We start from the raw sequence: 70,862 nt of genomic DNA on the forward strand, positions 1-70,862 counted from the left end.
TGTTTAGCAACAGAAATTCTGGTCCCAATTGTGGCTGTAAGTGAAGGACTGCCTGCATTAGTCCATCCCTGGCAGTTATTTTTAGGCAGAGGGGCTGCGGTTATGTCTTGAGAAGTTTGTAGATTTCAGTGAAGAAAGTGACCTAAGAATTGGAGATAAATCGGGGATGGGCTCGGGAACATCAACAATGCTACCAGAGTTGGGCTCTGAGTAAGATGCATTTCTTGAGATTATCTAGTCCAACCCTCTGCTCAGTGTAGAAATCCACTATAGCAACCATGGCAGCCGTCCAGCTTCTTTTCCAACAGCTGTAATGAAGAAGAGTCCACGGCTGCTTCCCACGGCCCCTCTTTCGTGGCCAAGCGCCTCTCGCCATTGTGCGACTGTTCCTGATGTCCATTTGAAGTCTACTCTCTTGTAATTTAACTCCATCGTGTATAGATGCGGAATAGGTGGTAGCTGGCTCAAGAGTAGTAACTGTGTGAGGGATCTCGGTGTCCTAGGGCAGGGCTTTTCAACCTTTTCACAGATTGTACCACTTTTAGGATGTGGCAATATTTGAGTCCGGTCACCTAGCAAGGTGTCAAAAACTTGATGACCCCCCCAAAAAGGAATAAAAGCGTAAGCGACTTACAACGGTTTGCTTAGTGACTGTTCAAAGTTACAACAGCACTGAAAAAAGTGACATGACCATTTTTCACACTTACAACTGTGGCAGCATCCCCAGGGTCATGTGATTTACATTTGGATGCTTGGCAGCTGATTCACACTTATGACGGTCACAGTGTCCCAGGGTCCCGTGATCCCCTTCTGCAACCTTCTGACAAGCAAAGTCAGCGGGGAAACCAGATTCACAACTGTGTTACTAATTTAACAACTGCAGTGATTCACGTAACAAATGTGGCAAGAAAAGTCGTAAAATGGGACAAAACTCACTTAGCAATATAAATTTTGGGCTCAATTGTGGTTGTAGGTTGAGGACTATCTGTGCACCCACTTACCACACTTTTAATGGGAAACCTGTGCCTGTTTCTCTGACATTAACCTTTGCACTGTTCTGTCCCCGTCTCTCTTCTGCTTGCTTCAAAGAAGCTGACAGGAGATTACGGGGGCTTTGGGTGTGTGTGTGTGTGTGTGGCTTCTGCCATTGAAGTGGGGGCACGGGGAGGTGTATCGAGGTGCTAGTTGGTTATCTCCCCCCAAAGGTTCCCTAACCTTAAAACAGCTTTTGGGTGGCAACAGTTACCCAGCATGAGGGGCTCAGAAGAAAGAGATGCTGGCAATGCTAACTCCCAAGACTGGGGGGCTCAGAGTCATTATAACTTTGAATAGTTGCAGCTGCTTCCCCCCCCATTATTATGTGCTTGGAAGAAGAGTGCAGAGGCAGTCCATGAAACAAACGGGATGCTTTGAAAAAGCTAAAGTCCAGTGGATAGGAATCCAGGCAGGGATCCATCTCCTCTATCTCTGCAATTAGTATGAATTTTTCAAAAAGTATCATTTTACTGAAATACAGGCTCTGAAGCAACCCAAGGCAAGGAGCAGCAGGACAAGGGATTGAAAAGCACACAGCTCCATTGTCAACGCTACTAACATCGGACATTCTTGCTTTGACAATATATGAAGATGCAGCCATTTTCTCTTTAACCTGTATGTTACTTTTAGAATTGGAATGAGATGATGCTGGGCAGTGGGGGAGAGGAAGAATGTGTATGGGTATGAGTTAGACATGACAACATTGCAGTAGAGTATTCTTCAAGGTTGTTTGAAATAAGAGACGATAAGGAATGGTGGGTTAGACAACTGGAGGGAAGGTTTGCATTTTAAAATAATTGGAGAATGTGATCTATGACTGTCAATTGGAGGAGGGAATTGTGCTTTGATGCTATGTGTTCAGGGGAGGGGAATTCAGATTTTGGCTTCTACCATGTACGTGTCAATGCCATGTCATTTGAATAAAGAATCTTTAAGGTAAACAATGCCTCGAAGTTCTTTGAAGAGTAACATCTGCCGGAACCATGACATCCATTAGGATCCCTGCCGTCTTGCAATCCTTCTGGGTTTTGTTCCTGAACTTGCCCCAAACTCAGCCTTTCCCATCACTACCACACAACCGTGGCACAGAATTGGAAGACTCTCTGTGTCGGGTGGTGCGACTTGTTGCTCGATGCAGACTTGCTAAAGCATTTTGGACAGGCTGCCCACTGTCTCCCCAGCAGTCCTGCAAAATGCCTGCTTGACACCCTTTATCATACAGAGAATCTCAGCCTCACAAATCTCACTGAATCTGTTATCATGGCCTTAATTTGCCCTGAAGACATTGAGTTTTCTTTCATTTCTTCAGGTGTCTGAGGCCATCCAATACACCTCAGGTAAATTAAACTGGTTATCTAATCTGAACATTGATATAAACCAGATGTCCAGTTTGCTTTTGTCTATGATCTAGAGAGTGCACTTCTATATTAGAAATTTTAAATGAATTTTCTGCTCACAATGCACTGAGTATATTAGCATTGGTGCTGTAATTAAAATGTGCCCCTTTCTAATCTTGCCTGGCCTTTGAACTTAGAGAGGTGTTAAACAAATAGTTTTGCAGCTTTATAAGATTGTTGACAATGTAATGGTTCCTGCAGATCTCAGGGTCTTGACCGATGCCTATACTTGTACTAACTTAATGCAGACCCAAACTGCTGTGGAAATGCTAATCAGTTTGGTTAGTGGTGAAGGCGTCAGTCCAGAAACCGAGAGGCGGTGAGTTCCTTAGGCATGAAAGCAGATCAGAGGTGACTGGGCCAGTCCTTCTCTCTTGGGGTGGTTCTAATGAGGAAATATAGGAGAAGGAAGGAGCATTAGCTATCTTCACTGCCTTGTGTTATTTATAAAAACCATAAGGGTGGGATATAAATAAATAAAAAAATAAATGAGGCTATTTGGAGTGGAGAATAGGAGCTCCGAAGGGCCCTTATGTTGATTATTGGAAGGTCAGCATTGGTCAGCATTTTATTCTTCCGCGCAGTCATGTTATCCAGACATTCCTCTTTCCAACAGCTTGTCTGCTGCTTTTCGATAGTAGAGTAGAGTAGAGTAGAGTAGAGTAGAGTAGAGTAGAGTAGAGTAGAGTAGAGTAGTAGAATAGAATAGAATAGAATAGAATAGAATAGAATAGAATAGAATAGAATAGAATAGAATAGAATAGAATAGAATAGAATAGAATGGAATTGGAATGGAATGGAATGGAATAGAATTGGAATGGAATGGAATAGAATAGAATATGGAATGGACTAGAATGGAATGGAATGGAACAGAACAAGAATAGAATAGAATAGAACAGAACAGAACAGAATAGAATAGAATAAAATAGAATAGAACAGAGCAGAATTGGAATGGGATAGGATAGGATAGGATAGGATAGGATAGGATCTTGGAATGGAATGGAATAGAATAGAATAGAATCTTGGAATGGAATGGAATAAGAATAGAATAGAAAGGTTGAGGGCAAGAGAAGAAGGGGACGACAGAGAATGAGGTATATGGATGCAGTCACTGAACCAGTAGGCGTGAGCCTAAATGGACTCCAAAAGATGGTAGAGGACAGGAAAGCCTGGAGGAACGTTGTCCATGGGGTCGCGATGGGTCGGACACGACTTCACAGCTAACAACAACAACAGAATTAGAACAGAATAGAATAGACCTGGAAGGGACCTTGGAGGTCTTCTAATCTAGCCCCCTGCTCAAACAGGAGAACCTATGCCATCTCAGACTGATGATTGTCTAGTCTTTTCTTAAAAATCTCCAGTGATGGAGTGACAATAATCAGTCCTGCCTTTTTCCAGCCTTCCAGGGTTTTTCCCCAAGCAGCTTCCAAGCTCTGCCCATCTCTTCTGGTCAGAAAGCCCAGCAGTTCCTCTGGTCATCTGGCCCCGGGGACTTACTGTAGCTCCTCTGGGCTGCTTTGATTGCTTCTGCCACATATGCTAGAAACCCATCCGTGGTTCTTTAAAATGCTCTTTGAAACTGACTCTGCTGGCCCCCATCACAGAGGCATGCACTGTTGTCATCTGGTCAGGTTTTGAAAGGATGAGCTTGTACTTGTTTTTCCTCTTCCCTTCCCAAACATTTTCCCCCTTGTGATGTATGTTTTATACAATAATCAGAGGATGAAGACCTTCTCAGATACACAAATATAGGCGTTCTTGATCCTCCCTTGATATGTTTTAGCATGTTTTCTCTGACATATGTTTTGAGGATGGTCCAGAAATGGAACACGGTATAATATGAACCCTGTTGGAAAGAGCTGAGGTTTCAACTGCACATTGTTCCTCTTTCCTTCACCTGCCTCCCCCTCCCAATTGCAGGTGTTCTCCATTGTGGTGTTTGGCTCCATCATCAATGAGGGTTACGTGAACACAGATAATTCCCCTGTGCTACGCTGCATCTTCAACAGCAATGAGGGAGCCTGCAACTATGGCATCGCAATTGGGTTGCTGGCCTTCTTGGCCTGCAGCTTCTTCCTGGTGATGGATGTCTACTTCCAGCAGATCAGCAGCGTGAAGGACAGGAAGCGCATTGTCCTCTTGGACCTTGGCTTTTCCGGTATGTCTGATGGGAGGGGGCAAGGGGCTTGAGTTAACACGGGCTGGTTCACACCACGTAGTCAACCCAGGTTCACTAAACATTCTTGTATCCACATAGCATGTGGTGCCAAAATAAACAAACAATATAATGGCTTTGGATCACAGCCTTGTTCCCCAAACAGGCTAAAGCAAACATCATCAGCCTGAACTAGTGGATCCAGTGAGCATGGCTTTGTGCCACAGCTGCCCATGGACAAAGCCTGGATGGGCTGGCACAAGCATGAGATTCAAGGTGCTGGTAATGACCTATAAAGCTCTAAATGGCTTGGGTCCGGATTATCTAAGGGAACACTTGCTGCCGGCATCAACTTCCCATCGTCCTGTGCGCTCCCACAGGGAGGGCCTTCTTAGGGTACTGCCAGTTAAGGAATGCCGGCTGGTTATTCCCAGGGGAAGGGCGTTCTCTGTGGGCGCGCCGGCCCTTTGGAACCAGCTTCCCACGGAGCTTAGGACCGCCCCCGACCTTCGCTCATTTTGGACTTGAAAACTTGGTTTTTTGAGCTGTCTGGCCCAGACTGAGGGGTTTTAATTATTTAATTAATGGGGTTTTAGTTAAGTTCAGGGATTAATTTAATCTTAATTTTAATCAATTTTAATTTTATGTGATGTATTTTAACTTTTAATTTTCCCTGTAAACCACCCTGAGTCCTACGGGAATAGGGTGGTATATAAATTTAAATAAATAAAAATAAATAAATTACAAAGTGTTTGACCAACTTCAGATGTGGGAAGAAGGACAATGTTTAATTGTGCTCAATTCCTATGGAAACCCGACCAAAGAAAAGCTTCTCTGCTCTTTATCGCCTCCCCTTCCCCATCAGGTGCACACAGACCGCTTCATTGCCCATCTCCCTTCCTCCCCCTTCCAGCCTTTGATGGCCGAATCCCCGGGAGGGGCTAAGCTGGGCCTGGCAGACCTGATAGGTTATAAATGATAAAACAACGCACTACAGGTGGTCCTCAAGTTACAACCACAATGCAGCCCAAAATTTATGTTGCTAAGTGAAACATTTGTTAAGTGAATTTTGCTCCATTTTACAACCTTTCTTGCCACAGTTGTTAAGTGAATCATTGCTATTGTAAAGTTAGTAACTTTAAGTGAATCTGGCTTCCCCATTGACTTTGCTTGTCAGAAGGTTGCAAATGCAGATCACATGACCTGGCACACTGCCACCGTCATAAATGTGTCAGTTGTCAAGCATCTGAATTCTGATCACGTGACCCTGGGGAGGCTGCAATGGTCGTAAGTGTAAAAAACAGTCATAAGTCATTTTTTCAGTGCCGTTGTAACTGAATGGTCACTACATGAAGTGTTGTAAGTTGAGGACTATCTGTAAGTAGAGCTTCTAAATAAAGCCTACTACAGTATTGTTATAAATAATGCAGGGGGCTTCCAGGGGTGGGGTTGGGGGTGGTAAAAAGTCACATCAGTGGGCATGATCCGTGATGGAAGCCCTGCTTCCCAGCAGAGCAGAGATCACCATGGGCGACAGCTTGTGCGGTCCAGACGTCTAGCCGGAAACCCCTTCCTTGGGCTTTTGGCTGCGGTCCTGGTTCTGCCCTTTGGGACAGCAGGGGCCTCTTCTGTGTGGCAACCCTTCTGATATCGGGGGGGGGTCCCACATCTCCCCTCAGAGACCTTTTCTGCAGGTTGAGCATGCTCAGGACTTTCACTGTTCCTGACAGGCTGGTTTCCATCCCAGTAGCTCTCCTGTAAATTGACTCGAGTTTGTCACTGCCCATTTGAACTGTGGGTGCCCCAAGATGGACATGGTGTTCCAATTGGGGTCTGACCAGGGCAGAGAAGGGCGGCATGGTTTCTTCCCCAGGATTTCTCCTGTTTCTCCACCCCAGGATAGCAGCTGCCTGGGGTTGCAGTGCAGGACTTTACTTTTTCCCTGCTCACTTCAGCCCAGGGCTTGAGGTCTTCTTGGCTCTTCTCTTCTCAGCTTGTGCTCTAGTCACTCTTCTCAACAGAGCAGACGTTACAAGCATCCCCTCCAATCTCTCATCTAGGTCCCTGATCCGCAACTGAAGCAGACAGGGCCCAGGACCGAGAGATGCAGCACAGGCCTTGAAACTGCTCTCAAGCAGTATTTTAGTATTTTAATTTAGCCCATGTTTTATCAAGAGAATTTTAGGAGAGATTTAAAGGAGTTATGACAAAGTTCCAGTTATGCTGTGCCTAAAGGCACCCTCTGACCTTTCGAGTTAGAAATTCTGCCCAAAGAGATAAGGCTAGCCTGGCATAATTTGATGGCCACAAACCTTGCTTAGTCCTGTTAATTGGAGCATGCTGTCCAAGTGCACACAAACCTCTGGTTTAATAACACACCTGAGGCCCTCGCTCTGAAATGAAGGTGACAGCTCCACAGTTTTACTATTGGGGATAATAATTGGTCCCCTCTGATTTTCCGGGATTCCAGCAGCCCTCCTGGAGTTTGCAAAGGCTACTCTGAGTGGTTGTGCCACCACCTCCACAAGTTCCTTGGTCTACCTTGAAATCTATCCAGCCAACAAGGGTGCTGACTGTTATTTCTGCTTGACAGGCTTCTGGTCCTTTCTCTGGTTTGTGGCGTTCTGCTTTCTGGCCAACCAGTGGCAGCAGACACCTGCCAACAAAGGGGCATCACAAGGAGGAGATGCTGCACGAGCAGCCATTGCCTTCTCATTCTTCTCCATCATCTCCTGGGTAAGAAAAACAAGTTCCGGGCTTCCCCTGCCCAGAGCTAGTAGCCTTGCAGGCTCTAATTCAAGGGTATGACTCTCAAATAAACTAGAATATTTATTAATAAAGAAATATTATTAATAAAGAATATTATTAATAAAGAATATTATTAATAAAGAAATCCAGTAGCAAGGAAATTGTCAAAATAAGCATACATCTCCGCCTTAACTGTTAATGTTTTAAAATGCTATATTTCTACTCTTTGTGCCCTGACAAGAAAGGCATCTGTATGTGTGTTGGTGCATGTGTATCCAAAAGTCAAGATGGTATACATACTTGTGCCATATGATGTATAGGGGGAAAAAAGGGGGGGGGGTCCTGATTGCACAAGCCTGCCTGCTATCTTGGGGACTTTCTGGGATGTCTGAATTCTGGTGAACAAGACCTGGTGGGGCTTGGGATAAGTTCCTTTAAGATATAGATAAAAATTTGACAGTTACCTCATGCTAATAATTATAAGATAATTTCTCCCAAGGAAGTCAAATAATCAGACGCCCTAGTTTAGAGTTTACTTAATAAAGTTTTGTAAAAAAAACATTAAAAGCCTCTGTTAAAATCAACTAAATCATAGAACCTTTCTGACACTATCTCTTGAGAAGCTGATGCTGAATTCATTATTTCCTGTGTCCTTTGGATAACATGCAACAGAAGGGGTTAAAAGCAGTTCTAGGAAATCAGTGGAAAAACTGTAAAAGGGAAAAGTGTTAATACATGTTTTTCTCTCTACAAATGAGGAAAAATCTAGTTTGCATTTCTTCAGTAAATGAAACAAAGCTTAGACTAGAAAAGTGTGTTTTAATCCTTTCTTACATGTGGAAACTGGCTGGGTGATGGTGGATCAGTCCCGCCCTCTCACCAAATCACTTCTTACAGAGTTTAGGGGTCCCAATTAAAGCATCTCAAACCAATGGGCTTCCATCTGCCACTGGAACATCCCCAGGCAGAGGAGGGTCACCGCCTCCTTTGGTGATTGACACCTTTTGACCTGTTCTCAACATTAGGATTTTTTTCAGCATTCAGATGACTCTGCTATAACTGAAATCCATTATTCTGTGTTCTGGTATCTTGATCTTCTTTTCTGTAATCCCTGAAGATGGTCACATTGTCCTCTCTGGCAATCTTTCCTCATCAGATACAGTTTCCAGTCCACATTTATTCAAAAAAGAGGAAAAAAGGAATTCAACCCTCATAAAAATGAAATTGAGTGTGTCCCAAATGGATTCATTAGCTTTTTTCTCAACTCATAGCAAAATGCAGAGACTAACAATAGAAAATGAATACAGATGCTGCATCTTTGCTCCTTTTTTTTTGCTGGAGGTGAAACTTTGCCCTCATATCTAAGCCTCCTTCCCCCAATTTCTTTTTTAAAATGTCCTGCCACTCTGTAGGTGTTGGCATTAACAAGCAAAGAGTTCTGAATTCTTTGGAACCTTTCTTTTACAATCTGGAGACAATGATGAGATCCTGAACTTTTTTTTTAAAAAAAAAAGATCTGTAATATATTCTCCAGCAGGTAATGGTAAGAATATACAATTATTCTTTAAATTTGTTTACAGTCGCCCGCTCCAACAGACTCTGAGCTGCTCTATATTGTGCCAAGTAGGGGAAAAAAATTACAAAGAAGGCACCAAAGAACCGACCCCTTCTAAGGCGAGGGAGGACAGGCTGCCTCCTCCTCAATGCCATTTGCACAATCATTTTAGAAATTGGGATACTTGGGCAGCAAAAGAAGGGCCCCCTTTTCAATAAAAGCATTCTCAAGAGATGCCCAAGAAGATATAAGAACAAAAGCTTTAACACTTTTGAAATAGGAGATTGCTTGTATATTTGGAAAGTACAAGAGTATCAGAAAGAAAAGAGGCTTTTGATCCAGGCTGGCTCAGGAATTCTGGGAGTTGAAGTCCACGAGTCATAAAAGAGCCAAGGTTGCCTACCCCTGTTCTAGTTAGAGCTTTTGGACTTTAGATGCCGGTACCTGGGGCTAGTTACTGAAGTGCAGCTAGCCTTTCTCCTGTCAGTTTGGAGGGCTTCTCCAGGATCAAACGGATCGACTGCCATTCTTTCCATGATCCACGGGGGCCCCTCCTTCTTTTCAGCTCTCTGGGGCAACTTTAGACCCATTTAGGGTCTCCTGGCAGGACAAAATCAGCCGTGGGGTGCGGAGCTACGATGCAAAACCGGAAGTCTCCCTATGACGCAAAACCTGCCAGCTTAGTGTCATCTGCAATTCGATTCGTTCCCCTTCTATTCCCTCATTTAAGTCATTGATGAAGATATTGAAGAATGCTGGTCTAAGAGGGAACCTAAGTCCTAAGAAACTTTTCTTTGCCGTTACAGGTTGCCCTGACTGTAAAAGCCCTCCAAAGATACCGGATGGGGACTGACATGTCTCTCTTTGCCACAGATCAGTTTGGCCCCGATCCCATGGCAGGATATCCGGGACACCCTCCCACCAGCGGTGGCATCGAAAACACAGAAGCCTATCAGAGCCCACCGTTCTCTGAGACCCTAAACACCAGTCCCAAAGGTTACCAGGTGCCAGCTTACTGAAAGGGCAGGTGATTCCCCCCCCCCCATGAGGTTTCAGAGCAAACCGGAACCAGACCCAGAAAAATGGGCTGACATCCCACAAGGTGCAAGTATAGTCAATAGATTGGTTGCAAGTGTATTGAAAAGTACTTTCATTTTCTTTCTTTCTTTTAAATATGTGGCGAGTTATGTGCTGGGTTAAACTTACTCTTAGCTAATGGTGCAGTGAATTCTGTACAGTGGTTCTTGTCTTATCTGTCCAAGGATATTTTTATATTAAAAAGGAAAAGAACGGCAACAGTGTTCCCTCTAAGCAGGAAACTCTAGAAAAGCTGTACTTCCCATTTCCCTGACTACAGCGGCATTTATGCTTCAAGACACAGGGGTGCTGGAGGGGTGCAGGTTCCCCAAAAGATCAGATGGCAGCCACCACTGCATGATCCAAGCCCTGTTCCTTGTTTGTAGGTGTCACGAACACTCAAGGGACCAGCCAGAGAGAGTGCCCATCTTTCCTGGCCAGCTGGTACTTCATCAAGTACTCCCAAGGTAATCCAAAAAATAATTCTCCCAGACATTCCTAGAAGTCTGTCTTCTCTTTCCTTTTCAATTTTCTTTCCTCCTAGAAAGAACTTAGAAAAGTAAAAAAGGGATGTGCCAAATTAAAATACCAGATAGCTGTGTTATCTTCTCTGATGTATAGTTGGGTGCATAGAAGTGCTATACTTCGGACAATAAATGTGTATATATGCTGCACACGTTTCTGGTATTCCAGGACACTTTGTTGTTTAAATTGTGCACTTAAAAAGCTAAATCTTGTTCCATTCCAGAAATCAAACCAATAAAAGTGCTTCAACAGTAAGAAATGTAGCATTTGGCCAACTTAGGTGTCATCTCAAGATTTGGTGGCTCCTATGATCTCTTCTTCTTTGAAGAATCATCATTCTTGTTGAGAAATCAGAAGGGGGGGGTAACTTGGGAGGATACCCAAGTACAAAAGTGGAGACTTGATTCCAGGCACTGGGTGGCCCCAAAGATTGATCAAGATTACTGACATTTGGCATACTTTTTTTCAACATGAATGAGACCAAAAAAATGTTATCCCTGCCTCCCCTTTAAAATAGCCATGTCTCATGTTAAGACTACCTACCTTTCCTCTGAAACAAAGATCCATGTTGGCCCAATAAGCATTGTAACATTGAGGAAATTCCCTCTTTCCTTTGCAAATAAAGTAACCCATTTCTTAGGGACAGTGAGACCCTTACGTTTCAAAAGCAAAAGTATTCATATATAATTCCCCCATAAAGGACCAGAAAGTTGATATAAAACAAAGAGAATGGAAACAGTTTTTATAGGAAAAAATATTTTAAATAATTTCAGCTGCAATAGGGGAATGTGGTCTCAGGATCCTTCTGCAGAGACAGGTGTCTCAGTATTCTTATAAAGATCTAAATTTATTAGGACTTTTCCAAGTGCAAATAAACATGAAAATGGGATAATATATATTTTAGCTGCCTCAGATAGATATCTGAATGGGATAGGCAGAATACAAATAGAAAAGGCGGAGTGGGAAAGGCAGAATACAAATAGAAATAACAATACATTAAATTTTTGCAGACTGTTAAAATGGCCGTGGTCATATTTCAGCCTTAAAACACGCCAGATTTGATTCTGTAAGGTGATCAAGTCAGCCTTGGCAGTTCAAAAGCAGTGCAAGATTGAAGATGTTTTTAAAACAGGGTAGAACTGAAGCAATACAGTATTTCCTTAGAGAGAACACTGGTACAAGAGCAGCCCACAAAACTTGTGTTTCAGCATTTTAGGAAGAAACCATGCAGACTCAGAAGAACTCTCAAATATTTAAATGTTTCTCTTGATTGTACATGTGAAATAAATGTCTGTAGAGTAGTCTATTTTTTCCCTAATTATAAAGAAACCCATTTGAGAGTATTCTTGTGCTAACTGTGAGGGAAAGCAAACAAATGGGAGATTATGTTCTGTCGCAGTGGTAGAACCCTCTTGGTCACTCTTAATGTGCTAGCGTAGATTACCGTTCGGAATGTGTGCACGTGCTACCTGCGCATGTATTTCCTTCCTTTCAGCCTCCCCAGCTTAAGGGGAGAGGTGGATTGGTGGTGTGGGCAAAGCTGTGTCATGCCGACACTGAAAATGGAATGGACTAAAAGACGGTGGCAATTCTTTCCTTAGCTGTGGCAACAAGGCAGTCTTTTCTCACCAGGGGCCCTACCAGGAACAATTGCCTATCCCCCCCCCTCCCCACGTAACCGGATGTTAGGCTTGTCCCAGTTCTAAAAGTCTTTTTTATGGGGCAGTTATCACTTTCCCAAATAATGTGCTAAAATGAGAGCGCTCCAGGGAGGAATGTCAGAGAACACACAGCCCTGCTGAAATTGTCCAGAGCACCCGATTTGCTCTTGGGAAGAAGCCACGGGGTTTCCAAAAGCTCAGACGGGACTGGCATCCTTCACCCACCCGCCCAGGCCCACCTGCCAAAGGTGTGAGAAACGCTGGCATTTCATTCCAAGTCACGAGGAGAGGGGCCAGGTCCGCCTCCACAGCTGCAGCAGCCACACACCACACCACAAGGGCTGCCTAAGCAGGACGACCCACAAGACCATTAGAAGGCTACGTTGTTTGGGAAGCAAAGCCAGACGCAAAGCCTCCACCTTGCAGCGCTCGGCTCCAGCCAGGCCATCGGCAGATCCTGGAGGCGATAAGAGCAGCAGCAGCGCTCCCCCGTCTTTTCTTTGCTCCTCCCCATCCAGCCACCCCAGGGATATATATATATGCAGCCAGCACTACTTATCCCTCACTTTTGTGAATTCATTCCCTACTGTTTTTTCATTCCACTATTCCGCAAGACAAAATCCCATACGTACATTTATACACTACTAAAGCAGCCCCCCCCTTTCCTTCCGCAGAAACTGAAAGATCCCGAATGCAATCCAAGAACGGGCCAGAAGCCTCGGCCTTTGGCTAGGCCTCTGCGATCGCCCCTTCTTCCTTTGGGCTGCTTTTTTCAGCTCTGTCTCATTGTCCCAGAGAGCGCTGCAGGGACCCAATAGAAACCATCACCATTTCAGGAGGAGGAGGAGGAGGAGGAGGGGGGGTTTCCTTTGGGTTTCCAGGCAGGGACTTGGAACTCCCAAGACCAATACATCTGAATTTGAGCCCTCTGCTTTTGGACGGCTGGTGGTCTCCCAGGCCGCATCCTCGGCACACCCAGCAAAAAGCAAGTTGGCATTTCAAGACTGATCTTGCCAAGGTTTCCCATTGTCAATGCCGCAGAAGCAGGAACAGGTTAATCCTCCGTTCGGTTCCCTTTTCACGGCACAGCACTTTGGCCTTATCTTGCACAAGCACGAACCCCCCCCCCCCCCGGCTTCCCCTGTAGTGCAGCGCAGAAGGCAGCTTTCCCCAGACAGATGCCTGCCTGCATTAGGTTCCGCTTCCCCTCAACCCCCACCCACCTCCCCGCAAACATGGAGCTGGCAATCTAACACAATTGGCAGAGGCCCCGTTGGAGGAGAGCAGTTGGAGACGAGCGATCCCCGTGCGAGAGAGAAAAGCCTGGAATTGCCGTAACGCCATTTTGGCTTCTCCTTCTTTCTTGTTAAGGTTAATTCGGAGAGCAAAAAGGCAGATGCTTCCGTTTACCGTGAACAGCAGGAAAAAAGTTGCCACTTTAAGTAATCCAACATGCACTGTGACAGAAAAGTAGACCATGTGAATTTGTTTAATGTTTACATTTTTATGCATATAATTATAGCTATACATTTTGAAAAACAGATTAGTCTGTGATTGTGCTAATTTAACTGTTGGTGTTGCGATTACAACTTATTTTCCAATAAAGAGCTTAAAAGGAAGAGCCTGAAATTTGTCAAAATGTTCCTCGGGAAGGGAGGCCCCCAGGTGATCCAAACGGCTGGTGCTGGCTTATTGACAGCCGTCCTCTCAGGCAGGCGTGACAGCATTGCCAACAGTGCTTCTTTTAAGCCACGCGTGGCAAGAGCGTTCCAGGACGCCAGGCCACTGAGCGGGAGCGGGCGTCCTACCCTAGCCTGAGACCGGATGGGTTTTGTTCTCAGGGGTCCAAATGGGGGAGCCACTGCAAGCAGCAGCGTCTTTATCTTCCATCCATGCCGCTGGAATGCTCACCTGTAAAACTCGGCAATGCAAGCCGTTACTTTCATTGGAGAGCGCCAAGGAAAGAGGAGCTTGGGGCAAAAGGCATCTAGCAGCCCCGCAGAATCCTCAGGACCGACCGCTGGTTCAGGCAGCCCGCCCAAGGTCCCATCGCAAGGCATTCTGGAAGTGAGAAAGTCATGTGCCCACCAGAAGGAACAGGCCCCATGGGAGCGGGGGAGGCAAAGGAGATCCCTGAACATGTTGAGGATGGGATGACTTCCTTGAACTGACTTGCACTCCCATGCATTGACTGAAGTTGAAAAGAGCCCCAAATTCTACTGTACTTACACTGAAAAACGTTGAAATAAGTGAAAAAAGTTGGCTGAAAAGCACAAATTTTAAGACCTACGAACAGCAAATTGAACTGTGTCTAAACGACAAAATAAACCTTGTCTGAGACTGAGGCTTTGGGTCTTCGTACGAGCATTGCCAACGTAAAAGAATGAACAATTCCAGCCCACCGTTTTGGAACTCAACGGCCAACGTGATACAGCAATGAGCTCTGCAAATAGTGACTTTAAAAAACACTAATAGACCATTTTTGCTCTTGAAAATTGAGGGACTGCAATACCAAATCTTCAGCAATTAAAGCCAGCCCACAAAAATAATGTGCCAGATCTTTAGATTGAGCTTTACTCAGTTTTGCTTTGCAAGACATCAAATGGTTTCTGTCGTTTTCCCCTTTAGAGGCCATGGGAAGTAGCACAATCCAATTATATGCCACACAGACACACACACGTACGCAAAATGAAACTTCAAGGGGCCTGTGCTAGGCCTTGAATACTCATATGTGGCTGCGTGTGTACACAGAAAAGCGTAAATCATATTTATAACGTCTACTCTTGAATGCTACTGTAAAAAGCTAGTGGTGCCTCTGACCAACGTTACAGTCTCAAGGCCCCGTCTGTGGAAGCAACTCGACTCTCCTTCCGGGGAGATGATCTGGAGAAGGAGCAGGGCAGACCTCGGGGACAGCAGCAGGCAACCCCCCCCCTGGGCCTCCAAAGTCACTGGGGCAGAGATCCAGGCAAGCAGCCCTTTTCAAGAACATGCCAGGATGACCCTGAGGCATCAGGAAGTGGTCATCGCTGAGCAGCATTTAATGAGCCACAACCACCGAAGACCACAGAAATAACTGATCTCACATCACTGGACAGAAATCCACATTTACAGCGAGAAGTAAAGAAAGCGCTGAATGGTACCTTTCCCCCGCATGCAATTCTAACAGAACAAAATGAAAGAGCTGAGGTTTCCTTTAGAAACAACTTGAGAGAAACCAATTCTGAGTTTTCCGGCAGTTCCTCTGCCTGAGGACCCTTCCCTGCTTGGGACAAGCAGCAGAGTCCCCTCCGCAAAACACCGCTGAGGATCAGGGAAAGGAGGACAGAGGAAGACCACACAGCAGTCTTTGCCCAAACGCGTCGCTATCCTCAACTCTCCCCCATCTTCCGGAACCCTTTTGTGAGCCGCCCCCCCCCATCATTCCTCAGCAGCCCAGCCCAACCTTCCCCTTCTCAGCAAGCAGCAGCTCCCCTCCGCCCAGCGTCAGCCAGCCAGGAGTCCAAGTCTTATCCACAGCAGTCAGCTAAGTCTCTGTCCCCCTGCTGCTCCGTCCTGTTCTGCAGAGGAGACGGACTCTCGCCCCCAGGTTTCTGCAACAGCTACAGCTTCCTCTGTTCCATCACCATTGAATTCCCCCCGGCTTTTCTTCCTCAGGCCCCCCGAGGCCCTTTGGCCCAGGTGTGGACCGCTGGCTCCTCTCCCCTGGGTGGAGAACCTGCCTGAGAAGACCCGATTTTCAGAGGGAGACGAACTTTATTGGTCACCTGGGAGAGCTAGCTGATGATGCGGCTGATGGCCTGCAAGGAAGGGAACTCCTCCTCCTCCTCCAGGTGCAGGGCTTGGTGAGAGACGAGGTCCTGCTGGGTCAGCACCTGCTGGCAGGTGGGGCAGACGCAGCAGTCGAGGTCGGAGGCCGGCTCGGTCTGCCAAACCACCTTCCGGTTCTTCTTGGACCTGCTCAAGGAGGAGGGAGAGGAGCCGGCGGGAGCTCTGGCCTTCGAGTCCTTGTAAGCAGAGAGCAGCTCCTGCTGCTTGGCTGTGTCTGGCAGGAGGACCAAGAGCTCGTTGAAGATCTTCCCGAAGTTCTCGCCCAAGAGCTCCTGGCAGCTTCTGTAGTACTGCTCTGCTGAAATCAGACCCTGAGAAGGAAAACTGGACAGTCAGAAAAATGGAAAAAGCTTCGCCTGAATTGGAGCCGAGACAACTGGAAGCTCCAACCTGTGGGTGGCACAAATACATTAAATCACAAACACAATCCCTATGTGCAAGAGTGAAGAAACGAGATCCCATGAAAGTTTTTTCTCCATAGCCAAAGAAGTCATCCAGTAACGGATCCTTCTCCCATTTTGCATAAGGATTTGGCAATTCCAGCAGGAGAAACCAAGAAAACAGAACTCATCAACTCTGTAGACAACACTAGGCTGGGGGGAATTGCCAACACTTTAGAAGACAGGTTCAAGACTCGAACGCTGGGCCCTATCCAACTAAATGCAATCCAGTGGTGAGGAAAAAAAAAGCCAAATGCACAGGTACAACAGAATAGCAGGTACCTGGCACAACAGCAGTAACTGGGAGAGGGAGCTAGGAGCCCTAGTGGACCACCTCTTAAGCATCAGCCCGCCATGTCTTGCAGCTGCCAAAAACGTCAGTGCAGTCCTGGGCTGCGTCAACAGCGGGACAGAATCGAGATCTTGGTAAGTGTTAGTAACACTTTATTCTGCACTGGTGAGACCACCGTTGGAATACTGTGTCCACCTCTGGCGCCACAATGCACGAAGGATGCTGAGACCCTAGAAAGAGTACAAAGAGCAACAAATACAACAAGGGCTCTGGAGGCTCGCTCCGTTTCTGAGGATGCTGCCAAGCCCCCAAGGATTTGGGGGGGGGGGGGGGAGACTGGTCAATTAGCTAGCTGTTTCACTCAATCTTACACGCGGTTGAGCACCACCAAGGGACCGTGGCCACACCTCTTAATACCAGAAGATACTGTTTTTCAGCAAATCTCTAAACACACCTCTAATGATGGAGACTTTTGGTTGAATTAAAAGGCACAGCTCTATTTTGAGACCCGACATGAGTTTGTGCTGGACTCTGAAGGAGCTGGATAGAAAGAATACTGGTATATTCAAACTTTGGGCTTGGAGAAAACTCCTGCGGCAGCCATGAAAATAAACAAATGGACCACTGAACAAACTATTCAGCGTTCTCGTCTGAGGCACAAAGGAGCAGGCTCAAATTATTCTACCTCAGAGGCGTTATGTGAGAGGTCTACCGTGCTGGGAAAAGGGGAAGAAAGGGAAGGGGATGGCCAGGAGTGTGGGGGAGGGGCTCCGTTTAGGACCACCTTAGAGACAGACTGCCATGGAAAACATCCATCTAGGTACTTAATGACAGCCGACACTGACGGGATGGCACATAATCCATCGGTCAGTTTGTGCACATTTATGCCATTGAATCGGGGCTTCTTAGAGAGAGCTCTGAAACCCCAATTTTCAGGTATGGAAAAGAAAAAGAGGAGTGTCAAAATAGAACAGTCACGCCGGTCCCCAACGCTCACCAATTCTTTCCCTGAAAAGGGCACCAGGCTGGCTTTTTCAAAGCAGCCAGGCCCCTCCCTGGTCTTGGAAGGGAAGGCAAAAGGGAGAATTATGAAGCCGTCCCTTCTGCTATCGGCAAAGGTCGCGTGATCTGCAAGGACTTCCTTCCCACCGCAGAGAACGAGGCAGGACTGAGAGAGAAGCACAAATGAAGGGTCCTTGGGGCCAGCGATTGCTTTAAAGTTCACAAGAGTTTGCCTCAGTTCCTCTAAATTTGCTAATTTAGACTATCCTGGAAACAGGGCAGGAGAGTCAACATCCTCTTCATTTTATTAAGACAATCTGACCTAGACAACAAAACTTTTCTGAATTAGCCCCAGAACCTGGATTATCTTTGTGCTGAACTTGATTAAGAAACAAAAAAGGCTTGTACCAACTTCAGAGTCAAGTAGCCAACATTTCTTTATTAGATTTACATCCCCCTTTCATTCTGGAGTCAAAGAAGCATCCAAAACGTTCCCCATTGTTTCCTCATTGCTCAGCCGTGACCCAAAGTCATCCAGTGAGCTTCTGTGGCTGAGGATGGCTTAGAGTGGGGGGTGTCTCTATTCTCACTATCCCCCTCTATCAGCTCTCAGACATGACCATCACTCTGGCTCAAACCAAACCTTTATTATGGCCTTTGGACCAAAAAGGGCAGCAGTAAAATGCACAGACCTGTAATTATTAATAAAACAATAAAGTTACATAAAATATACTATCAAGGCGACTGTAGTACTTATAGCAATGACAATCGCCAACATTTGTGCTGAATGTCAACTGTAGACAGGGTGGATACACCAAACTCAGCCATCTGGCAAGACCATCAGTCCTGGTCAAATAGAAGCAGCGACCGACAGAGACTCTGCAGCCTCAACCAGGGCAGTTCTTTAAAATGGGATCAGTATATCCCTTCTCCGATTCCCTGCAGAGAGAGGACCTAGCTTAAGGATTCCACGGAGCCCTCTCCGCATGGGCAGAAGCACTGCTGCAAAGGCATGTTTTTATACTGCTTCCCCTAAACTGCAGGGAGTAGTGCATCCCACTTGGCCAAGGTGAAAGCCCAACAAAATTTCAGAAGGTGAATTGAAGAGAGAGAAGATGATGGCACACACCTGTGTCAGAAGAATCCACGAACCGCAGAATTGGATACGAGGTTTAAACTGGTTTGAAAAACAATATTCCAGATATGCTGTTTAATCAGACTGCTGGCAGGTTAATCACCATGTCAGTCTCACTTCTACCAACAATAACGAATACTTTCTCACAAAGAGATGTTCACCTAAAGACAGATTCACAATTCTGGGGAAAACCCCACAAGCGTCAGCTGCGCCATGAAATTACTGGAAAGTTAATTTCCTGACTACTCACCTGCCTGAACTGCCCCGAGTACGTCTTAAATTTGTTGAACTGAGATTCATCTTCTTGAAGAAATTCTCTGATTGACTGAATTAGCTGGATGTTCCGTTGCTGGAAGTTGTCCAGGATCAGATAGGGTCCCTGACAGAGTTTGGGCCTGTTTTCAGAAAAGAAAAACGTAGGTATCTGTACAGAGAAGCACCAAGTGATCTCTTGCTCTCCTTCTCTGAAGCTGTGAAGAATATCCCCAGCCAGAAATTCCTAACCCGGATGCCAGAGCCCAGAATCAAGAACTCCTAGAGGTGGAAGAGGTCACCGTTTGCCCAGGGCCAGAATCCAAAATCCAACCATCTCAGACAGATGCCTGTCCAAAGAGCCACACAGCCAGCGCTCCTGTCAACGTTCTGCCACGATGGGCCTTCCTTCCAGGGGGGGGATCAGGGCTCTGCTGTGCCAGGGGTCCTTCTCTGCAATATCCCCCCCGGCTGTCACTGATCCCTCTGACCCAGGCATCATCTGGCCTGTGATGTGGCTAGATGGGGGGCCATCCTGGAGACAGCGAGGGACTGGCCGGAAGCCGATCTACAACTACATGGCAGCCATAGGTGCCGGAACGTGGTCAATCTTAGATCCGCGGGGCTGCCCTAGAGACAGTGAGGGGCGCACAGGTGGCAGCGAAAAAGAGGCACGAAACGCAGCTGGGGAGGGGTCACTCCCCGCGAGGAATGAGGAAAGGCACTGCCTGGAGGTGGCCAGCAAATGGCCCTCGCCCACTTCACACACCCGTGGACTCCAAGGGAGGGGACACTGCGAGCGGAGTGAGGGTCCACGTTACCTGCGCAACGCTGTCCAGCCCCAGCCTGCCCGGTTTCGGCAGGCAGCAACACCTTCTCCTCACAGCACAGAGAGGCCGGGCCGGGCGAGGTGAAGCTGGTGGGAAGCCGAACCTGCTGGGTGCACAGGGGCAGCAAGCGCGCGGGGCCTGGCGTCCCGGGTGAAAGGGAAGTGCTCAGAAGGCGGTCAGCCTGTGGGGTAAAATGGTCACCTGGGACGTCAGGCCCCGCGCACTTGCCCCCTCCTGTGCACCCAGCCAAGTTCGGCTTCTCACCAGCTTTGCCTCACCCACCAGCTGGGGGCTGGGCAATTATCGAATAGGTAAGGTGGACTCTTGTGCCACTCGCGGCATCCCATCTCCTGGATCCCACTGAGCTGCGTGTCCAAAGTGGGCAAGGGACATTTGTTGGTCTGCTCCAGGGGAGGGTGCCTTTCCTCATTCCTCACAGAGGACGGCCCCTCCCCAGCCGCCTTCCTGGCCTGTTTTTCTCCCTCCCTCATCGCAAATATCTCCCTGCCACTCTGCTCTCCTGTCCAAGAAGTTTAAGTTTCTGTTAATACGGGAGGGAGGGAGGGAGGGAGATGGCCACCCTGACCTGAGCAAAATTGACCTGGCCACGCCCCCCCAGCCATGTCTCCCCTCCCCTCCCCCAGTAACCACAATGCTGATGCGGCCCTCAATGAAGTTGAGTTTGACAGCCCTGCTCCAACCCCTTCTAAAAAAAGGGAAGGCTACTTTGGAAAAATCGGCTTGATTTTAATGACCTCATTGTAGAATGTGACACAAACGGGCAGAAAAAGTTAGAGCTGTGGAGGATTTGGAACTCAGATGGTACAGCAAGGAGCCCCAGCGACCCAGGTCCAGAAGCTCACGCAGCTGTTGTCATACAAATCTGACAGTACGGATTTGTTTTGAGGTGGTGTCAATTGGTACATCACGAAGTACAGACATAAAGAGAGATAAAGTCTCAGAAGATTACAGGAGTTGGTTAACTGTCTGATCTTGGAAGCAAAGCCAATTGTTACTTGGATGGGAGACCACACAGAAATCCTAAGGCTACAGGCTAAGACCAAGAAGTTGTTGAAGGCTGCAGTGGCAAATCACTTGCATACTGTTGACAAAAATTATTATTATTACTATTACTATCATCATCTGTTTTGTTTTGTACCTCCTTTCAATAAACAAAAATCTTTTCAGGGACTTCCGGTGGCGGTGCGGCGCCGGAGACAGCCCTTGCGGGCTGCCCGCGGCTCAGCTGTGTTATTTCCACCCGAAACAGCGCCGATCAGCTGTTCGGGTGGATTTGAAGCCCCCTCCTCGGGAGAAGAGGAGGGGGTGAGCCCCCAGGTAGGGGTTGAGTTCTCCGGGGCCGCCTGAGCTTAAAGCTTGGGCGGCTGAAGGATCGAACTCCCCCGTAGCCTGGGTTGCTCCCAGCTGGTCAGCGTCTCTGCTCCGTGATTCTGGAGCGGAGCCAGGCGCTTGCAACCACCCCTGCCAGAAGGAAAGACCATGGAATAAAAGGAGCAGGCAGAGCGGTACAGGAGGAAAAGGTGAAGAGGACTTTTATGGTTGCTTTCTAGCTTAATGGATTTTATAAATTTAAAAGTGAAAGTGCGTAGTAAGTGAAAGTAAAGATGGCGGCTAAATCTTCCCCAAAAGCTCTCAGGAGTGCTGGAACTTCTCCGATGCAACAGTCATCATTACAAGCGTTGCTTCTTCCTGATGTATTGACACCGAAGGATCTACAAGATGCTCTTGAAAAATATGCCCAGGTAATTTTGGAAACAATGGGTGATAAATTTGCAAAGATGGAGGAGAAATTGGAGAAATTGGAGGAGAGAATAGAAGAGAGGATGGAAGAGAAGTTCAGAGTGATGAAGGTAGACATTTTGTCTTCAGTGTATAGAGTGGCTGAATGTGTGGAAGATTTGGAGGAAAAAGTGGAAGATTTGACTCAAAAGAATGCCATATTAGAAGCAAAAGTACTGGAGAATGAAGATTTAAGAGAAAAAATGGACACAGAACTGAGTCTTGCTCAATATTTCCAGATGCAATATGCTGTTAGAATCAGAGGCTTAAAAGAGAATATTAAGGAAGACCTAAAGCAGTTGATTTCTGAGGCTCTGGAAGTAGTATTGAATCAGCCAGCATCTGAAATAAAGGGAGGCATGGATAAAGTGTTTCGTGTGAATTCATGGATTGCTAGACAGAGAAAGTTACCTAGAGATGTGGTGGTTTATTTTGTAAAGAGGGAAATTAGAGATGAAGTTATTCAAGCTGCCTATGGTACTAAAGTTGTGATTGCTGATCAAGAAGTTTTGGTTTTAAAAGAAATTCCTCCAAAGATTTTAAGGAGAAGGAAGGATTTTACATTTTTAGTGCAAGAGCTCAAGCAACGAGATATAAGGTTCAGATGGGAGATTCCAGTTGGGTTGATGGTGATGTATGAAGGTAAAAGGCACCGTTTGGCCACTGTGATGCGGGCGCGTGATTTTTACAATAATGTTTTAAAAGCAACCCCTCTATCACTTCTGGAAGCTGCAAAGGGATCTGGAGAAGGAGAACACCAAGAGGCTGAAGATGGACAGACAGAGGAGAATGGTGCTGGAGGAGATCAAGCTATAACCTCTTTGGATGATTCTGGAGAGCAGAGGGAGACGCGTGCTGCTTTAAAACGGTCAAAGAAAAATAAAAGAAAAATGTACTTACAGCCAAGCAGTGGGAGGAGTATGGCCTAAAAAAGATAGTCCTATTTAAGCAGTGCTCCAAGAGCTTTGGGATGATATGCATGGCAATTAAATTTTTAACTTGGAATGTTAATGGACTAAATTCATCACAGAAGAGGAAGAAAGTTTTTCAATATTAATGATCAATAACAAGCTGACTTTTTTAGTTTACTTTATACGAAGTTTGCCCAGTTGGATTATAAAAATTTTTATTTTTATGAGGGATTGGAATGGTGTTTTGGATGTACAGATGGACAAGGCTGGAGCTTTTAAGCGTGTCCCAAGTCATGTTAGACTGCCTAAATCCTTTTTTGAAATGAAGGATGACTTGGAACTGTGAGATAGTTGGCGTGAAAGACATTTGCAAGAAAAGGATTATACTTTCTTTTTTCTGACAAATATCAATTTTTTTTTTCAGGATCGATTTTATTTTGTCGACTAATGACTTTTTTTTAAGGATGAATGTAAACAGCGGATAAAGGGTTGTTTTTTTTTGAAATTATTATGAATAAGGGCACCTCTATGGACATGGTTTGGGATGCTAGCAAGGCCTATATGAGAGGGGTGTTGATATATATGAATAATAAATTTAGATGTGCTGTGGAAGCTAGGAGGAAAGAATTGGAGAATGAAATAAAGGAAAAAGAAAAGGCTTTGATTTTGAATCCAGAGGATGTGAAGTTTAAGGAGGCTATTAAACTGTTAAGAGGAATGGTTTGAGTATATCCAGAATAAATATGGGACAAATGGATTGAGTATATTCAGAACAAATATGGGACTAAAAAGTTTTATGTAGTATTTGAATAAGTCTTCCCTTCTTTTCTCTTTTTCTTTTTTCTTATTTTATATATTTTATATTAATAGTGTTTGTAGTTATCCTATATGAGCTAGAGAGTGATAGATTTTAGAATTTAAGGTTGTTAGCATATGGTTGTTTATGATTCTTTTTTTTGTTTTTTATACCTTGTACTTAGCTCTGGGAAGTGGGGGGGGAGGGGAAAGGAGGGAGGGATAGGGGAGGGGTAGGGGGGATTGTTAAAAATAAAATGTATGATAAAACTTTTCAATTAAAAAAAAAATCTTTTCAGTACACTTACAGAAAGGAAGACTTTGTAAATCTAAGCAGCAGTTAACAAATAGAACAAAGAAACTGCAAAATATTAGCAGCAGCTGTTTGAGCTGTCCAGTATACATACTTACTCTTGCACAGGAGCTGAGGCATTTTCTGAAATACTGGCGGTGGGTGGAATAGGAGTGAAGCCAGGGGGTGGTTTACTAAGAGGCACCGACAGCCCGGGAGGGGGTGGGGGGCCATTAAGTAGCACCACAGAATTGAAGCCTAAAAAACCGGAAGGAGAAAGTCAGCAAGCAGGCAGAGCCGGCACGGGCGACCCCCGCAGGCTGCTTCACCACTCTCGCCCTTGCCGCCTCCGACCCCCTAATCCCAACCCCACTCCAAGACAGGTCTTATCAAGCCACGAGGTGTAAGAAGCAAACGGATGTCTGAGCCGTGTGGCAGAATCCCAGGGCGGCCGCTGCTAGAAGGGTCCCAGGCAGCTGGCCTGGAAGGAAGGCTCAAGGCCTGACCTGCTGCTCAGCATCTACTCCGTGCCTAACCAGCTCTCCGTGAAGGGCCAAGGAAAGGCTCCAACATCTGGCTACCCATTGGTCCAGTCAGAAGCCGCAGCACAGCTTGCTTCCCAAAGCCAAATTCAACTGCCCCATTTTGCTTTCCTGCAGCTCCGCCGGGCCTTTCCCCAAACCCAGGGCTGAGGAGGGGCACCTGCAGCCCTTACCTGGGGGTGGAGGCATCCGAGGTGGCCCGGCATTCCCAAGGGCTGGAAAGTCTTCCTGAGGCAACAGGCACTGGCCACCCCCGTCTGGCTTCTTAAGGCCAGGGGGCTCTTTGGAAGCACTGCATGGCAGCGTGGACTTGTCTGCGTGGCCGTTCACCAGAGAGGCAGAGGCGCCGGGCAGGCTAGGACCGGCAGTGACGGCCGAGGGCTGCTCAGCATCTTCCACCTTCTCCAGAGAGTGGAGGGCGGCTGGCATCTGCTGCAACCTGGGCGGCGAGGCCGTTCTCGGCTTCTCAGCCCCAACTTTCTTCTTCTTACCCAGTTTGGCAAAAGTCTGAGAGTTAGAGGCTGCCAGCAGCGAGGACACATCCACCATTGTTGGCGCACTGCGGATTTCCTGAGTGGGTCCACTGCCGCTGCTATCCTGAGAGTTGCCGGGGAGCACCACCTTGCTCTTTTTGCTTGCTTTACTGCTGCCGGGAGGGGCCCCTTTTCTGGCCGGCTGGCCGGCTGTGGCTGACATGGCTCGGGCCACATTCTTGCTGGGGCCACCACTCCATGCCGAGGCCAGGGTCGAGACCATCTTACTGCCCGGTTGGACTCTGGAGACCAGGGCGGGGAAGTCCTCCTCTCGAAAGCCCGCCTTCTGGGCTGTCGCCATGTACGACAAGGGCAGAGCGGCAGAGACCACGGGCGGAGCAGAGGAGGAGGAGAAGGAGAGCCTGGGAAAGTCCTCTTCGTCGAGTTTTACTGGCGCCAACCGAGATGAGCTGAAAAACAAACCACCTGGGTAGGACAAGCCCTCCCTCGGCAACCTGAGGCAAAGATGCCCACCCGAGGTTCCAGTCAGTATCTGTGGCTCTTCCCCAGCCCGGCTGAAGCCAGGCAAGGCTCTGAGGGGGGAGAGGAGATGGGCAGTCTGCAGCCCAGGGCATCGAGGCAAACGCTCCACGTGGCTTAAAAAAGGCACACCTGTTCGGAGGACCCCCAGAGCGGAGCAGTTTTAGTCCGTGGGGGCAGCCCTGAAAACACGAGAGGCCGAGGTCTTTCCACGGGAGAAAGCAGACGCTGGCATGAGCTTCTAAGGCTGGAGGGAGGCTTCCTAAGGAAGCCGGGAGCACACGCTGTTCTTTGCCTCACAATGCAGACCTGAAGCTTCAGTGGGTCCACGTTTGGAGGGAGGAACAGCGGTGTCTGTGCAGACTCAGTAAAGGACCATCACAACTAGAGAAGGGAGAGCCATTATGCTCTGAAGGCTGGAGTCCGACCTGTTTCTGCAAGGCCTCCCTCACGTCTCGTGGGGAGGATCCCCCATCTTTTGACCAGTTTATTTCTCCACACAACCAAAGACTCACCTCTGCACAGAAGTCACGGCTGGCGAGCCAATGGCAGGAAAATCATCTTGCCTTAAGGCAGCCTTGGGAACCGCTTCCTTGGGAACTTAGGAAAAACAGAGAACACAATCGAATCAAAAGGGCCACTGAGAAGTCCAACGAGAGATAGCAAGGCACGAAGGAGCCCAGAGCCTGAGACGAAGCCCGACAGAGTTTTTCAGGCCAGAGCGAGGAGGGCTCACCTGGCTCTTCGGATGCAGGCTTCACCCCTCGCTTAGAGATTGCCGGGTCAGCATCCGTGGCATCTTCCTTCTTGGCGCAACAGTTGTCCTCTTTCTCCTCTACCCGTTTTTTCTCTTCTTGCCTTTTGGCAGCCAGTGATGCCCGAACAGCCGCGGCAACATCTCGGTCTTCTTCTTCTCTACAGAATTTTTCAAATCAACAAAACGAAGAGGTATTTCCCATACTTCCCAGGAGGAGAAGAAGCAACGCTAAAATATTGTGGGCAAGACTCAGGAAAGGCAACCGGTTATGGGGGAGGGGATGGATAACGCCAGGAAGAAGTTATTAACCTAGACATCTGCCCACCTTTGAATCGCAGCTGAGGGATCCAACAACCAGATCCAATTGCTACCCACTACAACACAGCAAAAGGAAAATGCCCTCTCTCTCAACTTGTCATCGCCTCTTGAACATGGACCGGTGTGCCCCACAATTAACACTTTGCACGGAGTGTGATATTAGCCTCCACAACACCCTCTGGCCAGAAGCCGTTCTATAATATCTAGCACTGGGGACCCACCAGCCACCCAAATATGGAAAGCTGCTGCTGTCCACGTGCACCTGAAGTGCAGCCTCAAGCCCAGCTCAGACTCCGGGGACTTGGGGATGGGGGCGGGGAGGAAGGAGCCTGCGATGAACCTGAAGCTGATTCTGCCGGCAATTGGCCAAAGTGACTCAGTTTAGCTGTCAGATGACCAAGAACCTGATCCCAAGTGACTACAGTCCCGTGACGTGCTACTCTCCACCCTGAGCGCATGGGCCCGGATTATCTGAGGGAGCACCTGCTGCCAGTGTCAATTTCCCATCGTCCTGTGCGCTCCCACAGGGAGGGCCTCCTCAGGGTACCGCCGGTCAAGGATTGCCAACGGGCGATCCCCAGGGGGAGGGCGTTCTCTGTGGGCGCGCCCGCCCTATGGAATCAACTGCCAACGGAACTTCGGACTGCCCCCGAACTTCGTTCGTTTCGCCGGGACCTAAAAACCTGGCTCTTCGAGCTATCTGGCCTGGACTGAGGGGTTTTAATGATTTTAAATTGTGATTTTGACTTTTTGGAGCTATACTTAATTTAATTTAATTTTAATTTTATATTGTATTGTTTTTAAATTCTGCCCTGTAAACCGCCCTGAGTCCTTCGGGAATAGGGCGGTATATAAACCGAATAAATAAATAAATAATAAATAAAGGCACTTAGTAGGTCTCACCTGACATGGTCAGTCCAATAGCTGCCCAGTTACAGCCCTCTGGAATGAACCCTTCTAATTTAGATTATGTGAACTGCATCTGTCACTCTGGTCCTGGACCAGCTGACAACTACCCACCAATATCAGGACTCCTGGACTATGACTCAATACTTCTGCCTGCTGCTTGGATCTCTTTGCAGATAAGCCTCAGATTGTGTTTGGCATTTTGCTAATGTGCACCTTTGCTCTCTATCTGCTGCCACCAGCATTTTGCATTAAACAGAAGGCAATTCCTGTAGGAGAAGGACCAGCTGAGCTGGAAGGTGAAATTAAACGTGTCATCAGCTTAGAATCACTGCATTGCCACAAGAAGCCCAAGTCCAGCCCCCCTTCCCCTGAATTCCATCGACCCTTATCTAGCACCAGTTTAGCCCTGACCGTTAGCTGACTACATTCTTGTGTATATAAAGCAATAATAAAAGTCTTCTGTGCTTTGAACTCATTGGATACTCTTGGTTATTTGGGTCTGACAATTCTTGAAACCTGCTTTCCAGTCTGCATGACTGATGCAGGGAAAAAGAAATAAATGTAGGTTCCATCTTAGGCCCAGGACTCTTTGGTATCTTCACAAATGATTTAGATGAGGGAATAGAAGGGGAACTCATCAAATCTGGCAGAAATAGCCAATGCCCCAGAAGACGAGGAGGAGCTTCACAGACTTGGACAATGGGCCCTGTCTAACAAAAGAAAATTCAATGGGGAGAAAAGTAAGGTTTTACAGTTAGGCAGGAAAAACCAAAAGTTACAGAAATCTGGCTCAAAAGCAGTAATTGTGAGAGGGACCTTGACGTCCCAGTGGACAATCACTTAAAATATGAGCCAGCAGTGTGCGGCAGCAGCCAAAAAAGTCAGTAGAATCCTAGGCTGCATTAACAGAGGGATAGAATCAAGATCACGTGAAGTATTAGTAGTCAAATTTTAGTTAAGACCACATCTGGAATACTGTGTCCAGTTTTGGTCAACTCATTATAAAAAAGATACTGAGACTTTGGAAAGAGCGCAGAGAAGAGCCACTAAGCTGATTAAGGGGCTGGAGACTAAAACATACAAAGAAGTTGCAGGAAATGAGTGTGGATAGTTTAGAGGAAAGAAGGACCGGGGGTGACATGATAGCAGTTTTCCAATATTTGAGGGGCTGCCGTGAAGAAGCCTCTTTCCAAAGGATGTCCAGAAACTGGCCTGGGTTGCATAAACAGAGATATAGAATCAAGATCACGCGAAGTATTAGTACAGCTTTATAAAACCCTAGTGAGACCACACCTGGAATACTGCAACCAATTTTGGTCACCATACTACAAAAAAGATGTTGAAAGTTTGGAAAAAAAATTCAGAGAACAGTAACTAAGATGATTAAAGGCCTGGAGACTAAAACATACGAAGAACGGCTGTGGGACTTGGGTTTGGCCAGTCAGACATGATAGCAGTGTTCCAGTATTTGAGGGGCTGCCACAAAGAAGTGGGGGTCACGTTATTTACCAAAGCACCGGAGGAAAGGACAAGAAACAATGGTTGGAAATTGACCAAAGAGAGAAGCAACCTGGAACTAAAGAGAAACTTCCTGACAGTGAGGACAATCAACCAGTGGAACAGCTTGCCTTCAGAAACCGTGAGCTGGAGATTTTTAAGAAGAGGATAGACAATCACCTGTCTGAGGTGGTATAGGTCCTCCTGCTTGAGCAGGGGGCTGGACTAGAAGACCAGGTGCCTTCCGGCTCTATTCTATTCTAAACTGGAATAGGAAACTATTATTTAAAGTAGGTTTTCCATTAAAGCAAGCATTGCCGTTAGTTAATTTATAGAGCAAGAGGCAAAAAAAAGGAGAAAATGGATAAATGTCATGAGAAGTGAGCAGCTTTTCCTGCAAGCTTCCTCTAGGCTGGCCTCTCTGCACAGGCCCCAGCCTGGTTGTGACTCCATCCTGAAGCCAAACAGCTACTTCTCAGTTTGCACTCCAAGTTCCTGCCCACCTCAATGGAAACCACAAGCGCTGCTCTTACCTCTTGTATCGCCAGCTGCCTCTCCTGTTCTGTTGTCCACCTCGGGCTCCTGACCTGCCTCCTCTCACCTGCCTGTTATACCTATCAACTTCCTCATAGTCTTCACCACCGACAACACCTGGAACATAAACACAACACTAAAACAATCTTTAAAAAAAGGAAGCTGAATTCTAGGCTTGGTTTATATGCAAGTCACGTTAGTTAAGGTTTTTATTCTAGTCGGAGGGAAGCGCAGAAGACCTTGTCATCCTGGCATCCCCAATTTCACCAGGCAAATCCTTCAACCCATAAGGACTGGAAGCGTGAAATTCTGAAACACTACAGATAGTGCTCAAGTTACGACCATTTGTTTAGTGACAGTTCAAAGTTACGATGGCCTTGGGAAAAAATGACTTGCTGTACTTGTACTTAAAACTGTCGCACAGGATACCTCCCTAGTCACAGGGTCGTAGTTTGGACGCTCACATTTACATCCAGTTGCAGCATGATTGCAACCTGTGACCTTTCTTTGCAGCCCTTTCATTCACTCTCTCGCCAGTCCCTTCTCCTAGGACAGAAAAAGCATAGAATGTCTGCCAAGATGTTTAAATGAAAAATGCCATATTTTTTTTTCAAAATCTTGCTGGTAGTCCTCCACTTATGACCACAGTTGGGACCAGAATTACCCTCCTAAATCGTTGTCACAAAAATGTTTCCCATTAATGACCACAACGATTTAGGAGGGTAGTTCTGGTCCCAACTGTGGTCATAAGTGGAGGACTACCAGCAAGATTTTGAAAAAAAAAAGGCATTTTTCATTTAAACATCTGGGCAGACATTCTGTGTTTTTTCTGTCCTAGGAGAAGGGAGAGTGAATGAAAGGGCCAATCAGGAAAACAGGGATGCCCGGCTGTGCCCAAAGGAAGCCAGCAGGCACTTCCACCTGCCCTCCCTCCCTCCCTCCCTCCGCCCCAGCCTACCCTCGCTTCTCCGCTGGTGTCTCGGGGCATAGTTGAACTGCAAGTCAATCTGCCGGTTCTGCCTGGCTTCAGCTCGGTTTTTGCTGTGACAAGCCGTCTTGTGTGCTTTGTAGTCGATTTCGGTCCGAAAGGCATGGGTGAATTGCTCGGTGCTGCACCGACCTTCTTCGCAGAGGAAATGCTTCTCCCGGAAGTGTTCGCGGAGATACTCGTAATCGCTGCAAGACAGAGAGATAGCGCACGGGTGCTTGTGGGCTCCATTCTGCTCTCAGGTGGAGGCAGTGACAGAAAGGGAGGCCAACCCACAGTTATTCCACTGCGCCGGTTTCTGGAATCATCCTGCAACCTCAGTAATGTATTTTCAGCCCAAATCTTAAAATACTCGCCTTTTCACAGGAACAGAAGACAGGTAGTCCAACCCCAGCCGCCCTTGCATGCAGGATCTGCTAAATCTACAGACTACCCATGTGGTATACAAAGCTTCTTAAACTGTTCCTCGTAGGAAGAGTTTTCCAGTCACCCTCTGGGAAGCTCCTCTCCGAACTTTCTCCAGTTTGTCAGCTTTGATTACAAGACCGAGCCCAGCGTCCCACGGGAGAATTGAGGGAGAGCAGGGTTTAGTGGAACAATGGCTTCCCTTTATCCAGATTTTAAGTTTCTGTTAATACAGAATCTCAAAACAGTGCTTGCTTTTTAACAGCTGCACCCCACCGTTGTCTCTCAACCTGTGATCTAGATTCTAGAACATCCAAATTCTTTTCCTGTGGACCTATATTCTTCAATTAATTTTTAAGTATTTGCACTACCATAAAATAGTGGCACTTTGCATATTCTGTTTCCTGTAAACTTCACTGTTTGTTTTCAAATTTTAAATAACTGCAATCTCTTCAGAGAAAATGGAAAATTAGTCAGATTAACACCATAATGAGCAAGCAAATAAAAGAAGGGAAATAATGAGTCTAACTCGACTATCAGCATGAAGACTGTTGACCGCGGCAAGGCGGGGCCCAGCCCTTCATCTTGTCAGCTACTGTTGTCTCTCTCCCACCCAGTACCAGCTCAGGGGCACACTGCAAACTCTGGAAGAGTCAAAGATGAGCAATTACGATGTGAGCAATTACGATGACTGCTGTCAGCCCCACTTGATCAGGCCAGGAAATCAACTCCACTGGAAGGCTAAATCTATTTTTATTGAGATTGGCAACCTTATAAGGACGATTATAATGTGCCTTCTCCTTTCTAGAGTTCACTGAATTAGGGAGGCCTCTGCTTGAGCCATCTGGATACTTTTATCAAAGTCTGCTTCCTTACTCTTTAGCGACAATCTTGGGGCTCAGCTGGAGTCACAGACCTGTAATATTCTTGAGCTCCATCAGAATCACAGAAGTGGCAGAAATAGTGGTCTCTCCTCAGGTGCTTTAGTAACTCATCATTATCCAAATATCGCTCGTCACAAAATTTACACAAGGGGTGCCCACGGTGAGAGGTGTCATCAGGATCCCCATGGATTCTGTGCCGAGCAAGATCCTTGCGTGAATACCATTTGCGCTCATATGTAAAGATCTGGAACACAAGAGGGAACGTCCTTCACATTTTCAGTAAAAACGGATCGCCCAAGATGCGAGCCCCCACCCCAGGCCCTTCGTCTGCATCCCCCCCCACCGCTTGCCTTCAGGTGCTTCACGCAGAGCTTGCAGCAAAAGAGCTCATGCTGCTTCCTCATGTGCTGCTCCAGCTCCACAATGGCAGGAAATACCCGGGACTCCGAGCACAGAGGGCATTCGTGCTGCAGGAGCTTCCTAGGAGGGGAAAAGGCGCACGTGAGGGGCTGCAGAACGCTTCAGCCCCTCACCCCAGTTCTCGCATGGGGGCATCATTCCCTCTGCCATTGCGCATACTAATTTCACAGCACCTTTTTTTTTTCTTCCTTTCCTATGCTCTCTGGGTGTTTATTAAATAAACAGATAAATTTTGCATAAAAAAGCTAAGTACATTTATTCTGCATAATTCTTTCTGCGCAGTATAAGAGCAGTTTCCCCTCAGTTTGATTAGCTGCCTCTCTGATTCCTAAACATACTGGTAAGTAACTCCAGGTACAGGTGGAATTCTCAATATACATATACACGTAAAATATTTCACATTTGAAAGCAAGAGTGTTTGTCAGAATTCTTGCATTAGTTCTTTACATTTTTCTTAATTCATACTAATTGGAGCTCGGAAAGACGTGTTTCTTGATCATTTCCAGACTTAACAATTGCTACAGTTCTGGCAAGCGCTGCCCAGAGCGTCTCCTGGAAAATTCATTCATTTCATTCCCTCTCCAGACAATTATCAAATGTTCCTGATCTGAAAATCATAGTAGTTCCTTTGCTGACTGGTCAGCTAAGAGAATAAGCTAAAGAACATTTACCTATAGAGAGCATAAATCTTTCCATCAGTAAAATAGATATCATATTTCTTCTCATGTTGTAACTGGCTGAGTATGATTGTTGAAAAGGGTGGCAGTTTCTTCCCAAAAACCACCTGTGGAGAGAGAAAGTGGGAAGAGGTTGGGAACGCAGAATGTCCTGGCCCCAAACAGCTTGCGGCACAAGGAGGCTCCACGGGGCACCTCTGATAGCAGAATTAATTTTCACAAGAGAGATCATCGGTCAGAAGAAGAATATGGGGAACTCATATCCCTAACAAATGCCTTCCTAATCTATCCTGCACAGTTGGAGAAGGAAAAACAAAACTGAACAGGCCCACAGCACACATTTCTCTCAAGAGGCTCAGAAGAATGGAAGCGGTGGTCTCACCCGACTTAGCTATTTAGTACACAAGCACCCGGAGCAGTTCAACTTTTGCTTTCAGTCAACTAGAGGTTTGTCTCATGGCTGCAATAAGAGGGTTAAACTTGGGCAGTTAGTGAAAAAGCACAGCGCACGAGGCAGATAAGTTCCTCACCCTTTCCAGCAAGGTATGGGAAACTAAGAAGATAGAATAACAGAGTTGGAAGGCCTTTCTAGTCCAGTCCCTTGCTGAAGCAAGAGATCCTGGCTGTCCGGTTTCTTCTTAAAAACCTCCAGTGATGAAGCACCCTCAGCTTCTGAAGGCCAGCCGTACCACCGGTTAATTGCTCTATTAGGAAACGTCTCCTTAAGTTCTAGGTTGCTTCTCTCCTTCATTAGTTTCCATCCATTGCTTCTTGTCCTGCCTTCGGGGGCTTTGGAGAATAACTGATTTCCTCTTCTCTGTGGCAGCTCCTCAAATATTGGAACACTGCTTTATCTATCTATCTATCTATCTATCTATCTATCTATCTCTATCTATAATTTTTTACGATAACAATTTTTAGTATTTAGTAAGCAACACGTTGTCTGGGTTTACATGTTTGACATTAATAGTAATACAATTTCCATTCCTACCCTTTATTCTGAAGAAATACCATCTGAAGAAGATAGAATCAAGAAAATCTTGGACTGTGCAGAAGTGGATAAGCTCACATTGAAAACGAAGATTCAGAATCACTCCAGATGTGGGAACACTGCTATTATCCTGGCCCTTCTCTTCACTAGACATGCCCAGTTCCTGCAACTGTTCTTGGTATGTTTTGGCCTCCAGTCCCCTCATCATTTTTATTGCTGTTCTCTCCACTCTTTCTAGAGTGGAAAGTCTCAACAACTTTTTATATTATGGTGACCAAAACTGGACTGAGTGTTCCAAGCGTGGTCTTACCAAGGCGTTATAAAGCAGTACTATTGCTTCTTGTGATCTTGATGCTATTCCTCTTTCTTCAAGGCTGGTACTTTGAGAATGGAATTTTCTCCTCTTTTTGAGCTCTTCTCTACCAGAAATAGAAAAGGCGTAATCACTTTCTATTTCCCTGCCTCCAATCCGAAGTGCTTTTCTTTAGGGAGGACTGGAGAGTGAATCATCCACGGCTTTTGTCTCCATCACAGAGTGCGATCCCACTTCTATCTTTCTAGGAGAAAGGCCAGGCGGTGGCAACAGAGGGGGCATCCCTTCCAGCTTGCATGGACCGCCTTCTGTGCAACGGATGTTGGGGAAGGGATGGATGTCCTGCCTGTCCCTAACAGATATGGGATTGTGTGGGTTGTATCCAGCCCACTGGCCCAATGATTGCCTCCCCTCCCTTACAAACTCATCCTCCCCAAACTCAATGTAAGACTCACACACCTCAGGTTAGCAACAACAGCAACAGTATGTCCTAGAAATTTCAGGATTTAGGGGGCTGACACTATTCTGATTACAATTCATCAATTCATGGGAGCTTAAAAGAAAGTTAGCAGGGATCCACCTCCTTTAGAGGCTAGGTGCTTGGCTGAGGTTCCATTTCTCACAATTTAAACATTATGTAAAAGGAAATGCCTCCGGCTTGTGACACACTCTGCCAGGAATAAATGGGATGCATCATTTAATCAGACACAAGGGGGGAAACCCCAACAGAACAAGCCACAGAAGATGACTGAAGGAAAATAATCAGGTAGAAAAGAAGCTACACAGAGAACTTTTCCTAGAAAGACAGAGACCACAAGCCAAGGCCACCCACCTTTGTCCAATGGGAAGATAAATTCACAATGACTGAGCATCTTTTGCTCAGGTCAGAAATGACAGAGCCCACACAAAAGACACCCCTGCCACCAAAACAGGCACAGAAAGACTGAAAGGAACTCGTCCTTCAGGCTCACCAACCCGAGTGGTCCAGAGGCTGCAAAGGATGCTCCATTCTTTTTCCCCTCTTCATTACAGATGCAACAGTTCAGTAGCAGAACTTAGGCTGCTATATAAGAGGTCTCAAGCCGAATCCCCACCACTCTCTAGTAGCAGGGGAGGAGGAACAAAGAGGGAAGAAGTCTCTGAAGATTCTCTGCCAATTACAGTGGGCAAAAAAGGGTCTGAGCCAGGCCGGCCAAAATGGCTCAAGAGCCTTCCTGCCACGGTTTCCCAGTGGAAAAGGCCGGAAAGAGAGCAGCTGCAGAGAGGGAGGAGCTGGCCATGGCACTGCTGGGTGGATGCTGACTGCGAAGTGGGGTATTCTCCTACCTCCAAATTTAAACCACTTTGCTATGGCAAGCATTCAAAGTCCTGCCCACCACAGAGCCAGTACAAGGAAAGCCCAAGATCCTCACAGTCTATGTTGACACAGAAAGGAGCAGCCACACAATATTGTGCTACAAACACAAAGGGGGAAAAACCAGATCACAATTAAAGAAAATAATGATACAGCCACCTCTCAATTAAGCACAGGAAATACAAATTGAAATGCACAGGAAGCGTCCCAACATTCTTCTCTATAGCATGGATTTTTCCCTTTAAGGATCTGTCTATCCCATTCTTTTTCCTCTAACCAATTGTATTTTAAGTTAAAAAAAAGTTGCATTTACAATGAAAAAGCGGATAAAATACCTGACTTATACCTTCACACCACCTTTCACTTGAAATCATTCTACAATTCATATAGTAACATAATACATTAAGTATAAAATATGATTACCTATTATAGTATTGCTAAATGCGTACATAAGATATGCCTTCTCCCCAAGCTCTGTGGGTGAGACACCCAACGAACGGCCCCCTCAGGCCTCCTGGGCAGTTCCTGCCTGCTAAAAGCCCTTTAAATCTGCTTCCTCATCTCAAGGAAAAATATGCAAGTGTATCTTGTTTTATAGACTGGGATCTGAAAATCCCCCAGTGCCAACAGGCTGTATAGGGGCTTTTCAGTACAGAAGCCTCAGTTGCTTAGAGAGGGATCAAGTCAGGAAACTAACACTCAGCATGACACAAGACAGATGAATTCCAGCAGCCCTAATTAACAGAATCAACTGTTTGGGGGTGATGACCTTTTGACACTGAGGGTGAGACAGGGTCCCAAGCCGAGTAGAGAAGCACACCAAGAGGATGTGTGTACCACATTTAGATACTCAAAACACTGAGCAATTATCAGATTGAGTAGAGACTATTAAAAAAATTCCCTGCATTATCTGACAACCCTACATCATTTATACGACTCGGATGACAAAATTCAATGGAGCACCAGCAGAGGTCCAATTCTCACACAAGGGAAGGCTTAATTTTGTGAGTAGGAGAGTGACAAAGACCAGATCAGTGAAAGTTGGACTGGAATAACAGCCAAGGCACAGCCTCCTCCACCTCAGGACCCTTCCAATGCACCAGAGGACAATTTTTTTAAATTCCATTTATATCCCGCCCTTCTCCGAAGACTCAGGGCGGCTTACAAGTTTTTAGCAGTAGCCTTCATTCTAATACCCCCAAGCGGCATTATTACAAAGTCAGCTTAACTGCCCCCAACAATCTGGGTCCTCATTTTACCTACCTCGGAAGGATGGAAGGCTGAGTCAACCTTGAGCCTGGTGGGACTAGAACCTGCACTAATTGCAGGCAGCTGGTGTTACTTAAGGAGGCATTAGCCCACTGCTCCACCAAGGCAAATTCCCAATTTGCCTAGCCAGAACTGCAATCTATCACATCTCAGCAGAAAGGCTGCTTTAGAAAAGATAGACTACAGGTGAATAATACAAATTATTCTGTATTTATTTGGAGAAGCAAATGTCATTATACAACCATCATAAAATTTATCTGATGAATTAAATATTTCCTGTGCTATATTTGTGCTTTTGATTTTGTTTTTTTAAATGAAGTATTTGTCTCTATTAATTTTCACTGCTGTTTTCAGCCCACATCTCTAACTTACCAAGATCCTTTGGGGCTGAGTTTCTGTCTTCTAGTGTAGTGGCTCTCCCATTCAGCTTTGTATCATCTACTAATTTGACAAGCATTCCCCTCGCTCTTCAACCAATGAAAATTGGGTGGCAATACACACAAACATGGAAAAGTACCAGTCCCGGGACTGAATCCTTTTAAAACCTCTCTCCGCTTGGATCAGGAAGAGCCTTTTCCAGCCACCTAACGTAAGCTATCAATGCCACATTTACCTACCTGGTTAATCAGAATGTTACTGGCATTCAGTCAAACGCTATGCTGAAATCAAAGTAAATTATATCCACAAATTTCTCAAAATCTGATAAAGTTATTTTATAATTATTTAAAAAAATGAAATGAGGCATGTCTGTACAACTCCCACGCTGCAGGTCCTGAGAATGTCCACGACTGAATTGCTTTTCTTATTCTTATTTTCAAGATAAGGACACAGGTTCAAGGGGAAAGACACAGGAAGCAATAATTAGCCACGATCATTCAATTTATCTTGGCCTGGCCACAGGATAGCCAGGAGTACAAAGGCCAAACGCAGCAATTAGTCAAAGAAAAACAGCCTTTGTCTTTAATCACAACTTCCGTTCCGAGCTCTATGGGAAGAAATCGGGCTGCAATTAATGGTGTGAAGCCAGGAATCAATCATAAACACCCCCTTCTGAACAGCGCCAAGCCTGCTTTGAAAACCGAAACGCTTCCAGCAGCGCAGATAAATTTGCGGGCGGCAAACCCGTCTGGCTTCTCTCGCAAGGCGCAGGCCGCCATTTGCCGCAAAGGGGCCAGGGGCCGCCGCCCGCGCCAGCCGGGCGCCCTTCCGCCGAGGGCCACGCCGGAGGCCGGCCGAGCCAAGCGAGGGGAGGGCCGCCGGGGCCCGGCCGGCTCGGAAGCCGTTTCGCCGCCGCCGCCCTCCCGCCTCCCCCGCTCCCGGGCGCCCCGCCGCTCGCGGAAACGCCGCCCTCCGCTCCAGCCGCCCCCGGGAACGGAGCGGCGCAGCCCCGGCGCCACCCCGCCCAGGACGGCGGGAGCCTCGTCGTCTGCCACGGCTGGCCGCCCCTCCCCGGCGGGCCCGCTCACCTGGGCCAGCTCCTCCCGGCAGACGGCGCAGTAGCGGACCCCGCAGAGCGCCCGCATCCGCACGGAGCACCGGTAGCAGATGGGGTGCTCGCAGCGGCCCAAGGCCACCACCTCCAGCTCGCCGCAGCACAGCACGCAGCTGCCCGGGCCCTCCGAAATGCGCGACTCCGAGGGAGGCGAAGCCGCCATGGCGTCCCGCCGCCCGACTCGACGCGGCCGCCGGACGGCCCTGCCGCCCCGCCGCTCCTGCGGCCTACTAGGCCCTGCGCGCAGCCTAGCAACCGCCCCTCGCCCGCACAAAGACGGGAGCCTAGAGCGCCTCCCCCGCGCAGGGCCGCAGAGCCGGAGGGCCACGCCTCTAAAGAAGAGCGCTGGGCAGTCACTTCCGGCCTCCTCGCTGATTTTTTTCTCCCGCCCTGCCGGAAGGCTCAATGGGGAAGTTTCGGGATTTGCCGGGAGTGTAAATAGGGCAGCAATTCGTGACTGCTCTATGGAAGAGCTCCCGCCAGGCAGCGGGAAAGACGACTATGTACTCCGCGGTCCTTAAGCCAGGCCCAGCTTTTCGACCTTGCTTTATTCTGGGATTTCCTCGTGGTGCCCCTTCCAGGAAATAGCCTAGCCTGACCCTGCTTAGATGTTGGGGACCACCTGAATCGGAGCGTGGTGGGGCCGGAAGGGACCACAAGGACCCTTTACTCTACAGCGTGCAGGAAAACGAAATTAAATCTTCCTTAACAATTGGCATTTGCTGCCCTCCTCAATTTGGAGCGCTGTGAACACGTCAGCAATTGCAGTTTCCCTGAGCTGTTCCGGGTAGGCGTGCCCGGAAGTTGGGTAGATTTGTCCGCCTTCCCTTCTCTCCGCCCACGCCTGCCCCGCCCTCTCCTGGAACGCCTGCCGGCTCCGCCCCAGCAATCCGGCGCCCCCTTCAGGCAGGAGGTTGGCTTGGCAGCACCGAATCTGAGTTAGCGCTGTGGACCTGCTAAGGCGTCGCTCCTCAAGCTTGGCCGCTTGAAGACGGGTGGGCCAACTCCCAGAATCCCCCAGCCAGCCCCGTAGGAATTCTGGGAATTGAAGTCCACCCGTCTTCAAGCGGCCAAGAAACACGGAGGAAAAGGGCAGGCGAGAATCACTGGAGCAGATGAGCTCCGGTGCACCAAAAACCCAGCCTAGAAAACAGCTGCAGACAGGCACGAGTAACTAATGGGCATTTATTTATTTAGCCTACGGCTTGTGGTACGTGGACTAGCGCTAATGGGCAATTATAGTTTGAGTCAAATGTTCTTTTTATGCCCAGGATCCATGCATTCCATATTAGCATGGCTGGCTGGACATTCTTCTCTCCCCCAACACCTAAGAGCTGGTGCCATCCAGCTCAGATGCTGCTGGGGTCCCAGGAGACCCAGTGGCACCAAGGACTGATGGGAAGGAGGCAACTGGGCTGGGCTGGACTGAGTTGGGAGGTGCCTGGACCCCGGGGAAGAGCACCTGTTCCACTTGGAAGCAGGTGTCGGGGCTCCCAGTTCAACCAGGCCTTAGGCCTAGAGCCTTTATCCTTGCCTGGGTGAGGGGCTGCTGGCAAGAGGGCTTTTTTTGTTACTGGTAATCTGATCCTGTCGGAAGCCGAAGCATCAGCTGCCAACCACGCATGGCTATATATTCATATATTCAACTCATTGCCATTCAGCAGCCCTCAAATGACACCCAACATCCCTGTGAACCAACAACTAACAACCAACATCCAAATAAACCTGCTGCGAGTGGCAAAAATAAAGGGTGGGGGGGGGAAAGCAGATTAATTAAACTGCCTAAAAAGGACACTTCTTTTATCCGGGAGCGAGCATCTCTGATCTTAATGGGTTGTGCTTCTGAGCATACTTTTGCAAGGTGGCATCAAAAAAGGATGTGCTTGGAAAGTGTTCTGACTGGGCAGGCCCATGGACCCAATTTGCTTAATTGTAATTATAAAATAAGTTTGGTTAACCAGGGCTACATAACATTTTAAGTCACAAGCCAGATAAGCCACAATATGGTTAGCAAAGGATTTGCACCTCTCTCAGACTCTAGATACTATTACAGGAATTGATAAGAAAGTGCTGTCCCCTCCTTTCAACAGCTACAATTGCATAAAATCTCTAATTCTCAAGAAATTTTGAGGAATTCACCCTTAAGGCAAAAGCAACCAGAGCCACTTGTGAAGAGTCTCAGCAGTAGATTTATTGTTAGTCACCTCTGTTACAAGAGTTTCTCCAGACTGACTTGTTCCCTTGGGAACAGCAAAATAAGACTTCAAAGATTTTGTGGGGAGCTGGGCCTGAGGCACTTCCTGCAGCATAACAGTCCAAAGTTGGACTCCTCTTAATGTCTCCCTCCAGTCTAGATCTGGAGTCTCCAGACTTGGCAACTTTAAGACTTGTGGACAACTGACTAAGGAATTCTAGGAGTTGAAGTCCACAAGTCTTAAAGTTGCCAAGTTGTAAGGCCCTGCTCTAGATGGAGATTCCACTACAAGTCAGCCAGCTGGGCCCTCAGGAAAGCAAGACTCTTGAATCCGTTGAGTTGAATCAAAAGAACTTTTACTGAGAGAAACTGAATGCCATATAGTCAGGCAGAATCTGAAGGTCCCATGCAAAGCACAAGGTAATTCTTTCAATTTCCCAATCCCAACTCCCCAGACCTGTTCACCGGCGGCCAATGTGATGCCGAGAAGATGTTTTGAGAACGCTGAGGTGCTAGGCAGGTAACAGGTCACACTCAAGGGGCGACAGATTTGAAACCTGGCGAAAACCAGCTGGGAAGTCTGTCCCATCTCTGAAGATAGTCCTTCTTAATTCCCAAGCGAACAGCAGAAGCTGTTCATCTTTAATAGGTTTGTGATGGGTAACACAATTTGTGCAAAAGAGGGGATGAACTGGTGGTAAAAGTTTGCAAATCCGAGGAAGCTTTACACTTGCCTCCCGGGGCGTGGCAGAGCCCATTCTAGCACAGCCCTTACTTTTCCGGGGTCCATCTCTATGCTATCTGATGAGATGCGATATCCAAGGTAATCGATTCTATCTTTGTGGAACTCACACTTGGATAATTTGGCATACAAATGGGCTGCTCACAGCCCAGTTTCACATGCTCCTCCTTAGTAAATATCAGGATATCGTCCAGGTAAACAAGCACTCCCTTACAGAGGTGTTCCTGGAGCACCTCGTTTATGAATTGCATAAACACTGTGGGTGCTTCCTGAAGCCCCAACAGCAGAACTCTGAACTGGAAACAATGCGGTTGTCATGGTTTCGACTAATGAAACATTTCAAAGAACCTTCAGGCATTGTTTATTCTGAAAAGTCTATAATAATGAGAACAAAGTGTATCAGCATAGCATGTTGGGATGCCAAAATCTGAATTCCCCTCCCTTCAGCACCTAATATCTGGCACAATTCTCTCCTCCAATTAGCAGTCATAAATCACATTCTCCAATCAGTTTGAAGGGCAAAGCTTCCCTTCCCTTCTGTAACGCGCCATTTCTTTTATTAAAAACAACCAGGGGAAACATACTCCTCCCCCCCAGTTTCATCTAATTCTAAGAGCAAAACAATTTAAAGGAAAAGGCTGCCTCTTATATTGTCAAAGCAAAAACAGCCAGTGTTTGCAGCGTTGACATCCGCCCCCCCCTTACAAAAAGGATAGATCCTGTAATGTAAACAAAAGCACATTTCAGGGATTATCTCTTGGTTTGTTGGGGTTTTTTTCATGAAACCTTTTGATGAGTCGGTCAGCCGTCACATCGCTAGGTTTCACCCAAGTGGCTTCAGACAGCGAGTACCCCTTCCATTGTACTAGGTACTGCAATGTCCCTTTAAAAATTCTAGAGTCAAGAATGCCTTTCACTTCATAGTGTGTCTGACCCGCTACTACGAGGGGCCCGGGTGCCTTCTTAGGGGGAGGTCTTAAGGTGGAGTCCCAAAAAGGTTTCAGCAGGCTGCAATGGAAGACAGGGTGAACTGTCCCTAGAAGCCTAGGGAGTTTCAATTCTACTGTGACAGGGTTGATGATCCGTACGATGGGGAAAGTCCCCAAGAATTTCGGTCCTAATTTCTTGTTGGGTAATTTGAGGCGTAAATATTTAGTCAACAGATAAACCTTTTCCCCAACTTGCAATGTTCTTTGTGGAGCCCTCTTTCTATCAGCCTGTTTTTTATAGGTCTCGGGAGTCTTTTTTTAATGCATTTTCGTGTTTCTCCAAACTTCTTCCCCCCCCTCACCCATTGATCAAGTGTCTGGGAAGCGGAGGGCACCCGAGGGTAGTCAGGCATTGGGCTGAACTCTTTTCCTGTGACTACTACGAAAGGCGTGTAGCCGGTGCTGCCGTGAACAGAATTATTGTAAGCCACCTCAGCGAAAGGAGGTCAGTCCAGTTTGTCTGTTGGTAGGAAACATAGCATCTGAGATATGGCTCCCCCATCTTGTTAGCGGATTCTGTAGCCCCATTGGTAGCTGGATGAAAAGCAGATGATAAGCCTTGAGATCAGTGCTGTTTTTGTAAAAGAAAAAGGTGCCGGAACTCACACATGTCATACAACCTGCCTTGCCTACCCTACAAGGTTCCATCCAAAAAAGGTGCCGGAACTCCGTTCTGAGCGTTCTATGAGAAAAAAAGCCCTGCTTGAGATGATCCAATTAATTTAAGAAAACTCCAAAATTTCGCTGTGAACTGCACTCCTCTATCTGAAATTATTCGCTTAGGGGCACCATGCAGCCGGTAGATATGTTTCAGGAACAATTTAGTCAGTCGTTGGGCAGATGGAAGTTCTTTGCAGGCAATAAAATGAGCCTGCTTCGAGAACAGGTCTATCACAGTCCAGATGACAGCATTTCCTCTACTTTCGGGTAGGTCTACAATGGTTGAGAAGGGTCTGCCACTGGCAGCAGTAACCCAGGGGTTTTCCCTGGAAATTTTTTCATGGTGGCACATACTGCACAACTCCTGACATAGTTTTCCACATCTCGTTTTAGCCCCGGCCACCAAAATTGCCGGTGGATGAGGTGTAGAGTTTTTAAATATCAGAGAGCATTGAGATGGTTGGTGATTGCCATGTTTGAGGGCCACCTTCCTGGCCTTCCGTTCCCAGTCCTCCTCCTTCCCAACGCCCATAGACAACCTCGGTTTATCTCAGCACACGGTGACCACAGCTTCATCAGAGGAGCTTGAGGAATGCGAGCTGCATCCGCTTGGGCCAGCCTGGAGGGAAAATTCCCTTCCCATGGTGGCTTCTTCCTTCTCCGTACCTAAATCAGACATGGTTTGCATGGTCCCAGTGGTAAGGGTCTTCCTTCCGGGCTGACCGACTACGCCAGATCCTGCCTAATGTAAGGACCCACTTCAAAACCTCTTCCCAAGAAAGCAGAACTCTTGGAAGGAGTAGCAGGTTCTTTGCTCCTGAAAAAGAACTTGGGAGAATCTCACCCAAGCCTCCCCACCCTCCAGGGAAGCAAGGAAAGCTGCTGATGGCAGGACGAAGGATTGCATGACAAAAGGACTGGCATCCACCCACACACAAACACACCCAGCCCCCCTCAGCCATCTCTTTAAAGAAGTGCAAAAGCACTTGGCTCTCCCATGAGAAGATCTCCAAAATGTGGCTCTCCTTGGAAATGAATCCTGAACTCCAACCAGTGTCAGCATCTCTAACGGCTGTGCTGGCTCGAGGTAATGGGAACTGGACAAACCTGAGCTGGGAAGACCAGCGAGCCCAGAGGCCAATTGACAGGTGGTCTTAACCTCTACAGTAACTGGCACTTCTGCTGCTGCCACGACTTGCTCAAACAGCTCCGCTGCCATTAGAGCTTTTTTGCTGGTGGAAATTGTGTTGCTATAGGAAATTTGCTCCTTTTGTAAAAATCCAGTTTTCAGTATGCTCTGATTGAAAGGTTAACATTTAATCCAGCCCAGTTATCTCATTGAAATGTGAAGAACCAAATTATTTCAGATATTCCTAATAGACTGAAACGGGAAAAAGCTTAGGCATCGAGAAATGTGTTAGAAAATAAGTTGTTTGAATTTTTACTCTAACAGAATAACAGAGTTGGAAGGGACCTTAGAGGTCTTCTAGTCCAACCCCCTGCTCAAGCAGGAGACCCTATGCCTTTTCAGACAAATGACTGTCCAGCCTCTTCTTAAAAACCTCCAGTGTTGAAGCATCCACAACCTTGGGAGGCAAAAAGTTCCACTGATTCATTGTTCTAACTGTCAGGAAATTTCTCCTTAGTCACTCATTCTAGGTTGCTTCTCTCCTTTATTAGAAATAGAAATAGAATAAAATAGAGATGGAAGGGACCTTGGAGGTCTGCTAGTCCACCCCCGCCGCTCAAGCAGGAGAACCTCCTATACCATCTCAGAAGTGACTGTCTAGCTAGCCTCTTAAAGATCTCCAGTGATGGAGCGCCCACGATTTCCGAAGGCAAAGCTGTTCCACTGGTTAATTTTCCTCATTGTCAGGAAGTTTCTCCTTAATTCCAGGTTGCTTCTCTCTTTGATCAGCTTCCAACCATTGTTTCTTGTCCTGCCTTCTGGTGCTTTGGCAAATAAGTTGACGCCTCCCTCTTTGTGGCAGCCCCTCAGATACTGGAATGCTGCTATCATGTCTCCCCTGTTTGCCAGACCCAAATCCCGTAGCCGTTCTTCTTATGTTTTAGTCTCCAGCCTTTGATCATCTTAGTTGCTCTTCTCTGAATTTTTTCCACACTCTCAACATCTTTTTTGTGATATGGTGACCAAAACTGGCTGTGGTATTGTGTGGTCTTACTAGGGTTTTATAAAGCGGTACTAATACTTTACATGATCTTGATTCTATGCCTCTGTTTATACAACCCAGGATTGTATTAGATTTTTTTGGCTGCTGCTGCACATTACTGGCTCATAGTCAAGTGATCGTCCACTAAGATTCCAAGATCCCTCTCACAGTTACTGTTTTTAAGCCAGGTCTTGCCTAATCTGTACTTGTACCTTTGATTTTTCCTGCCTAAATGTAAAATTGTGCTTTTCCCCACGCTGAAACCCATTTTGTTGAATAGGGCCCATTGTTCAAGTTTGTCAGGATCTTTTTGTATCCTGAGTTTGTCTTCTGGGGTGTTGGCTACTCCTGCCAGTTTGGTGTCATCTGCAAATTTGATGAGTTCTCCTTCAATTCCCTCATCTAAGTCATTGATGAAGATATTGAAGTGTACTGGGCCTAAGATGGAACCTTGTGGTACCCCACTGCTTACATCTCTCCATGTGGATGTAGTGCCATTGAAGACTACTCGTTGAGTACGGTTTGCCAGGCAGCTGCAGACATTCCACCTTTTTCTAGCTTACCAAGGAGTAGGTTGTGGTCTACTTCTGCATGGGAGATCCCTGGAGGGCTGCCTTCTGTCTTTCTCTCTTATACGAAATAAAATATAAAAAACAGAACAAATAATTTTAAAGGAAAAAGTAAGGAAGGGCATAAAAAAAATAAAGAGTAACTTCCAATTTTTTTCGATAATTACAAATACAAAATACATTATGTCAACTCTACAAATGAGCATGGCCGCAGCCATTTTTCCTATTCATTTTCAGTTGCCACATAGAATGGAGGGAGGGGAGGTTGCCCAGGTGCTATGCTACTCTAAATAATCTTTTGTCCTCTGGGAACCAAGGTCATCAGCTGTTCCCAAGAGTGCAGGCTGAGCCTTGCGTAAAAAGCCCTACAAGAAGATGTATTGGGGAACATGCTTGCATAGTTTTAGGGGAGAATTTTTTTTAACTTTGTATTGGGGAATTGTTATGTGTGTCTCCAGACTTGGTTTCACTTTTGATGTGTGATACTTTGTAACTAATAATGTTCTTCGAGGAATTTGCAAGTCTCAGAATTCTGCTTTATTCGCCTCTGTCTGTCGCAACCATGACACATTAACCTTTTGATTTAAAATCCAATAATACTGTCAGGACCCCTTCAAAATCTTATTGGGGGGGCTCTGCCATTCTGACAGGAGGAAGGAGGTTTCGCTGTTGGGAGGGGGCTTACGGATGTGTTTCCTTTACTTTGTTCTCTCTACCTTTGATGTATCTCTTTGGGTGTGGAGAGGGGGAGGAATGTCCCAAGAGCCATCTGCCTTATCTACGGGCCACTGTAAAAAGAAGACAGAGCTCCTGGGAACCATCCCTTATCCTTCCAGTTCCCATAACAACTTCACACCTGTGGACTGGCTGAAGACGCACTGGACAGTTGGATGTTGGGGAGGGGTTTGTGAAAGGAAACTTGAACGTAATGGTTTGCATGGGGAATCCCTCAGATCTTGCTTAGCTTTCTGCTTTCACTGACTTTCCATAAAAGTTCCTCTTTGAAACAATGTCAGTTTCAAGAGTTCTGCTTTTTTGGGAGCGCTAGCTGAGGCAGGGCCTTACAAATACACAGTATTTTTAATTAAAGTAGTATAACTTTAATATAGTATAACTTGATTTCAAGCCAAAGTCCACATATAAACAAAGCCAGGGAAAGTCTTTTCTTTAATCAATTTTGCCATCTCAGGGTGCCGCCGGTAAAAGATTGCCGGCGGATAACACCCAGGGAGAGGGCCTTTTCTGTGGGTGCGCCTGCCCTCTGGAACCAGCTGCCTGTGGAGCTCAGGACTGCCCCTGACCTGCGTTCATTCCGCCAAGACCTGAAGACCTGGCTCTTTGAGCTCTCTGACCCAGGCTGAGAATTTTAACTGGGGTTTTATTTTCAGGGATAATTTAATCTTTTAATTCTCTTTTAACTTTGTATTTTATATTGGTATGATTTTAAAATGCCCTGTAAACCGCCCTGAGTCCTTCAGGAAAGGGCGGTATATAAATCTAATAAAAAATCTAAAATCTAAAAATTCCATCGATCTCACCATTGATTCTTCCATTGTGGGAATCTGGAGGTCTTCCCATTTCTGCACAGCCAAGAGTCTTGCTGCCATTACCATAAATAAAAAGAAAGTCCACGTGTTTCCTCCAAGTGCTTATCTATCAAACCTAGAAAACTGACCTCTGGTTTCAGCTGGGTTCAACTCAATTTGTTTTAAGAATTTAAGAACAACAATAAATAGAGGCAGTGAGGTTATTAGCTCATAAGATTATTTTGGGGTTTAGAAGGAAAGGAGTTTTTGATTTCCCACTTCTGGGGCCTCCAGAGAGCCTCTCTTCAAAAAAGAGTTCTGGCTTTTGGGGGAATCACTGAAAGTCAGCTGGTCAAAAGACAGGATGGGATCATTCAGACATGCAGAAGCCAAAGGCAAGTGTCTTCACGCAGGGCTCTGCTTTCTACATGTTCACCAACCTGGTACTTTGCAAAGGCATGTCCAGTTTTCCTACTGTATTTCAGAGGAGAAGCAAAATATTCCACTATTTTGCCAGTTAAGATATTGCAACAGTTCTTACTAAAGGCTTTTGATAAATAAACCATCTCTTTCCAACAGTTGTATTTAATCAGAGCACCATCACCCACTAAATTCACTTTCAAGCTACTTTCTATTATCTTGACCGAAGCCTCAACAGATTGGATTCCATTTCTTAATAAACTGCATCTCAGCCTGAAGTCTCCTCCTTGCAGTTCTTTGTACTGCAAAACTCAGTCTATTTAGATCAACAAAAAAGATGGGGAAATAGTGTCTTCCTAGTATACTGGAACTACAACACAGAATTCCTTAATGACTTTGTGGACACCCCTAAAAAGCTCCAGGCTGGGGACAGCAACTCTCTAAAAAGTGAACATTTGGGAAGGTAAGAATCAAATGTGCCCCAATTTAATCCAGAAAGACCTCTGCAGTTTGGCTATCTGAAATTACAGGAAGAGTTTTGAGTTTTGAAATTTGAATAGACTTTTTCTTTTTAGTGTATGGCATTAAAAAAACTTAATAAGCATAAAGCTACTCTTTTTTCTTTTCTTTTTTAATAAAAAACGGCTAGTAAATGTATCAGTAACATTTTATTTTATTTTTTGTAATATATATTATTGATTTTTTTAAACATAAATCGCTTAATAATTGGTGAACCATGGGTTGTCTGGGTTTACATTTGTAAAACAATAACTAACAATTGATTTCTATAATCCATAATCCACATAATGGTTTTAGTTGATTTCCTTTTTTCCACAAATATCCTCTTTTGCAAACATTAAGTTAATACAATTCTTATTGCTTTGATAGATAACAATTAAATATATAATTTTATCCAATATTCCTAAAAACAATAATTATATCAATATAATATTTCTTTTCTATCCAATCATTCTGGTTGCCTTATCATAGATCCTGTTCCTTATTTAAATTTGTTTCTCCCACCAAATTCTAAGTATCCTTACTGGTTAAGATTTTCTCAAAAATTAATTACATTTAAAAATTTTATTTTATTTTTTCCATGTGAACCATCTCAGCACTTTTACATTTCTTAAGGAATAGATAAAACAGTGAAAAAAAGGAGAGTAAGAGTAAAGAAACATAAAAAATAACATACTACTTAAAATATATATCCCTCCTAAGCTAATATATGAGGACCCAGATTGTTGGGGGCAATAAGCTGACTTTGTAATAATGCCGCTTGGGGTGTGTGTGAAAGCCCTAATAAGCAGGCATATACATAGAATGAAGGCTACTGCTAAGCTTGTAAGCCGCCCTGAGTCTTCGGAGAAGGGTGGGATATAAATGGAATTAAAATAAAATAAATAAAATAAAATATATTTGTGTCCAAGATTTCTTATTCTTTTTAACCATAATTAAAGATATGTTTAATCTTTAAATATTCCATTTAATACATATAGTCATCTAGTCCTTTAACTCTTATTCAAAACATTTTTTATCCATTATAATTTTCTTAAATTCAATCACATTTAAATATCTAAAACTTTTCTTTTATCTAAGCCATTTCAACTTTTTATATTACTCATATCAAGAAATAGAATAAAAAAAGGGGGAAAAGCATACTATATTATTTAGGGGATTCATCCCTCTTAGAATGAGATATATATTCCAAATCTTTTCTATTTCTTTAACCATATTCAAACAAATGTTTCCTTTTTAAGTATTCTCTCTGGTAAGTCCCATCATCTATTTTCTTGGTTTCCACTTTGGTCTTTTTCCTTTGCCCGGTATCTCTCTTTAATCAATGTATTTTGCTGAATCAAAAAAGTTTTTCCATATCTTCGTGAATGTTGCTATAGATATAAAAAGCAAATCAGGTGAAGTGTCTTTGTGTGGGGCTTCTGCCTTTCCACGTTTGTTGAAAATCTTTTTCTTTTTCTTTCTCTCTGCTTCTCTTATCATTTCCTTTCTCTCCGATGTTCCTGACATCTCTACAGTCCATTTTATCCAATCTGCTTTCTTGTCCTCAGATTTATTTTGTAGTCTTAAGGGATAAGTGGTTTTTTCCAATTCTTGTGAATTTTTTCCCACTAGGATTAAATCATGTTTCCTTGTTTTGTTATGTTTCATATTTAAGTCTCTATTCTCAATCTTGTATCAATTTATCTGTTTTATCTGCTCCTTCTCTGTTGTTGTTTTCTGGGAATTTTTTTGTTGTAGAGTTAATTTGGAAATAGATTGATTTATATTTTCAAAGTTATTTTGGATTTCTTTGTGGTTTAAAGTCATTGTTGTTTGAATTAGTTGCTGTATGCTATATACCTCCTCCTGTGGAGTATTTATGTTTTCTTGATATGTTCTTTCTACATGTCTCTGATCCATGATGGCCAAGAATTTGAGTTTGTCTCTTCCTTTCTTTTCTCTGCAAATAGCTTTAGAGTGCCGATTAAATAGATATTTGTAATCCAAATAGTTCAAAAAAAATTTTCCTGAAATTTATAATTCTCTCTTTGTCTACAGCACAGATTATTGTCTTTTTTTGGTCACAGCTGTTCTTTGTTAAAGTTTTGAAGCCACAAACACAGATTAGCTTTTCACAGATTTTGCCAAGTCTTATATTAAAATCATAGCAGTCATAGTCTTCATCCACCACTAGGTGTCAGCATCTATTGGTTTTTCAATTTCCAAAATTAACAATTATCTTTAGAATGAATTGAATTTGAATTTATTAAATTTATATGCCGTCTTAACAATTCAACAATTTTAGATTTATCCAGGTTTAAGTTTTAAATTTCAGGTTTTATATTTATTTCACTTCATATGTTTTAATTCTCCATAAAAAGATTAATACACTGCTTCCATTAGTATAAGGGTGGGGTGGAAATCCCCCTCCTTCCCTTTGCTTGGGCTGGTTGATGAAGTATGGACAGCCTTTCTCCTGTCGGGTTAGAAGGCTTTCCCCAAGGTGAACAGAATGACCACTGCAGTTCCAGAATCGCTGGAACACCCTTCTTTCTTTGCCGCCTCTCCAGGTGACTTAGACCCATTTAGGGTCCCCTGGCAGGGCGAAATTAGCCGCAAGGATGCGGAGAATCTGCAAGCCCACGACCAGTTGCTACCGTGCAAAACCGGAAGTCTCTTATCAGTAACATTTTAATGAAGTCTTACTTGCAACAAAGTACACACACATTTCATTAATGCCAGCAAACATGGGTTTTTTTGAAGAACAAAACTTAAATACATAATTCATCTTAATAATTTAAATTACACGGAGAAACATCTGATTAATTGAATGTCACACCTGCTTCTCTCTGCTGGTCAACATGATCTAGGGGAATATAATTCTTAGAATCACAGATTCATAGGGCTGGAAGGGACTTTGAAGGTCTTCTAGTCCAACTCTCTGCTGAAGACAGCTCTTATATTCTTCATAAATTCTTCATAAAGATTCAATTTTAAATGTACATTTTCTAGTTGTCAGATCATCTAAAGCAAGGGTGTCTAATCTTGGCTACTTAAGACTTGTGGACTTCAACTCCTAGAATTCCCGAGCCATCGTGGGAATAAGAAGCATGGTTGGGTGGAGAATTCTGGGAGTTGAAGTCCACAAGTCTTAAAGTCACTAAGGTTAGACAACCCTGATCTAAAGTCTTTTTCCTATAGGGAATGTGTTCTAGGAGACAGCCAGACCACTTCAGATGCATCTCCAAGTTGAAAAATACTCTTACAAGGTCTTTTTGCCTTCCCCAGCCTGCCTCAAGGGAGGCATGGAGCAAATTGGTGACTTGTCTCCATCCAGTCTATTTGGCAATACGATTGCTCATCCTCATCCTTGCAATGAGAGGAATAGCTGTGAAATATTGCTGTATCGGCTTCAAAGAAGGGGGAGATTCACCTCCCCAACTGTCAGTGCAAGTTGGCACCAGGTTGATGTTTGGGAGAAAATCAGGGAAGCTTCCGGTTGGATCGATAGTAGGATGAGCGTTGCTTGTGCGCAGAAAAGCAACTGAGCACAGTGCTTCATTACAATGGTATATTGCCAATCGCCCAATCTGCAGGATGCATCACTTCACTTCTTGCGTCGTTTCACAGACAAGTGACACTTTAGATGGGCCATTCCTGTCTGCTGCTGCTTGCTCGTTTCGCGCTAATTGCCTTCCCAAATTGGACTGGTGCTCTTGTGACATGAAAAACAACCAACAAAGTATTGTTCATCCAGATAGAGATGGAGGGTGGGAGGGTGGGGAGGGGACCAGTAATTGCAACCCTGGCGTTCTTTATGGGGTAATTAGTATCAACACTGTGCCGTCATCATTAATAACCTCTCCACCCTCCAACTTGTCTTTTTCACTCCAGTTGCCCTTCCCTGAAGGCTGCTGAGTGTTGTCTTCTCGATAGCTGAACGTCTATATCCACGGGCATCTTTACCATTGAAATGGACAGGATTTCAGGTTTTGCATTTATCTGAATTGCTAAAACCTCTCAGTTTCCATGATGTATTCCTGCTCTCTTGTCTTCCTTGCAGCTGTCCCAAGAGCTTCTCTACCATGATTGGGTGAGCTTTAAATCAAAGGAGGATCTTGAAGAACAGATTTTGATGAAGCAGTTCTTGAGGCAGCTTGGATTAATCGCTAATGGAAAGAATAAGAAAAAAGATTACATTAGATAATTAAATGCACTCAAGAAATACGCAGATACGTTCACTGTTACCTAGGTACTACCCAATTATCTAGGAAGAGGTTTGAAAAGATGGGTGAAAGGAGAGAACTCCTGAGGTTGATTCAACTTTGTGGGAAGCAAGGCCTCCTTCAGGACCTCTCCTGGCTTCCTTCTGAAATTTCCAAGAGATGCAAAAAGCTGAGTTCCACTCTGTGCATCTGGGTTGACATGTGACTTGTTAAGATGGCTCAGCTATGGAGAAGAACCAGAGAAGTTCCTGATGAGAATTTCTGAAAATCTTGTGTTGAAGACCTCCCAGGCTGAACTTTCACCTCTTGCAAGAATTCAGGACTCTCCATGTAGGGACCAAACTCCCAGGCATTCATCTTCGTGCTCTTAAACAGCAGAAAGCATGGACAGAGCCGCATTCTAACACTTTGGTTGGAACCATGGCTGGCCCCAGCCTCAGGCTTTGCCCTAAAATCCTTTTTCACTCCACAACAAACTGATAAAGGACCTCAACAATTTAATTCACTACCCAAATGCCATCCAAATTGGGATTTTTCCACTTCTGCTGTTCGCTTGGGAATTAGGAAGGTGGACTGTCAGAGATGGGACAGACCCCTTCCCAGATGCTTTTTGCCAGGTTCCAAGGCTGCAGAAGTGTGGGTCAGCTGTCAGGGCTCAGCAGAAGTGCCACGATCAGCGAAGGAAGGAAGGAAGGAAGGAAGGAAGGAAGGAAGGAAGGAAGGAAGGAAGGAAGGAAGGAAGGAGATAGAAATGAGAAGGAGGGAAAGAAGGAGGGGGGAAGGAAGGAAGGAAGGAAGGAAGGAAGGAAGGAAGGAAGGAAGGAAGGAAGGAAGGAGATGGGAATGAGAAGGAGGGAGGCAGGGTGGGAGGGAAAAAGGAAGGAAGGAGCCCCTCCCCCCATGGTAACCACAATGCTAATGCGGCCCTCAATGAAATTGAGTTTGACACCCCTGATATAAAAGGTTGTTAAGTGAATCTGGTTTCCCCATTGACTTTGCTTGTCAAAAAGTTGCAGAAGGGGATCACATGACCTTGAGACACTGCAGCCATCATAAATAAGAATCAGTTGCCAAGCATCCAAATGTAAATCACATGCCCCTAGGAATGCTGAATAATAATAATAATAATAATAATAATAATAATAATAATAATAATAATAATAATAATAATAATAATAATAATAATAATAATAATAATAATGAACCTTTATTGTCAAAGTTTTCTTTTCAGGGGTCTTATAATTATCAGCCAATCAGAAAACTGCCACAAAATATTGTTTTCAGCGGTGCCTTGATAATTGGAAATGTACTAGATTATAAAATCATTATATAAAGATAAGAACTATGTAAGATTTGGCTGTTTGTATTTTAAGATGGACTGGATTGATAAAACCAATTAAAAAGATTATGACACCAATGGAAAACTATTTAGAGGGAGAGATAAAATGGATATTATATACCTATCTAAAAGTAATTTAAAACCATACTTAACATCTTTTCCTGGAGAACCCAGTCTGGAGCTTCAAAGATCTGCAGGAACTCAAGACAATACAAATACATTCCAATGCTGCAACAGATTCAAATGATAATTGTTTCAAACCATGCTGAGATTAGAAATCAGTTTGACAATGTAAATGAACATATCTCCAACTTAAACCTACAACTAAATGACACTCAAAAATGACAACAAAGAATGAACAAACGAATCAACAGAATATAAATTAAATGAAAGTGACTTAAATAGAAAAGCTACAAATGAAGAAAACTACAATTTAATGCAAACAAAAAGAATCTGCAAAACTTTACTATAATAAAGAAGAGAAAAAAGATCCTTTATTCTCCAGGACTTCAAAACAAATTTGAGGATAAAAAGGAAGAACAAATAAAATGGATTAAAGAACTCTGAGAAGAATCATCAAAACGTGTGAGAGAAAAACCTGATACCTTACTTTATTTGTCTTTTTTGTCCCCAATAACATTTATGAAAATATAGCCTGGCAAGCTTTAGATGAGGCTTTAGATGAGGCTAGGGAGGCATATACAAGGTCTTACCTCGTGGCGATGAGGACAGCGAGGTCAAACTACTTTGCTGCCCTCATCGCGTCCGCAGATAATCACCCGGCCACCCTGTTTAGGGTGACTCGCTCCCTCCTGAATCAGGAGGTGAGGGAGGAGCCCTTGCAGGGTCGTGCCAAGGAGTTTAGCCAGCATCTGTCGGACAAAATCGCTCGGATCCGGACCGGTCTGGCCTCCGACTGGGCAGAGTCTGACGGTGAGAACATGGGTGATCTTGTCGATGTCATCTGGGAGGAGTTCAACCCTGTGACTCCGGAAGAGGTGGACAGGATTATGAGGAGGCTGAGCTCCACCACCTGTTTATTGGACCCGTGCCCCTCCTGGCTGGTTTATTCGGCTCGGGAGGGGACACGAGGCTGGCTCCAGGCAGTGATAACTGCTTCTCTGAATGAGGGTAGTTTTCCCGCCGCCTTGAAGGTGGTGAGACCCCTCCTCAAGAAGCCTGCCCTGGACCCAGCTGTTTTAAACAACTTTCAACCAGTCTCCAACCTTCGCTTTCTTGCGAAGGTTGTTGAGAGTGTGGTGGCACAGCAGCTCCCTCTGTTCCTGGAGGAAGCTGATTATCTAGACCCGTACCAATCGGGCTTCAGGCCCGGGTACAGCACGGAGACGGCATTGCGCCAGTTGCGGCCCTATCTAGACCGGGATGCCCTGTGTACGGTCACTCATGCGCTCGTGACCTCTCGTCTGGACTACTGCAACGCTCTCTACATGGGGCTTCCCTTGAAGACCACTTGGAGGCTCCAGCTGGTACAGAATGCAGCCGCGAGAGTTGTCTTGGGAGTTTCCCGGTACTCCCATGTTACACCTTTGCTCCGCGAGCTGCATTGGCTACCAGTTGTCTTCTGGGTGAGATTCAAGGTTTTGGTAATGGTTTTCAAGGCCCTACATGGCATGGGTCCGGAGTACCTCGGGGATCACCTGCTGCCGGCGTCAACTTCCCTCCGCCCTGTGCGTTCCCACAGAGAGGGCCTCCTCAGGGTGCCACCAGTCAGAGAATGTTGGCTGGTGGCCCCCAGGGGGAGGGCCTTCTCTGTGGGTGCCCCGGCTTTATGGAATCAGCTGCCGGTTGAGCTCCGGATGGCACCTGACCTTCGCTCCTTCCGATGTGGTCTGAAGACCTATCTATTTGAACAAGCCGGCCTGGCCTGATGGGGGATGTGTTGGGGTTTTTATTGTGGATTTTTATATTACTATCTGTTGTTTTAGCTCGGGCTCCTATTTAATTCTTTTTTAATTTTTGTACTCTGTATTTTTATATGTGCCCTGTTCACTGCCCTGAGTCCTTCGGGAGAAGGGCGGTATACAAATATAATAAAATAAACAAATAAATAAATAAAATTGGTCGTGCTGGTGAATGATCTCTGGCAGGCTCGGGACAGGGGTTGTTCCTCTGTCCTAGTCCTATTATTATTGGAAAATGGCGGACGTGCGGGCGGATCTGTTTGAGTGAGCTCTGCAAGTCTCGGAAAAATAGGTGTCCTAGGAGCCCCCCAGGGGTGTTTACACCCTCTGGGTTGGGGGGATAGTGAGCGCAATAGTTTAGGCAGCTGAAGGATGAGGTTTTGGATTCCGTTAGCTGCCAGCCCTGCCGTTTTTTCAGCTGGATGTTGGGGGCGTTTACCTGCTCCCTCGGGCGTTTTTCGGGCCGTTTTCGCGAGCCTGGTGGTTGCGGCGGCCAGCGGCTTCGGCGGCTTCGGCGGCGGCGGCGTCCTCGGCGATGGCGGACCCGGCGTTCACGGGAGGTCCCTGGCTGCTGGCGGCCTTGGTGGCCTTGGCGGAGGCGTTTCGGGCCGTTCCGGGCCGTTTCTGTGGCCGGATTGGTCTTCTGCGGCTCTCCCTCGGCGGTGGCGGCGTCGTCGTTGCTGGTTCGTTCCGGGGACGACGGGGACGGCGTCGGCGGCGGCGGCGTTCTCCGGGGCCATTCTGGGCCCGCCTTTCCATCGGCCGTTTGCTGGGTGTCCTCGGCGGTTGCGGAGCCGGCCTTCGGATGGTCCCTCGCTTCTGGCGGTTTCGGTGGAGGCGTTTCGGGCCGTTCGGGCCGCTTCTGTGGTCGGCCTGGTCTCCCTCGGCTGTGGCGGCGGCGGCGTTCCTGGCTCGCTCGGATGGCGACGGGGATGGCGGCGGCGGCGGCGTTGTGCCGGGGCTGCTTTAGGCCTCCCTTTCCATCGAATGTTTATCATTCTCGGCTCCATCAGCGTCCTGGCGGCGGCAGCAATGGCGGTGGCGTCTGCAGTAATACTCCGGTGGTGGCGGTCGCCCTGGTGGCTCAGCGGCGACGCTGTAATCAACTTATTGTTTCCTCTGCTTGCTTTGTTCTTTCTGGATGGCCTGGTACTCTTACGGCTGTTGGTGGCCTCGAGGGTTCCTGGGCTAGCCGGTTAATGCCGGTGGATCCCAGTGGAGCCCAGTGGTCCCTTGAAAGATCTATGTTTCCTGTGACACCAGTTGTGACTCTGGTTGGTGTCATCGGATTTGTGGACCTAAAAGAATTAGATAACTTGGAAGACCCCAATGACTGCAGGATTGGCCATGATAAACTTTTTCGAAGGACAGAGCAGCGGAGGATTTGGCCACCTAGTAGTGCAGACTTTGAAGATGTATTATATTATCTTATCCCTGCCTTCGGACTGTTCTTTATTGCCATTCACATATCGGCCCCAAAGGATTCAGAGTTCCCTGGGTATTGGCCACAGTGACAGGGTGGCCTGAACTCACATCTGCTGCCCCTAGAGGTGAGAGCTCTAGGGGTCATGCTGCACCCAGGATGGATGTTTCGGACTATTCCCCCCTGGTATAGGCTTTCCAACTGTCGTGAGAGGGCGGTGGTTGGCCTGTCTTGGGGTGACACCCAGCTGAGTGGCAGTGGCTGGGTGGAGGCTCGGGACATCTACTTGCTCTCTGTTTGGTCCCTCCTTAAATCAATTGATTATGGACTGCCTATATCTGGACTGCTTTATGCCTTGTTTGAGGTACTCCTCTACGGACTTGCTCGCCCTCAGGGGTGCTCCCCCCTCCTGGAGGCGGCCCGCCTTTCCAGCCGAGTATAATCTCGAGGAAGGTCCCATCTATTGGGATCCTGAGAGATGGCCGGGCACGGTTACGGACCTCCGACGTAGACCTAATAGGAGGTCTTTGATTTGTTTTCTGTCAAAATTTTTTTGGGGGTTAGGGAGGAGGGAGGGTTCTTTTCTTGGTCGTTTGGACGAGGGGGGCAGTCCATCTACCGATGTTCAGGCTAGTGCTGAGGCTGATCGCGATGGGGAGGAGCGGGGGTCGGCTGCTTCTGGGGCTCCAGGGCCAGTCGTGGGATTGCCTATTCCCACGACGACAGGGAATGGCAGCAGGTGTAGGAACAGAGGGCCGTATCGGTCTCAGGGAAGGCCTCTCCGCTGCTTACAAGCGGTGAGGCACTCCGACCCTCTGGTTCCGCCCCGAGGTCCCGGGAGTGAGGATGTGCAGCCTCCTGAGCTCCGGCTGGTGTATTTGAATGCCAGGTCGGTCGTTAATAAGGCTCCTCTCGTTCGAGACTTGGTCGAGGGTGAGCAGGCTGACCTGGCTTGCATCTCGGAGACCTGGTTGGGCCCAGAGGGCGGTGTTCCTCTGGTTGATCTTTGCCCACCAGGTTTCCGGGTGCTGCACCGGCCTCGGGCTCAGGGTAGGGGTGGGGGAGTGGCTGTTGTTGTGAGGGAGACCTTGTGTCCGCGGGAGGCCACCGTTCCCCAGACAGTCGGGTGTGAGTCTCTCTTTTTGAGATGCGGCCCTGGTGCGCAGTTGGGCTTGCTGCTGGTGTACCTTTCGCCTAGTCACGCAGCAGCAGCCCTGCCTGAGCTGCTTGATGTCCTCTCGGGGCTGGTGGTTGAGTTCCCGAAACTTATAGTTTTGGGGGACTTTAACCTACCATCGCTGGGAGGATCATCTGAGTTAGCTCGGGAGTTCATGGCCTCCATGACGGCCATGGACCTGACGCAAGTAATTACGGGACCGACTCATGAAGGAGGCCACACCCTTGACCTTGTTTTCTTGTCTGGACGGTGGTTAGATGATCTTGGTGGGGGCTCTCCAATTATTATGCCCCTGTCATGGACCGATCATCATCTCCTGCGGCTGGTCTTCCGTTTTGCCACCCCCCGCCGTGGGGGTTTGGAACCACTCAAATGGTACCGCCCCAGACGCTTAATGGATCCCCAAAGGTTCCAGGCGGCGCTGGGGTCCCCACCTGCCTCCCTCACTCACAGCTCGGCCGAGGCCCTAGTGGAGGCCTGGGAAAGGACGGCCACTGAGGCTCTTGACCGAGTTGTACCCTTGCGGCCCCTGACCCGGCGCAGATCCCGTCGGGCTCCATGGTTCTCTGCGGAGCTCCGGGAGATGAAGCGTCGGAGACGGGGCCTAGAGAGCGGTTGGAGGTCCAGCCGATCCGAACCCGACCGATTGCGACTAAGAGCCTATATTAGGTCTTATCTCGCTGCAATTAGGGAGGCGAGGTCTAACCACTTCGCCACCCTTATTGCGTCCGCAGATAATCGCCCGGCCGCCCTGTTTAGGGTGACTCGCTCCCTCCTAAATCAGGAGGTGAGGGAGGATCCCTTGCAGGGACGTGCCGAGGAGTTTAACCAACATCTGTCGGACAAAATCGCTCGGATTCGGACCGGTTTGGACTCTGACTGGGCAGAGTCTGACGATCAGGACACGGGTGGTCTTGTCGATATCATCTGGGAGGAGTTTGATTCTGTAACTCCGGAGGAAGTGGACAGGATCATGGGGAGGCTGAGCACCACCACATGTTTACTGGACCCGTGCCCTTCCTGGCTGGTTTATGCAGCCCGGGAGAGGACACGCAGCTGGTTCCAGGCAGTTATATCGGCCTCTTTGAGTGAGGGTATCTTCCCCGCCGTCTTGAAGGAGGCGGTGGTGAGGCCTCTCCTCAAGAAGCCTGCCCTGGACCCGGCTGTATTGAACAACTTTCGTCCTGTCTCCAACCTTCGCTTTCTTGCGAAGGTTGTTGAGAGTGTGGTGGCGCATCAGCTCCCTTTGGTCCTGGATGAAGCGGATTATCTAGACCCGTACCAATCGGGTTTCAGGCCCGGGTACAGCACGGAGACGGCATTGGTCGCGCTGGTGAATGATCTCTGGAGGGCTCGGGACAGGGGGCATTCCTCTGTCCTAGTCCTATTAGACCTCTCGGCGGCTTTCGATACCATCGACCATGGTATCTTGCTGCGGCGTCTCAGGGGATTGGGAGTGGGAGGCACAGTTTTACAGTGGTTCTCCTCCTATCTCTTGGGACGTTCGCAGTCGGTGTTGGCAGGGGGGCAGAGGTCGACCGCGAGGTCTCTCATTTGTGGAGTTCCTCAGGGGTCGGTCCTCTCGCCTCTCCTGTTCAACATCTACATGAAGCCGCTGGGTGAGATCATTCGTGGCTTTGGAGTTGGGTACCATCAGTACGCTGATGATACCCAACTTTTCTTTTCGACCCCAAACCACCCCAGTGATGCCCTCAACGTGATGTCCCGTTGCCTGGAGGCGGTTCGGGTCTGGATGGGGAGGAACAGACTCCAGCTCAACCCCGACAAGACTGAGTGGCTTTGCATACCTTCGTCCCGGGTTTATTCGGACATTCCACCTCTAGTTATGGGGGGTGAACTATTACCCCCCGTAGATAGGGCTCGCAACTTGGGGGTCCTCCTAGATTCACGGCTCACTTTGGAAGACCATATAGGAGCCGTGACTAGGGGGGCCTTCGCACAGGTTCGCCTGGTGCGTCAGTTGCGGCCCTATCTTAGCCGGGACGATTTATGCACGGTCACTCATGCGCTCGTGTCCTCTCGTCTGGACTACTGCAACGCTCTCTACATGGGGCTGCCCTTGAGGACTACTCGGAAGCTCCAACTGGTACAGAATGCAGCCGCGAGAGTGGTGTTGGGAGTCTCCCGATACTCCCACGTTACGCCTCTGCTCCGTGAGCTGCATTGGTTGCCAGTTGTCTTCCGGGTGAGATTCAAGGTACTGGTAACGGTATTTAAAGCACTCCATGGCATGGGGCCGGAGTACCTCAGGGAACATCTGCTGCCGGCATCAAGCTCCCTGCGCCCTGTGCGTTCCCACAGAGAGGGCCTCCTCAGGGTGCCACCGATCAGAGAATGTCGATTGGTGGCCCCCAGGGGGAGATCCTTCTCTGTGGGCGCTCCGGAGCTGTGGAATCAGCTACCGGTTGAGCTCCGGATGGCGCCCGATCTTCGCTCCTTTCGTCGCGATCTTAAGACATTTCTGTTTGTACAAGCCGGCCTAGCCTGAGGGGGAGTGTTGGGGTTATTTTATTTTTGTTTTTTTTAACTTTTCTGGGGGTTTTTAGTGTTGTATTTATACTGTTTTAATTAGGGCAATTTGTTTAATCTTTTTTAATGTTTGTATTCACTATTTTATTCTGCCCTGTGAACCGCCCTGAGTCCTCAGGGAGAAGGGCGGTATATAAATGTTATTAAATTAAATTAAATTAAATTATTAGACCTCTCAGCGGCTTTTGATACCATCGACCATGGTATCTTACTGCGGCGTCTTCGGGGGTTGGGAGTGGGAGGCACCGTTTTACGGTGGTTCTCCTCCTACCTCCTGGGCCGCTCGCAGTTGGTGTTGGCGGGAGGGCAGAGATCCACCCCGAGGCCTCTTGTTTGTGGAGTTCCTCAGGGATCGGTTCTCTCGCCTCTCCTGTTCAACATCTATATGAAGCCGCTGGGTGAGATTGTTCGTGGTTTTGAGGTTGGGTATCATCAATATGCTGATGATACCTAGCTTTTTATCTCCACCCCAAACCACCCCAGTGATGCCCTCTCCATGATGTCCCGTTGCCTGGAGGCGGTCCGGGTCTGGATGGGGAGGAACAGGCTTCGACTCAACCCTGACAAGACTGAGTGGCTGTGTGTGCCGGCGTCTCAGGAAATTCAGAATATTCCATCGTTAATCATGGGGGGTGAGATATTACCCCCCGTAGATAGGGCTCGTAACTTGGGTGTCCTCCTAGATTCACAGCTCTCCTTGGATGATCATATAGGAGCTGTGACTAGGGGGGCCTTCGCTCAGGTTCGCCTGGTGCGTCAGTTGCGGCCCTATCTAGACCAGGATGCCTTGCGCACAGTCACTCATGCACTCGTGACCTCCCGTTTGGACTACTGCAATGCTCTCTACATGGGGCTGCCCTTGAGGACTACTCGGAGGCTCCAGCTGGTGCAGAATGCAACCGCGCGAGTGGTGGTGGGGGCTTCCCGATACTCCCATGTAACACCTCTACTCCGTGAGCTGCATTGGCTTTCGGTTGTCCTCCGGGTAAGATTCAAGGTGCTGGTTATGACCTATAAAGCCCTAAATGGCATGGGTCCGGGTTACTGCTGCTGCCGGCATAAACTTCCCTTCGTCCAGTGCGCTCCCACAGAGAGGGCCTCCTTAGGGTGCTGTCGGTCAAAGAGTGTCGACTGGCGGCCCCCAGGGGGAGGGCCTTCTCTGTGGGCGCGCCAGACCATTGGAACCATTTACTGGTGGAGCTCCGGATGGCTCCCGACCTTTGCTCCTTCTGATGTGACCTAAATACATAAGCCGGCCTGGTCTGATGGGTTTAGGGGTATTTTAACATTTTCTATTAATCTATTTAATTGGGCTATTGTATTTAATATTTCTTTTAATTTTTATATATTGTATTTTATTGTATTGCCCTGTACACCGCCCTGAGTCCTTCGGGAGAAGGGCGGTATAAAAATTAAATATTATTATTATTATTATTATTATTATTATTATTATTATTATTATTATTATTATTATTATTATTATATAAATTCCAAGCAGATAAAAAACGAATTGAGCCCAAACCATTTCAAGTAGGAGATAAAGTATACTTGTCTACAAAATATTTAAAGTTCCTACAACCTTCTAAGAAACTAGGACCAAAATTTGTGGGACCCTTCCCCATTAAAAGGATAATCAGTTCCATGACAGTTGAACTAGAGCTCCCTAAGACATTCAGACAGGTTCACGCAGTATTTCACATCAGCTTTTTAAAGCGTGAACTGAACTCACCTTTAAGGCCAGCTGCAGCCCCTCTTCCCCCTCCAATCATGTAGAAGGGGAGCAGCATTTTTAAATTAAAGACATTTTAGACTCTAGGAAACATCATGGATCCACGCAATATTAGTTGCTTGGAAGCATTTGCCTCCAATCCAGAATGAATGGGTCCTTAAATGCCATATCAGAGCCCCTAGGTTACCTAGTAAATTCCATGCTATGTATCCTGACAAACCAGACTAATCCCTCTTTTTATCTTTTTTTTTTTGGTCTGTTACAGGTAGATCTCTCTTTCTTTTAAGAAGGGTAGTGGCATGTCAGAACCCATTTCTTTGGTGGTGGGGCCTTTTTCTTTCTCTTTCTTTTTCTTTTCCTTTCTATGGGTTCTGCCACACTCCTGTGGGGAGGCTTTTGGAGAATTGTATGTGTACTGGCCTTTTGCTTAACCGCTACAATGTATCCTCTCTGCTTCCTCTATCTGCTTGCTGTTTGAACTATTCTCCCCTTGATGCCAACCTGGGGTGAGAAAGGAATGTGCCTCCAGTCATCTGGCTTAACTCGCACTGCAGAAGGGAAGGTGTGAAGACCCAACAACCCACAACATTGGGAACGGAGTCTTATCAGCCTCATTCCCACAGCAGACTTAATACCTGGAGATTGGCTCCTTTGAACTGACCGGATGAATTGTTGAGGTGGGGTTTGCTTTTTGATCCTTTAACCTATTGATTTGAGCGGGAAACCCTCAGATCCTGCCTTGTATGCCTGCTGTCAACTTCTCCTAATAAAAGTTCCTTTTGGGATGAATCTGTTCCAAGAGTTCTGCTTTCTTGGGAAGAGGTTTTGAAGCAGGTTATTACACTGGGTTTCCTGAAGATAAGAGTACCATATGTTATGATAAAAACAACGGATACTTTCACATTCAGATTTATTGTTTCACAGACAACAAAAACAGTAACAGGGAGCTACATATCTACATATATTTATAACTATTAAATGGATGTAATGCTTACATAATATGAACATTACTTTCTGGATCTCCACTGTGTCCACTTTATACAAACCTGAAATTTCTTCAGTCCAAATAATGGAGGAGTGTTTTGCTTTTAAAACCAGGATGACAATGGCAGCCACGGCCTAAAAGGCAGCTGCCTCCTGATATATTTTTAACCCCCCTCCCCAATCAAAGTGGTTAAACAAAATACTGAATGGTAAAAGAATCTGACATCTCTCAAGAATTCATCTGGTGTTGGTTTCTGAAGACTTTGTAAATGCAAATCATTTAAAACTGGTTACATTGTATTTAATTCTGTTGCTCTTTGTCATCTCTGAAAATTGTTAAATAGTTTAAATACTGCCAGAAAAATGATGATGTAAATTGTTCTGCTGGATAACGGGCAAAATTAAAAAGTGCTGTACTAATAGTTTTGTTGCTGAGCGAGAGAATGCACTAATAACATTTTTATGTTATGTGTTATTTAGCACATTTTATTCTTTTTAACAGTACAATTTAGGAAGATTGTATTCTGTTCATGAACCAGCTGTGAACATCTACATCCAGAACCGCCCCCTCCCAAAAAAAATCTCTTGTCTTTTGTAATAACAAAGCAAGATGACTAGACATTTGTTTGGAAACTTGTAATTTAAATTAAATGTGTTTATTATAAAGAATTCTGCTGAAATTACTGTCTTGCAATAAGTTGATCCCTACAGCTCTGGAAATACCTTCACAAGGCAGACATGAAGGGACTGTGGTCTGCCATGCAGAACCTGGGCAAAAAAGGGCTTCTCTGAGGCTTTTCTGACCAGTTACTAGTCAAAAATCAGAAGGGTGTCTGGTAAAAACTTTTCTAACAGTGTATTTAAAAAATCAGGAAAGGTTAGTCGAAGTGCCACCAGGCACCTGTTAATGTCTGGCTGCCACAGCCTAGCTTCTTAGAACATCTGCCATGTTCACTTCAGTTCCCACACGTGAACGGGCTGGGAACCACTTTGGCCTCCACAAAAGCCACCAGTGACGGTCAGGTTGTAGCAGTTCTGGGTCTCAGGCCACGCTCCTTGGGCCATCGTCTTCTTATGGACCTCAGGCCTCGTGGCCTCACAGAGAAAAGGTGCCATTAGATGGCCATTTGGGATGGGCTTGATATGCTTAATTTGGCCACTCACAGCAAGTCTGTCCATACCGAGTTATGCAAGATCTGCAAGAGAATTGGTCTGACCCCTGGCTTCCAGATCACAGAAATGTTCATTTGCTTTCCTATGTTTAAGAAATGAAATGCATGAATAAATGAAATACCCGGATAAAATTGCAATATGAATATTGCAATTGACACATGCAAGAATTTTAAAAAGTTGAAAAAGATGGCCACCTCACACAAATAAAGGCGTTGCCTGAAAGGCTTATAAAGCAGACGTCTCTGTGACTGCTAATATGTTTTTTTTCTGAAAGAATAATGGATGGTAAGTTAATAACATCTCTTTGTTGATAGACACAGTCTTGCTCAATGTTTTACACACACACACACACACACACACACACACTGCTCAATGTTTTACACACACACACACACACACACACACCAGATACGATGACTGTCTTGGCCAGGAGGAAAGTCATATTTCAAAGCAGGAATCATACCAGAGGAGAGTGAAAAGTAAATAAAAAAATTGCAAGAAATGTTCCATCTATCAATAATTGGTGAGGGGCCTTTAATGAGACCAGGGTTTTGTCATTCCAGGGTCCCTGAATTGGAGCTTCTGGCATCTCTCATCCTTCCTTGTACTGGCTGGCACTTACGAGGAGATGCAATCCAGCAACATCCAGAGGTTGCAGGTTCCTCGCCTCTGGCTTAAACCTATGAATGCTGGCAAAATGCGGCTGGCAAAGACATGCATATTACAGCCGTGCTTGGAAGTCCCACCTTCCTTGGCTCCCCTATGGCTTCTAAAGGAGCACCCTGGGCAAAGAAATAGACACACACCCTCGGGCAAATAATAAAGCAGGGTGGGGTCTGGCCTCCTAACATCCTGAACTCTGCCACTTGCTTAGCCAGTGTTTCCTAATGAGCTGTGAGGCAGCTGCTTCTTTCTGAAAAGACTTTTCTCCGTCAGGCTCAGCATCCATTCAAGGCCCCCATGACGCTTGCAAGTCCTTCAGAGGGGCAAATTCAGCAAGGTCGAAAGATATTTGAGGAGGATCCTTGGAGTTTCCAGACCTTTTCAAGCCAGCGCTCTGCTTGGAACTATCCAAGGTCCTGAAACCCCTGTCGGATTCTGCCTGTTACTGTACTGGACACTCATTGTTTCCCAGAGTGTGTCAAGAAACACAATTCTGTTAGTGATGGAAAAGGGGGCTGACCAGCAAGGTGAAAATCATATGAACCTCTGTCTATACCCCTCCTATAAAGCCACTCCCTGCAGATTCCACTGTTGCTCTCCCAAAACTGTTCCCCAACATTTCCCAAGACAAAGGGACAGGGAAGGAGAGTCCATCAGGGACATGAAGAGTTACCCACAACCACACACATCCTCACCCTTTTTACACCCGTTGCACATAAAACTCATATTTTAAAATGTGAGTATCATCTTGTCTGCCTGTCTGTCTTGTCTGTCTCTACTGCCCATGTAGATACTCCTGCTTACAAGCCACTTTCACATTTCGGGATCTGATACTTTCACAATGGAATTATGAATTGATTTGCAGCCTGGCAGAAAGCAGAAACCTTTCTAGTCCTTAATAAATGTCATTGTCACTACAACCAACATTCTTTAGACAATGTATTTTTTTAAAAAAGGAAATAGAATAATAACAGTGAGCCATAGAGTTCTCATAACAACGTTGAGTTATCTTCTAGGCCCGTGGTGGTGAACCTATGGCACGCGTGCCACAGGTGGCACACAGAGCCCTCTCTGTGGGCACATGCGCCGACACCCCAGTCCCAGCCCTTCAGCCTGATTTTATAAAACCTTTTTGCTTTAGGCCTCTGCCGCCATGTGCAAAAAAAAGAAGGTTCAATCAATCAATTTTAACTTCTTGCAGGAAAAAAAAGATCTCACAAAGTTGGAATTGATTGAACTTTTTAGTCCCACCCAGTCTGCTGTTACCACTGCAGCCACGCCCACCCAATGGGCCACGCCCACCCATCACCTGATGATACATAAGTGGGTTTTGGGTTGCAGTTTGGGCACTCAGTCTCTAAAAGGCTCACCATCACTGTTCTAGGCTGTGGTGTCAGTGGACATGGTGGTCTTCTTGGAACATGAACATATTCCAGTGAAGAACTAAATTGATATGCGCCCGCAGGACAAATTTTTACAATGTGTAGAAATGTCTTGAAATATTATAAACTTCTGTTTTTCCTTTTAGTTTTTGCTTTTGAAATGCATACTGCTGCTCAGCAAAAGCCTACATTTCTGAATTGCTTATTTTTGGAGGAGGAGCTATTATTTCCCACCAAGGGAGATTCTTTTAAAAACCTTTCTCCAGTCTGCATGTCAATCATTAAGGCAATTTCTTCACTGGCAAAAAATACTGCAAATCAGGAGCCATTTTTTTTTTACAAAATGGGCAGAATGACTAAAAGTTTTACATGGGTAATAATATGCAGGAAAGACCTTGTAGACTGGGCAAAGAGACGCTGCCAAGGGGATGGTTAGAGAAAAGAGAGCAGAGCCCAGAGACTGGTAATGGCTCAAAAGGGACCCTCCCTAGTATTCTGGGCTGTAAAGGAGATGTGGGAGAAGGATACTTTCAGACTTGCAAAATTCTCTCAACATAGCTTTAGGATGGAGTAGAATCAGTTCGTCAGGCCAGGTTCCTATCTCCCTACCTTGTAAAGCTGACAACATGTCTCTTGGTGCTTGTACAGATCAATTAAAAAAACATAGACAATTTGCAAATAATGGCTCATGCGAAGGAAGGGGGCAAAGTCCCCTTGGAAGACACCTACATCAAAGAAGAAGAAAAAGCAGTTCTGCCATGCTGATCAATAGAAAAAGTCATTGACTCATATCTTGTAGCTTTATTATTGAGATAAATTATGGCTGCCAGATCAAAACAGACTCACATTGACTTCTCACTGCCCTACAGAAAAAGCTACAGAATTTTTTTTTTTCGAGCTACAGAGGAAGAGAGTTAGAATAACCGTGTGCTATAACGGGGTGAGCAATCAATTTTCCCCAGGGGCAACATGAGAACCTGGGAGTGTTGTGGAGGACTGCCACTGTAAGCCCCCCTCCCCCATGTGCTGACCCTGCACCAACGCCCTGCTCCCCACTGCCCTGTCCCCAACAATGCTGCTGATGCTGCAGGCAGGACTGGGACCCCCTGGGGGCTGCATACGGCTCACAGGTCGTAAAATGCCAGGTCTGCCCTATAATCTTTGAGGGTAAATCTGTTAGAATAAGAGTAGCACTGATTTAGTTTGGCAAGATTCTGTCTGCTGGTGTGAGCAAATAAAGAACTGAACTTTGGCTGGATTGATTTAGTCATTCTTGGGCTGGGTTTGCACTTCAGAATGCCCAGTTTCCCTTCAATCAAGTCTTTTGCTTTTAGCTTTTTATTAAGCTGCAAAGGCTGAGCTCGGGGGACTTGGGCTTACAACCAGACACCCTCACCAAACATCGTGCCTGACTGCACCACCTAATTTTGTGGTAGGCTTGCCAAACGTTGGCAGCCTGGTTTCCTGTCATTTGTGAATGTAAAGCAAGCTTCAACCCAGGCACACCCCCATGCCCAAAGAGCCTGAAAAGACATGGCAACCACAGCCCAGCCACTTGCACCCTTGCTCTGTTCGCTGCAGATGTTTAGCCCCGTCAGCAGTCTTTTCCAATGATAAAGGGCTCCTATGAACCCCAAATGTGGCTCTCAAGAGACCCAAGGAGAAACATGGTTTCATCTCTGGGTTGCTCCTGGCCCCCTCCAGGTAGCAAGAGTCCCAGCAAGGATGCAGCCTCAAGGCAGCAGGAGGGGGAGAAAAGCTGAGTGACGGCAGTTGTGGGGAAGGGGAAAGGATGAGACAACTCACCCCAGGCAGGGCCTCAGTTCATCCACACACCAGTGCCCCAGAAGGATGGGGCTGAGTTGGGGCTCCTGGGTGAGGAAGAGCAGGATGGAATTAAATCAGTTAGTGCCTTGTTGTCATAACCGCAGCTGCTGTTAACCGTGAGCTGTTTCTCTCCCTCCCCTCTTGGTTCAGAGCTGGGCTGCCTCTCTGGGACCAGCCATTTGTTCCCATCCAGTTTTCTGCCTCCCCGCTAAGGAAGAAGGAGGATGACACGCACCCCTGTCATGGCTGAGCAAAGCTCAAGTCATTCTCGGCTGCTGAACCACACGCGATTAATGGGGCCCTGGGGTGACTGCAAAGAATGGCTTGATCGGCAGGTGATCATCCTCTTTGTGCATCACAGCCCCGGAGGTGGGAAATGGGTGCAACATACACTTTTGTGGTGTCTGGGTGGGTTTGTGTCGAAGAAAGTTACAGGGCAATTTAAGGGAATACTCACTTTTGAGCGATTGTCTCATTTTTCTTTTTAGCCTTCAGAAGGTGGAATAATGTCCACACAGAAAGGATGGAGGGGGCAGTGGGAATCTCGAGAGGGCCAGAGGAATTGGGCACAATGGTCAGTGTGATCTCCCTGAATCAGCTTTCATGTGAAAGTCACACTGAGCCAGAAATAGTATAGAAAAGAGCCACTGAAATTTCAGAGGTCAGAATATTTCTGCTATGAGGAAAAGCTAAAATGCAAGGGGGGGGGGTCTTGGAGAAAAGGTTTCCAAAATTAGAGAGGGCTTTTTCTCCCATAACTATATAACCTGGGCATGGGTAGCAGCACCTGAGCAGCCTCTTCTGGACGTAGAACCCAAGAGGTGTGACCAGTTCTTGCCCGAGAAGTTCCAAAGGCAGACTGGGTTGGGATGCTCACAGAGTTCTCACAACAGCACAAATTAAAGAAGTGGCACCGGATCAGCCCAGGTCACAGATGATAAGCTGTTTCCTGCCCCAAAGAGATTTGCCTCTAGCTCTTTACACGGAGAAGTATAGTTGAGAAGAGCAGGAAATCTGAACACAGATTGTCATAAATACAGCCTGCACTTGAAACCTAACAGTTGCTAGATTTTTTTCACCATGGCCTCATACTTTGATTACAACAAATCTACTTCCCTCTGCCTGGGAAATATATTATTGCGGTGTTTTACCAGCTGTAAGGCTGGTTCCCTACAAGAAAGTAGCCACCTCTCCTCCCACTGGGGAATGGGCCACTCTCGGCCTTTTGTGCTGCAGGGACAGGGAAAAGAGAGTCCAGGGCTGAACCTGGGGGTGGGGGTGAGAGACGGCTTGGGTCTTGCAGTTGCTAGTAAGAGGTTTTCATTAGTGCCTTTTCTAGTTCCTGCAATAAAACTGCCTCATCAAGAGCTGTGTTCTCCAGTATCTGCCTGTTAGACGTCTTGCTCTGGTTTTGGTCTGACAGCTGGACTGGGAAGTCAAAACAAATATTTTGGAAGACAGTAATAAACCACTCGCATATTACTGCAGGGATGGGTGTATGTGAAAAAAAACAGGACAACGGTCATGACCTTGTGACTGAAGCCTGACCTATTTTTACTTATAGTACATCACACACACACACAAAACCAATATATGTACATGTATTGCACACATGTTAAAGGGGGGGCGGCATTTAGTTTGGACCACCATCTTGATTCTCGTCCTGCCAAGAAAATTACACAGGTGTCTCCTGGAAGTCACCGGCAGTGAAGGACAATTCAAAGGAAACCTCTTCGCTTCTCTGCATACAAATCGTAGTTGGTGCCTGGCAGCTTGCAGACCTCTCTCCACCCACTATGTGAGAGCTTCCATGGCTCTAAACAGGACATTGGGCGGGCGGGGAGAACAATCAACAGTTATAAAAGCTACATGGACCTTTCTTATTTAGAAGTTGTTCACCCGCTGTAGGTCGTAAGAAAGACAGAGTGTCACTTCCATATTTATTTATAAATCCATTTATATTTATATCGTGCCTTTATTGTTTTTAGAAGTATCTCAAGGTGGTGAACATACCCAAGAGACCTTCCTCCTATTTTCCTGTGAGGCTAGTTGGGCTGAGCGAGAGACTGACTGGCCCAAAGTCACCCAGCTGGCTTTCACCTCTCAGGTGAGACTAGAACTCAGAGTCTCCTGTTTTCTGGCTGGAGCCTTCGCCACTTTATCTTCTTTGCAGGAATGCTTAAAGGCCTTAGAAATCAAGGAACAGGCCTGAGGCTTCTGGGTGCTGACCAGCAAAAGGGGGGGGGCTATGTACAGTTCTGCTTCTTTCAGTGGCCTCTTCACTGAAAGAAAGGTTAAATGCAAAGAGATGCTGCAATCTAAACTGGATTACCAAGCTAGGTGACATCCATGTGGGCTGGGAATTATGGAACCTGTCATCTGATCCATTTGGAGACCTCAGTCTGGCTAGAATGGCAGAAGGAAGACAATTTCTGGGCTGAATCGCCACTGTGCGCTTAGCTAACAAGAATTTCTCTTACGACAGGTGGCCGCCCACTCCCACAATTCCCCAGCCGGGCAGTTTGGGGGGTTGAAGTCCGCCTGTCTTACAGTTGCCAAGGCCAAGAAACAGCAGCTATTAGTTTCTACCTGGACT

The 70,862-nt window shown here is 46.5% G+C and overlaps 2 protein-coding genes across 4 annotated transcripts in view; one reads left to right on the plus strand and one right to left on the minus strand.

The window, feature by feature from the left end:
• Positions 1-9,931, plus strand: part of SYNGR3 (synaptogyrin 3) — a gene marked incomplete at its 5' end in the record, with an annotated part of 14,007 nt that extends 4,076 nt beyond the window's left edge. Inside the window, 3 exons of the mRNA XM_083372510.1 lie at positions 4,356-4,593; positions 7,184-7,326; positions 9,700-9,931. Of these exons, the coding sequence (XP_083228636.1) occupies positions 4,356-4,593; positions 7,184-7,326; positions 9,700-9,912 (594 nt within the window). The 3' untranslated portion in view covers positions 9,913-9,931. The remainder of the gene's footprint in view (positions 1-4,355; positions 4,594-7,183; positions 7,327-9,699) is intronic.
• Positions 9,932-13,629: 3,698 nt separating this feature from the next.
• Positions 13,630-38,351, minus strand: ZNF598 (zinc finger protein 598, E3 ubiquitin ligase). Of its 3 annotated transcripts, XM_083372485.1 has the most exons (13): positions 38,074-38,347; positions 32,675-32,787; positions 31,934-32,063; positions 31,616-31,827; positions 30,265-30,482; positions 29,306-29,423; positions 26,028-26,206; positions 25,807-25,891; positions 24,452-25,221; positions 23,856-23,994; positions 19,107-19,251; positions 15,924-16,298; positions 13,630-14,217 (listed from the first exon to the last, which is right to left on the minus strand). In XM_083372485.1, exons 1-12 carry the CDS (start codon positions 38,260-38,262, stop codon positions 15,933-15,935), a joined length of 2,664 nt encoding a protein of 887 aa, XP_083228611.1. In that variant the 5' UTR covers positions 38,263-38,347; the 3' UTR covers positions 13,630-14,217; positions 15,924-15,932. The 3 variants fall into 3 exon arrangements, with proteins under 3 accessions (XP_083228611.1, XP_083228610.1, XP_083228612.1); XM_083372484.1 differs by having other exon boundaries at positions 13,630-16,298; XM_083372486.1 differs by lacking the exons at positions 13,630-14,217; positions 15,924-16,298 and adding an exon at positions 18,302-18,413 and having other exon boundaries at positions 38,074-38,351.
• Positions 38,352-70,862: the final 32,511 nt, after the last annotated feature.

This window comes from Vipera ursinii, assembly GCF_947247035.1.
Source record: "Vipera ursinii genome assembly, chromosome: 13".
NCBI classification, from domain to species: Eukaryota; Metazoa; Chordata; class Lepidosauria; order Squamata; family Viperidae; genus Vipera; species Vipera ursinii.

Bases quoted from the DNA above. Each gene is read 5' to 3' on its own strand.
- ZNF598 (XM_083372485.1), bottom strand. From the start codon at position 38,262: ATGGCGGCTTCGCCTCCCTCGGAGTCGCGCATTTCGGAGGGCCCGGGC. The intron at 23,995-24,451 runs GTAAGGGCTGCA...CCGGTTTTTTAG, and splicing joins TCGGATGCCTCCACCCCCAG to GCTTCAATTCTGTGGTGCTA. The intron at 19,252-23,855 runs GTAAGTATGTAT...TTCTGAAAACAG, and splicing joins GCCTCAGCTCCTGTGCAAGA to GCCCAAACTCTGTCAGGGAC.